General features: G+C 41.9%; 1 pseudogene across 1 annotated transcript; it reads right to left on the reverse strand.

Annotated features, from left to right (window-relative positions):
* Nucleotides 1-16,477: 16,477 nt before the first annotated feature.
* On the reverse strand, nt 16,478-16,777 carry LOC309548900 (ATP synthase subunit epsilon, mitochondrial-like; annotated as a pseudogene). The gene has a single exon. The product of its transcript is annotated as an ATP synthase subunit epsilon, mitochondrial-like (transcript).
* Between the last annotated feature and the right edge of the window lie 55,312 nt (nt 16,778-72,089).

Below are 72,089 nucleotides of genomic sequence, written 5' to 3' on the forward strand. Positions count from 1 at the left end.
ACAAAAACTACCATGTTTGCGAACCTGTTCCACAGGTGCACACCTTTACAATTTTTGGGCCTCCTTCAACACCAGCTCTTTGGGGTTACGGTGGGGAGGCTACGCTAAACAAAAACTACCATGTTTGCGAACCTGTTCCACAGGTGCACACCTTTACAATTTTTGGGCCTCCTTCAACACCAGCTCTTTGAGGTTACGGTGGGGAGGCTACGCTAAACAAAAACTACCATGTTTGCGAACCTGTTCCACAGGTGCACACCTTTACAATTTTTGGGCTTCCTTCAACACCAGCTCTGTGGGGTTACGGTGGGGAGGCTATGCTAAACAAAAACTACCATGCTTGTGAACCTGTTCCACAGGTGCACACCTTTACAATTTTTGGGCCTCCTTCAACACCAGCTCTTTGGGGTTACAGTGGGGAGGCTACGCTAAACAAAAACTACCATGTTTGCGAACCTGTTCCACAGGTGCACACCTTTACAATTTTTGGGCCTCCTTCAACACCAGCTCTTTGGGGTTACGGTGGGGAGGCTACGCTAAACAAAAACTACCATGTTTGCGAACCTGTTCCACAGGTGCACACCTTTACAATTTTTAGGCCTCCTTCAACACCAGCTCTTTGGGGTTACGGTGGGGAGGCTACGCTAAACAAAAACTACCATGTTTGCGAACCTGTTCCACAGGTGCACACCTTTACAATTTTTGGGCCTCCTTCAACACCAGCTCTTTGGGGTTATGGTGGGGAGGCTACGCTAAACAAAAACTACCATGTTTGCGAACCTGTTCCACAGGTGCACACCTTTACAATTTTTGGGCCTCCTTCAACACCAGCTCTTTGGGGTTACGGTGGGGAGGCTACGCTAAACAAAAACTACCATGTTTGCGAACCTGTTCCACAGGTGCACACCTTTACAATTTTTGGGCCTCCTTCAACACCAGCTCTTTGAGGTTACGGTGGGGAGGCTACGCTAAACAAAAATTACCATGTTTGCGAACCTGTTCCACAGGTGCACACCTTTACAATTTTTGGGCTTCCTTCAACACCAGCTCTGTGGGGTTACGGTGGGGAGGCTATGCTAAACAAAAACTACCATGCTTGCGAACCTGTTCCACAGGTGCACACCTTTACAATTTTTGGGCCTCCTTCAACACCAGCTCTTTGGGGTTACAGTGGGGAGGCTACGCTAAACAAAAACTACCATGTTTGCGAACCTGTTCCACAGGTGCACACCTTTACAATTTTTAGGCCTCCTTCAACACCAGCTCTTTGGGGTTACGGTGGGGAGGCTACGCTAAACAAAAACTACCATGTTTGCGAACCTGTTCCACAGGTGCACACCTTTACAATTTTTGGGCCTCCTTCAACACCAGCTCTTTGGGGTTATGGTGGGGAGGCTACGCTAAACAAAAACTACCATGTTTGCGAACCTGTTCCACAGGTGCACACCTTTACAATTTTTGGGCCTCCTTCAACACCAGCTCTTTGGGGTTATGGTGGGGAGGCTATGCTAAACAAAAACTACCATGTTTGCGAACCTGTTCCACAGGTGCACACCTTTACAATTTTTGGGCCTCCTTCAACACCAACTCTTTGGGGTTACGGTGGGGAGGCTACGCTAAACAAAAACTACCATGTTTGCGAACCTGTTCCACAGGTGCACACCTTTACAATTTTTGGGCCTCCTTCAACACCAGCTCTTTGGGGTTACCGTGGGGAGGCTACGCTAAACAAAAACTACCATGTTTGCGAACTTGTTCCACAGGTGCACACCTTTACAATTTTTGGGCCTCCTTCAAAACCAGCTCTTTGGGGTTATGGTGGGGAGGCTCCGCCAACACCAAAACTACCATGTTTGCGCACCTGTTCCACAGGTGCACACCTTCATAATTTTTACGCCTTCTTCAACACCAGCTCTTTGGGCTTACAGTGGTATGGCTCCGCCAACACCCAAACAACAATTTTTGCGCACCTGTCACACAGGTGCATATCATTGTAATTTCTTTCCTTATAAAGGCAATTATTGCCTTCATGACCAGCATTTTCATAGGGTAATGGTGTCAAGGCATCGTCGGCACCACCAAAGGCCCAATTTTTAAGCATCCTTTACTTCTATTCAAAGTCAAGAGACAACAATATTCATCCAAAACATCTCTAATCTTGTTCACTCTGCACTACATTGTGGCCCCTAACCCTAACCCTCAATGTATCCGTGCATATATGTCTGTTTCTTGTGAGAATTCAAGTTGAAGTGCACCAAACACCATTTTACATGAAATAAAGCGCAACTACATACATCTTTGGACTTCTTGAAAACATTTGGTAATAATAGCCCCATTGTGGAAATACACCCGTTAATTATATGCACATTTAAAGAGAAGGCACCTTTTTCCAAAAAAACTCAAATTTTGTTCCCAGTGCACTGCATTATGTCCCCATCATACACATTGGCTGTGCCGTTGATTAGGAGCAAAAGAAAGGTGCGGTTAAGCAAAAAAGTAATTTTTGAAGGTTTGGTATGCTATAATTCTGGTTCTGGACATGTTACAGAGCTGAAACTTCACAGGTACACCTTTTAGACCCCACAGACACTAAATACAAAGAAATCTCTCTCTCTTTTTTTTTTTTTTTTTTTCAATAATTGGCCCTCTATCAAAAACGACAATTTTTAAGAACTTTTTTTGTGTGATTAATAGTCCCTGGGGCATGACCCAGAACCCTAGGCACTTTTTAGGGGCATTTATTGTGTTTTAGGGCTTCAAAATGGTGTTTTTTGATTAACGAAGTTCGGGTCCCATTGATTTCAATGGGGTTCTGAAATTCGAACCAAACTTTCGGGAAGTTCGGGTGTTCTGGTCGAACCGAACTTTTCAAAAGTTCGATCATCCCTACTAAGGATTCTGCACAGTGAATTTTTACTTTTCAAAGGAATGTTCACTTAGCTTGGTAAATCATGCAAGAAAAATTAGGAAAACAGTACTTTTGCTTGCTCTTAGCAGGAAGATAAAAAACTTAACCCAAATCACTAAGCTAAGAAAAAAAAAAAAAGAAAATTCCCTTGCACAGTAAAAATTCTGTGCTTACAGCCATGCATCTATCCTCCCAATGTCACTTGGTTGCTAAGAGGCTGGTGGCTGCCTGCATCCTAGCATCCTGCACCCATATGTCACCTATACGCTTTCTGGTTCTTGTGCAGCTGGCTACCCACCATGCACTTCCTGTTTTCACACCTGCGTAGTGACGAAATTGTGACATATTTTTTTGTTAAAATATTGCCATAGGAACAGCATCGGTGGAAGTTCCTGCCCTTCATCCGCTCAACAGTCGTCATTCAAAAATGGTGCCCAATTCTGCCTGTAATTGTGCAATTTCTGATTTTGAAATTACATAATTTCAGAAGCAGAGTGTCCATTGACTGCTGGGATTGATGACACAGATATTCCAGGAGTCAAGGAGACAAACTTGATGATATCAAATGCAGCGGCGGACTAGCCAAAAAGCAACGGAGATTGTAATTAAAAAAGGTACTAAAAAAATGAGTTTTCAAACGTAACCACTTGCCGACTGCCAACAGTAATCCTACTGCAGCAGTGCGGCTCCCCAGGGTCCAGCGATGTACACCTACGTCGCTGGACTTCTAGTGATTCCAGCGGCGCTTACATTAGCAATCTTCTCAGCGATCTTCTCAGTGACAGACAGGAGGAGATCACAGGATCCAGCACAGCTGAACCTGTGATCTCTGTCTGTGTCACAGAACCCCCCCACACATGTCAGTAAGCATGAGGCATACATTTAACCCCTTGATCACCAACAGTGTTAACCCCTTCCCTGCCAGTGTCATTATTACAGTAACAGTGCATATTTTTAGCACTGATTACTGTAGTAATGTCCCTACAGTGAAAGTGGACAGTCCTGGTGGCTTGCATTGGTAATATTGAAAGTTGGAGACAGCATATTCAATGTGTATACATGGGTCGATGCCAAAGAATTTAATGCCAATATAACAGAAAATATTTTACCAGATAATCCAAATCTTTGGAGATCTTAGGTAGGGATGATCGAACTTTTGAAAAGTTTGGTTCGGCCAGAACACCCGAACTTCCCGAAAGTTCGGTTTGGATTCCAGAACCCCATTGAAATCAATGGGACCCGAACTTCTGGAATCAAAAAACACCATTTTGAAGCCCTAAAACCCAATAAATTCCCCTAAAAAGTGCCTATGGTTCTGGGTCATGCCCCAGGGACTATTAATCACACAAAAAAAAGTTCTTAAAAATTGTCGTTTTTGATAGAGAGCCAATTATTGACAAAATTATTGAAAAAAAATGAGATTTCTTTGGATTTAGTGTCTGGGGGTCTAAAAAGTGTACCTGTGAACACCTGTGTGACCTGTTTCAGCTCTGTAGCATGTCCAGAACCAGAAAAAAATGATTATTTTTCTTACAATTTCAGTAGCGCAGGGATGGTTTCCCTCCTTTCACACCTGGGCGTTTTTGTTTCAGGCATTTTTCAGGCATTTTTTGGGCGTTTGGAGGCAGGCATGACATCTGAACTTCTGTATAGGGGTATATATATATATATTGTGAGGGATTAGCTCTGTGGCGGGTGTGGATGACCCCTTGGGGGGGTTCGTTACACAGAGAAATAGCCGAGGAATAGTTGAAAACAACAGTCTATGGTTTATTCTTGCAATTTAATTCACACAAGTGCAAGCATCAAAAACAGCATAACTACCTTCACACACAGGAACCTACCTAGGGAGTCTGTCCCAACCTACTGCTGGGCAGACACTGCTGATCATACAGCAGACAATCAATAGTCCATTTATTTTCTCTTCACACAGAACATGTCCATTTGTTTTTCTTCACACAGAAAAAATCCATGACCTCACCTTGAGAAGTCTTCAGCTGACTGCTCTCCTCAGCGCACATCGCTTCAGGAGCCAGCTCACTGCTCTCCTATATTCACACAGCTTCAGGAGGCAGCGATCAGTAATCATCCTCTGGATAACTTATAGAGGCCTTAATTGCCTCATCCTGAACAGCTGAAGTCTTTCAACGTCCTTACACCTTTCTGGCTACCTCTGCAGCCGACACCCTATAGTAATTGGTGAATTTTCTAAACCAGGTGGAAATGTATCTCCTGTCTGTGACAACATCCACAGATTTACCTGACTTCCTGTCACAATATATATATATATATATATATATATATATATATATATATGTGTGTGTGTGTATGTATATATATATATATAAATATATGTGTATATATATACACATACATATACATATACTGTACATAAAAAGTACAGTAAGAATGCAGGAAAGAGCACTGGGGGCATACTAATGTGAATTTATTTTATTTTGCAATGTATCAGTGTGTTTGGTGTGTTTGACTTATTGATATATATATATATATATATATATATATATATATATATATATATATATATATGTGTGTGTGTATACCCCTAACCCAAAATCTGCATAGTGGGGTCACTCTGACATGGCAGAGTTCGGTCACCCTGGTATGGCAGGCAGAGTCTGCTAAACTACATTACGGTCACCCTGACATGGAAGAGTTCGGTCACCCTGGTATGGCAGGCAGAGTCAGCTAAACTACATTAGGAAAAGATTTATTCGGAGTCTGTGTTTTAACCTGGAATCTTGCCAACATCCCTATTGAATAGTGTCAAGAAAAGAAAACCCTAGAGGAGTGGGACTTTGAACGGCAAGAACCAGGACTTGAGTATGAAGTATATCAATTTATTACACAAAAATCATCAAATACAAAAATACTTTAACACGGACATAAAAAACATATATCATAAAAGCATGGTCATAAATACGTCTTTGATACAGAGAATGTCTGAGATGTCTGGACAGGACTAGACGCGTTTCGGTCGGTTTGCCTTTCTCGATAGCCCAGGAAACGCCAGAGCTCAGACTGGAAGCATGAAAGGTAACAATCAGTATAGTAAACGTAACAATTGATTTTCAGTACATTACAATATTGAATAATTAATACATATTATGTATAGCAGTTTTACACAGTGTCTGTTATATTTGAATGTAGAGAAAAACTGAAGTGCCTCTATAGCTACATACCAGATATGCAGAAACTCTGTGGGTTCAAGGACGGAAGACCATGTAGGCAGATTTGAAATCTTAGCGGGTTATAAAACCTTCATTTATCTTTAAGCATAGATGGTAAATGCTCACTTGGCTAGATCTGTATTGATAGACCTAGAAGAGTATGTCATACGTGCCAGGGCTTCAAGAGGGAAACTCCTTAATTTTCAACAAGATTATAGTAAGAATCGGTATATTGGCTTCACAAATGACAGTAGGTAGGCCCCCCCGATCAGAATTCCCACGAGGATCTCCAAATAAGGGACCACAATAAGGGGCATCTAGGGTGGATAGATAAAAGAAAAGAAAAGGGGAAGATATAGAGGATATCAATGGCAGAATATATTACAAGATAGGAAAGGTATATAGTGTAAACATGGTAGTAACCATAACTACCTGTCAGGTTGGAGTTTCTTAGGAATACATCCAGGATAATCAGTATAGTGCTGGGCGTGTCCAGCACTGAGTCCCTATGGACAAAAAATGTCAAGGGTAAAAAGAAGATTGTTTAATTGAAACCCAAAAGATCGGGTAGATTTAGTTGTAAGAGAAAAGAGAGAGGGAGTAAGGGAAAAACGCCACTCCAAGGCATAAACCATATGGGTAAAGTAGGTAGGAGCCTTAAACCCCGAAGGGGAAAAGAAATAGATCATGCAGCGTAGTGAGGGGGAACCATGGTGCAGGTGAAGAGGTGGTAGTAGGAGGACACCCAATGCAAAAGATCTGAATCATCATGCAGTTTGAAGGGTTATCAGCCTAACCAGTGGGAAAGTGTGAATAACGATAAGAAATATCGGTGTGCAGAGATGGAATAGGGTGTCCTGTGTTGGAATAGAAAAACCTACCTCGGCAGCCCGGTCAGGATGAATAATGGCGGTGCGCTCTGAATAGAGCACCCACGCCCTTAAATACGCCGGCGCATGCGCCGGAACCTGCATCTCGGCTCCTCCCTAGTGCCTATGTGGACCAATAGAGGTCCCCCGTGTCCGTAACGCACAAGCGCCGCCCACAATACGTTGGCCGTGGCGTGCGTTCCGGGCACGCCGGCGCACAGCATCCGGACCTACCCGCCCGCCCTACGGCGGGATCAGGTGACGGGTTGTGGGGCGGAAACCGCCCCTTTGTGCGCCGGGGGGAAGTTAGGTCGGGGGAACGTCACTATGTGAGCCGTGAAAGGCTCCACCCAGGGGGCAGGACAAAGGGGAAACATCGAGACAGAACAGACCCTGTGTTTACAAAACAGCTGAACTGATTTGCATATGATACAGGGCAAATCGATGTGGTAATAAAGAACCAAATAGCACAGATTAGAGCAACATTAGCACGCCTAAAGTAAGAAGTTGATAATTGGGCAATGGATGTAAATATTTGAACATAGGTATTCTATTTAGAAAAAAGGAATAATCCAAGAAAAAACCTAGTATGCACGTATAGGCAGGGTTCAATCTCAAACAAAATAAGACCACATATAATTATCAGAGAAACGAATAATTATATTATCTACCAGATATTATCTACCAGATAATGGATGGCACCCAACATTATAGAGACTATATAAATTGGGCACATACCCCCAATAAGATGCCACTGTATTTATTATGGGTGACATAAATGTGGAGCCGTAGATGTGTACTGTGTAATCAAAAGAGATAGAAATAAATAGGCCCCCTATAAAGAACATTATGTTTGTATATGTCTGGGTGATTTTAGAATAAAGTTGTACTCCATATACGGTCACCCTGACATGGAAGAGTTCGGTCACCCTGGTATGGCAGGCAGAGTCAGCGAAACTACATTACGGTCACCTTGACATGGAAAGGTTCAGTCACCCTGGTATGGCAGCCTCAGGCAGAGTCAGCTAAACTACATTACGGTCACCTTGACATGGCAGAGTCAGGTCACCTAAACTACACTACGGTCACCCTGACACTTAAAGGTATCCCTACAGAAAATAGAATATTGAATCTAACTATAGTGGTATATAGTACCCTAAGTACACTGCATATCCCTTTCCTCACACTAAAAGAACAGCTCCATACAGCAGGAGTCACACAAATACTTCCACTCTCTTCCACAGCCCCTGTATTACAGTGCTAGAGTTTTGGCAGGGCTATGTTATATACTGGGAGGCGTATTCACTCCTGATTGGCCTCTGGACCCGGTAGCCACTCCAATCACATTTTACTGATGTTTCTGGGCCAATCACGGGCTTTTAAAGCCCAGTTCCTATCCCATTGCATTTTGGGCGGTTCTGGTGGCCGAATTCCGAACTTTTACAGCAAAAAGTTTGGAATTCGGCCGAATTTTGAACAGCCAATGTTCGGGTCGACCATCGGTTCGACCCGAACATTGGCTGTTCAAAATTCGGCCGAATTCCAAACTTTTTGCTGTAAAAGTTCGGAATTCGGCCACCAGAACCGCCCAAAATGCAATGGGATAGGAACCGTTCAATCATCCCTAATCTTAGGTAGACCCAATGTATTCTATCTAATACCTTCTGGGCATCATGTGCACGAAGTATGAAAGAAACACGGTTAGTTTCTGCTTAATGAATTATATTAAAAATTCTTTGGGTTGCATCTGAAGTTTGTCTACCTTGAGCAAGGCCCATTTGATCAGGTAATTTTAGGTTGGGAATAATTTTAAGCAAACAATGGGCAAAGATTTTAGTGTAAATCCTGATATCTGTATTTAGTAACAATATGGGATGGAAATTCTGTGGGGATGTTGGCTTCTTTTCCTGGCTTAAGGAAAGTAACAATAAGAGCTTTCAACAACTCCAAAGGAAAAAGGCACAGCTTTATTATAAATAACGGTGGAATAAGGATCCAGCATATTTTTGAAGAGTTTATACTACACACTGGAGAAATAGTCAGGGTGGGGAGATTTCCCAGTAGATAAAGATTGTATATAATAAACTAGTGATTAAAGGCACTACATACTCTGATAATACTCATGTATAACAAAAAGTGCTAAATGCAAAATCAAAAACAAGAAATAAAGAACCTAAAATAAACTATATAAAAATTGTGAACAGTGTTTTACATTAGTGGTCAAAAGTTATTTGTGGTGAAAAAAGTATGTACAGTAAAAATATAAGATTCCACTTACATCTTCACTTGTCCATTAAACAAAGAAAACATCCTGTGTCTGTGTCAAATGAATTAATCTTCATGCTTCTCCACCACGTGACACCGCAATTCACCTGTTGAGTTAATAGAGAAATGCTCACTCACCAGAACAATATGACCCCTTATAAAAGGCTAGTCAATATTCACTTTGTTGCACTGCAAACGGCTTTTCGTTTCCACTTGTTCCAAAGATGCCAAATTCTCTAGTGCTCAGTGCTTCATCTGCTCAGCATACCTCACCTTCCCCTCACTATGCTACTAAAGAATAAAAATGAAGGGCAGGTCATAAAATGTACCTGCCATTCATACATGGGGACGTGGCATGACAGTTAATTATAAAAAAAAAAGAGAGAGTGAGAGGGAGATTTAGAATACATTTTATTGGTCATTAAGTCAGCAAGTCAATTGGTCAATTAAAGATCAATATTCACTGGTTATTAAGTCAATAGTATAATTGGTCAGTAAGGATTGCTTACCTTGGATTGGTCAAAAATGTCAGAAGAAGCCACCTAAAGATTTGAAGTTCGTCTATAAAAGAAAGAGAAAAAAACGTTACTTTAGTGAGTCAGCGGGAGCAGAAGAAAGAAGATACGTTGGTCGTTCCTTCTTACCTGATGATGGAGTCCTTGCTGAAACAATTGTTGGATCTGGCCAGCGGAGCTGATGGGGAAGCCTGGATGCGACGTTGCCTTTCCATTCCAGATGTCCCGCTTCCGGTAGAGCCTTGTCCTCCATTGTTGTCTACTCCGACTGACGTTGTTCCTGCTGCGCTCTCCGCTGGCATGGTTTCTGCTCGCCGTGATCTACCTATTTGAGCGGCTGCAGTTTGTGACCCCAGTGACGTTTTGCATGATCATCACTTCCGCCCAGCATCCATTTCCAGAAGACAAGATGGAAAACTGTGAAGGGTGTCAAAACGTCCCGGACGATTCGATGTGGCTGCTGCTTCGTCATCGAGTGGAGCTGGAAAAAAGGGGAGACAAAATAAAGGTATTTTTTGTTGCTCTTCTCATGTCGGCCCCTCCAGCTAACCATTTTGATTTTATACAGGGTAAAGGCTCGGCCTTTTCTCCTTTGTCCAGTCGTCCGGCGGTCACCGAATCGGTTGCAGGGTCTTCAACTGCCGTTTCCTCAGTCTCCTCGGTCGTGAATGCACCAGCTGTTTGCACTGCGGTCTCTAATGACACAGTGCCTGGACTTTTTTGCTTTGTTATCTTCTTTTTCTGCTAAAATGTCGCCTGCATCTGTGAATGTACCTAATTCTGAGTGTATTTTAAATTCAATGTCTGCTGTTGCTACTAATATTGCTCCTGAAGTTTTATCTATGGTTAACCCTTTATGTAATGTGTGGTCGGAAGCTATACCTTCTACCTCCTCTCGTTTGGACTTACATTCTTTGGAGTTGACTGCTTCTCCATCTGTACCTGTTTGATCTCCATTTGTACCTGAATCCTGTTTGCGGGAAACTCTGCCATGCTAAGCCATGCTAAGTTTCCCCTTTGGGATTTCACTTAAAAGATAGTGTGAAGGAAAAAATTTGGAAAGGAGATTTCAATGATCTCTTATCTTTACTGCCTAATACTAGGTCTTCTTTTTTTTACTAGGTTTTAGGTGCGAAGCAGCCAAATTTGTGTTCTGGACTTTTCCAGCATCTGGATATAATCTTAGAAGCCTATAAGCATTTTCCTGGTTTTGCATGGTTTATGTATGACAAATATTTCCGTCAAAAACTCTAGATTCACAGGTCTTTAAAATGGGGTGTCAAAGATGTGGGCCTCTGGATTAACTTGATGTTACCCCAGAGGCCAACTCCCTCCCAGAAATCAAATACCTTTGGTCAACTTCGCAAAGGTGTTTGTTTTGCCTTCAATGAGGGTCAATGCAATAGGCCCAATTGTAAGTTTAAGCATGAGTGTTCTCACTGTGCTGGTACTCACCCCATCTCTAAATGTTTTAAAAGAAATACACCGGTTACTATCCCTACCAACAAGGAACAGCTTTTTCTCAAGAGTGGTAACTCTGGTGAGTTGGGAAAAAATGCTACCTTGGCTTCTGGAGTACCCAGACAGTGAAAAGGCCATTACTATATATAATGGTTTTAAATTTGGTTTTTCTTTGCCTTCCTTTTCAGGTCAAGGTTGTTTCATTGTTAATAATTTGCCCTCTGTTGTTTTCCTGATATTGTTCGTGTTAAGATTCAGAAGGAAATTGCTGAAGGTAGGGTTGCTGGCCCCTTTTCTTCCCCTCCTTTTCCAGATTTTCGGATATCTCCTTTGGGTGTCATCCCTAAGAAAGAGGCTGGCAAGTTTCGCCTGATCCATCATTTGTCCTATCCTGATGGCTTATCTTTAAACGACAAAATTTATCCATCTTTGTGTTCAGTTTCATATTCTACCTTTGAAGATGCCCTGGATAAGATAAGAGGAGTGTGATCTTCAGCTTTGCTTGCTAAAGCTGATATAAAATCAGCCTTCAGATTATTACCTATACACCCATCTGCATTTAATTCTTTAGGTTTTTTCTTTAATGAGGAATTTTTCTTTGATAAGTGCTTACCGATGGGGTGTTCATTGTCTTGTTGTTATTTTGAGCTTTTTTCAAGTTTTTTGGAGTGGGTTGTGTCTTATAGAGCTTCATCTACTAATGTTTTGCATTATTTGGATGACTTCTTATTTATTGGGCGTTCTGGTTCTTTGGATTGTTTAACGATTTTCACTAAATTCAGGATAGTTTGCAATCTTTTTGGGGTTGCTTTGGCTCCTACCACTAATCTTGCGTTTCTAGGTATTGAAATTGATACAGTCAAGATGGAATTTCGACTTCCAGCAGCCAAAATTTCAAAAATAAAATTTTTATTGAATTTTGTTTTGCATAGAAAAAAGTTCAATTGCAGACTATTCAGTCTCTGTTGGGGCTTTTAAATTTTGCTTCCAGAGTTCTGCCCATGGGTAGAGCTTTTTGTAAACGCTTGTATAGAGCTATTTCTGGTGTTTCTTCCCCTTCTAATTTTGTTCGGGTTTCATCTGCTATAGCTGAGGATCTTTTGGTATGGTTAAAGTTCTTGGAAATTTATTTAATGGCTCTTCTGTTTGGCAGGAACAATTTTGTTCGGCTTCAGCTCTGAGTTTATTTACAGACGCATCTGCGGCTCATGGTTATGGTGCTTACTGGGACGGGCACTGGTCAGCTGGCTCCTGGCATCCTGATTGGATTAGTGGAGGTTTTACTACTAGTATTGTTTTATTAGAATTATTTCCTGTCCTGGTTGCTTTGGAGTTGTGGGGGCCTCAATTCCGAAACAAAAGGATCCTTTTGCACTCTGACAATAGGGGGGTGGTTTTTACTATAAATTGCCTGTCATCTCGTTCTCTACCTGTCATCTCTCTTTTGCGTTTTTTGGTACTGCAATGTTTACGTCTTAATATATGGTTGAAGGCTAAGTATATCCCAGGTTATTGTAATGACATTGCTGATTCCTTGTCTTGCCTTCAGTTCGACAGATTCCGAGTGTTGGCCCCTGGAGCAGATCCCCTTGGCCTGTCTTGCCCGTGCCACTTATGGAACTTGGTCTGACCAATGTTACTTCTGCTATTAGGAATTCTTTAGCTCCTTCCACTTGGGGCTCTTATGTTTCAGCGTGGAATTTATGGTCATCCTTCTGTTGGACAAGGGCCTACCTGGTTGGCCTTATTTTAAATATTAGAGCTGATTTTTTGTAATTTCAATCTGTTTTTCCCTTCTGAAGATTTATTTTTTCTGAAATCATTTCACGCTTGCGATGGTTTTCTGAAGATTGTGTATTTTTAGAGAAGAATCGAAAGCGTGTGAATAGGTCAATCTCTAAATTTATGAGCTCTATTGGTGAACTGTCTTTTAGACACTCTGACCTTGAGGGTCTTTTGGATGGGTTCTATAGATCTGATTTAATTCTTTTGTCAGATATTGCCATCTATATTTTCAATTTGGACCTCCAGTCTTGCATTGAGATGGCCATAGGCCTGGTGGTGGTGCCATGCTCTTCATTATGAGCATGGCTTGTGGGATGGTTTTGTTTATTCTAGTGGTGTAGTTTGAGCTTTTTGGCTGGACTACATGTATATAAGTTTTTGGTGATTAAATGGTTGGTTTGGGCTTTTTGGCCAAGCTAAAAAAATGTTTATTCCCACATGTTAAGTTACTTTATTTAATAAAAGGCTGCGGCCATTTGTATCAATGCAAGGCAGAGTGTTCTATGCATTTTTATTTAATTAAATTATAGTTAATTTTGATAATTTCGTCTAAATGGGTTCTGCCTACGACACCATAAAAATGAAGGGCAGGTCATAAAATGTACCTGCCATTCATACATGGGGACGTGGCATGACAGTTAATTATAAAAAAAAAAAAGAGAGAGTGAGAGGGAGATTTAGAATACATTTTATTGGTCATTAAGTCAGCAAGTCAATTGGTCAATTAAAGATCAAAATTAATTGGTTATTAAGTCAATAGTATAATTGGTCAGTAAGGATTGCTTACCTTGGATTGGTCAAAAATGTCAGAAGAAGCCACCTAAAGATTTAAAGTTCGTCTATAAAAGAAAGAGAAAAACCGTGACTTTAGTCAGTCAGCGGGAGCAGAAGAAAGAAGATTCGTCCCTCCCGCCCACTCCTTTTCTTTGTCGCGGTCTTTCTTTATGTGGGATGATTTTGTTTATTCTAGTGGTGTAGTTTGAGCTTTTTAGGTGGACTACATTTATATATGTTTTTGGTGATTAAATGGTTGGTTTGGGCTTTTTGGCCAAGCTAAAAAAATGTTTATTCCCACATGTTAAGTTACTTTATTTAATAATAAAGTAGTCACTAGCGTTGGCTTCATACAACGCCCCGCAACTTGGACATCTAAAACGGAAGTGATGTCAGCCACAAAAACCCGCAGGATATCCCGCGATAGACGGAAATGACGACATCATAATATGCGATGTTTACCGCGAGATCACGGGCCCCTCTTGGGTTATTTAAGGACACGCCGAGAGTCAGTCCGGAGAGTTATCTCTCCGAAGTCACCTCAGGACTGGTGTTCCTCGAAGCCTTTTACACGATAGTAAGTACCTTTCTAAGGACCTTTATTGTTACATTTACATTTGATCCTGGTTAAGGAGGTTCTTTCTCCCCTCCCTCCAGTCTATTAGGATACACGTGGTGGACGCCATTGCGGCTCTATCAAGGTACCATAGAATTGGATTCTGTCAGCCCTGGTGGATAGCGTGACTCCATGGTTTACTGCCTTTCCTACATTTAATGGTATTATATATTTTTTTCTACTCTACTGGAGACATTGATTATTTATTCTAGTCGATATCTATATATACATTGACATAGATGTATGTATTTTCTTTACATTCATCTTAGGCAAGTAATGGTGCATTTCTCACCAAGGATTTTGGAATATATTTTTATATATATCCCGAGGGACTATATATATGTATTGAATTGACGGAAACACCATAAATGATTCACCGCTATTGAGGTAAGGTACCCCAAACGAAATATGTCCGCCATATTTCATATGACGGTCATTAACATCTATGTATGGCTCAGTTTTCCTTTTCTTTTCCTAATATAGGACCTATCAAATTTTGGAGATACTTATATTATGGGATAACCAATTGGAACTTTCCAGGAACATTATCCCCCTTTTTTTACCTCAGGAAAAACCTTTTACTTTTCTTTTTCACATCCTTACTTGTGATAAATCATCGAATCAGGTGAATTGTTTGGAATACTTTTTTGCATAGTGCAGTTTCTGCACTCTACACTTTTGGTTTTCTGATCATTTACCATTGTTTCTAGGTTAAGGTCAATAATACACACACCTGACTCTAGCTCTCACCTTGGGGGAATTAAACATATCCCTATTGGGACAGGGTTGCTGGGCTTCCCCATTTCTTGCAGGTATGTGACCTCCTAATCAGTGGTATTCCATCTGGAAGTTTTTCTTTTCTCTTCCCTCCCTTCCCTTCCTTCCCTGCAATAAGTCTATTATCAAGTAGGAGGTATGTCTGAGAAATGTTGCTGCATTTCTTCAATACAAGTTTTATACTGCACCTGACCATGTGACTTATTGCTGTCGCAGCATGCTGTGCCCACCTACATGCTTGCAGGACATACTACCAGGAGTGTGCTAATGTGGGCGATTTCTGAGCTAGAGCAGAATTAAGGAAGCTTGCTAGCCTTAACCCCTCCCCATGCTTTTTTTTTTGACAATCCCTTGCCTAATAACCTTGTAAACAGAAAGAATAGAATTCCAGGATTTGCCTTATATTGAATTTTATTGGGTTTACATTGAAATTTGCAATTTCAGAGTTCACAGAACATCGAACCAACACTGATTCACCCATCGCTAGTAAACAGCCTATTTGTCTTTGGTAAATCAACCACATAGTGCAAAACTCTTGTCTGCTTTCTCGATATTCAAACAAATTTCTCTTACTCCTGTAAGGCCAGCCACACACCAAAGCATTGTGCCATTAGATGTATGCAAAAGGAACAGGTGTGTGGACCAATGCTAAACACTACCAGGAGGGTTGAAATGTACTTTTTATAGTAGTATTTCCACATGAAGCCTAGTGCATGCTTGCAAACAAGAAGTAGTATTTATCTGCAATATGACCAAATCTTAAGTTGTTGAAATGACAAACTATCACGTAGTAAGTTTACATTTTTGCAGTAACTTTGTTAGGTTGCTAAATACAGAACCTATTAGAAGCCAAATCAAAAAGTATTTTCCAGGATAAACAAGCACTTTGTAAACTACTTGATAGTTTAAACAATTTGAACATTTGTTCAGACTCACGTGAAAAGTGTTTGGCTGAAGCAAGCATTTTGATAGCTTGTGATGATTCCTACTTTCTTTGAAATCAGTATAGAGATAATATCATGCACAAAAATAAACAAAAATAAATTAATGAGCAGTTGAAACGGAACAGCTTTATATATTGGTTTGTGTCCAGATGGCTGTGGGGTATCTTCTTTTTTATCCATTAAAATGTATCTGACCACAACCCCCCCAAAGATGGTCTATGAAAACGCCCATTAAGGCGGGCAAAACGCGTCTACGCACTTCCTGTTGACAGCATACCACACAGCGTCACTTCCTCTATCTTGTGGAATGCAAGCCGGCTAGCGATCCCGGAAGTGGACGCATGCTACATTCTTATGTGGTTCTTTTTTTTTTTTTTTTTTTTTTACAAATAAAACAATCCATTTTATTTGGTCTTGTGGTTTAAATTAGAAATAACACATTTACAGATGTAGACAAATTCAGGAAACAACCCAAGGAAAATCCATTATTCTATCAGAGGTTCTGGTGTTCAGCATGGATCATTCTTTCTTCGGTTTGACGATCTTCACATTGGTAATAGCCGCCTTGTCTGCTTCTGCCTTGAACTGAGGCTTCAGTGCCGCCCTGACAGCCTAGGCACAGATCTGAGAGTAGCGTATGTAGCTGAGGCCGGCCTGTCTCCAGTACGCCACCATGGTTACACCGAGCGGTCGCCGTGCGCTGTGCTGACAGCTCTTATGTGGTTCTTATAACACTGTCTACCCTATTTACGCTTGTGAGTAGTTTTTTATATATTACACTTAATAAAAGTTGCTATGGGCTTCACTATGTTTGGCACCTTCCCTTCCTTTTGAATATTTAATCGAGAGGGACTATTAGTAAAGGTTGGAGGCTCGTCTGGTGACATACGGATCCATCCATCCTCAGGGCTGTGTTGGAGAGTCCATGGTTTTTAAGCCTTGATTACCTATAACACCTGGTGAGTGGATCCCCAAAACGGGCCGTTTGGAGCACTTTTGACCACAGTGTGGAGCACCTTAAGCACCTTTTGTCCAGCACCTCTTTTTGAAAGCATTAATGGACTTATAATTTTGGACTGCACTTTACTTTGCACTAAATCACTTTAACACTTAGCATTTTGTTCATTGCACTTTATATTGTGATATATATTCATTTTTATGGTCATATTTTAGCACAAAGCATTTTGCACTTCACATTGTGATATATATTAATTTTTATTGTCATATTTATCATCAAGTGCACTTTACATTGATCACTACTTGAGGATTACATTTAATTACTTTCCTGGTAGCGCTGTCATATAATATTTTCAACAATAAAAACCTGGCAGCGGTTGTATCCCTTTTACAGTTTATTCAGAACTAGAAAAATAGGTTTTTACTAGAGTTTCCCGTTAAAGTATTAACTAATTACAAAGTCAAGTCCATCATAGCTTCTCACAAACCATTAGGATCCTTTCACATGTCTAAACATTTTCCAAGTTATTGCATGCATTTATGTATATTTTAAATGTGCATGCATCTGCTTTTTGTGTATTTTTAAATCAAGTTTTGTTTTTATATTATACAAAGTGAATAGTGTTGAGCGAACACGGACTGTATTATTCGTGTTCGTACCGAATAATTGGATTTTTTGTACCCGAACACGGACACGGACACTTTACTGTATGTTCGGGTAAAAATCCGTGTTCGGTCGTTTTATTTCCGGGTTTTGCATGCTTTGGCGCTCTTTTCATGGCGGGCTTTCAACAGCCAATCAACAATCGTTTAACTGGTGTGCCTTAAGCCATCCCAGCCATGCCTGCAAATGTCTTAGTAGCTGTGATTGGCCGTCTGAAGCATGTGACCAAGTCTTTATAAGTTCGAGGCAGCCGCAGCGGCGTCATTATGCTGCTTATATCAGGGACAGAGCACACATCAACGTGCTGGCTGCTGATTAGGGAAAGATAGGCAGGAAAAAACCATTTGTGTCCGGATAGAATTGAGGGACAGGTCGGAGTGTTTAGGCAGGGCGAGTTGTAGGCATTTTAGGGATAGAGTCTGCTGAATTATAGGGTCAGTGTCTTCTACAAACTACAATCGATATTGCTGTGTGGGGGGTGGGGTGAATCTGCACTCAATCCTGATCTACGATCTCTTCTCAATCCTGTTAGGGACAGAGTCTGCTGAATTTTAGGGAAACTGTGTTCTACAAACTACAATCGATATTGCTGTGTGGTGTGGGATTGGAGATAGGCAGGTGTCAGTGATCCACATCCATTTTTCTGTGTGTGAGCTGCAGTGAACACAATCTTTTTGGGCTGCAGTGAACACAATCTTTTTGGGCTGCAGTGAACACAATCTTTTTGGGCTGCAGTGAACACAATCTTTTTGGGCTGCAGTGAACACAATCTTTTTGGGGTGCAGTGAACAAAATCTTTTTGGGGTGCAGTGAACACAATCCTTTTTGGTGTGCAGTGAACACAATCTTTGTGGGGTGCAGTGAACAAAATCCTTTGTGGGGTGCAGTGAACACAATCTTTTTGGGGTGCAGTGAACAAAATCCTTTTTGGGGTGCAGTGAACAACATCCTTTTTGGGGTGCAGTGAACACAATCTTTTTGGGGTGCAGTGAACAAAATCCTTTGTGGGGTGCAGTGAACACAATCTTTTTGGGGTGCAGTGAACACAATCTTTTTGGGGTGGAGTGAACAACATCCTTTTTGGGGTGCAGTGAACAAAATCCTTTTTGGGGTGCAGTGAACAAAATCATTTTTGGGGTGCAGTGAACACAATCTTTTTGGGGTGCAGTGAACACAATCTTTGTGGGGTGCAGTGAACACAATCTTTTTGGGGTGGAGTGAACAACATCCTTTTTGGGGTGCAGTGAACAACATCCTTTTTGGGGTGCAGTGAACACAATCTTTTTGGGGTGCAGTGAACACAATCTTTGTGGGGTACAGTGAACAGAATCTTTGTGGGGTGCAGTGAACACAATCTTTGGGGGGTACAGTGAACACAATCTTTTTGGGGTGCAGTGAACACAATCTTTGTGGGGTGCAGTGAACACAATCTTTTTGGGGTGGAGTGAACAAAATCATTTTTGGGGTGCAGTGAACAACATCCTTTTTGGGGTGCAGTGATCAAAATCCTTTTTGGGGTGCAGTGAACACAATCTTTTTGGGGTGCAGTGAACAAAATCCTTTGTGGGGTGCAGTGAACAGAATCTTTGTGGGGTGCAGTGAACACAATCTTTGGGGGGGTACAGTGAACACAATCTTTTTGGGGTGCAGTGAACACAATCTTTGTGGGGTACAGTGAACAGAATCTTTGTGGGGTGCAGTGAACACAATCTTTGGGGGGTACAGTGAACACAATCTTTTTGGGGTGCAGTGAACACAATCTTTGGGGGGTACAGTGAACACAATCTTTTTGGGGTGCAGTGAACACAATCTTTGTGGGGTGCAGTGAACACAATCTTTGGGGGGGTACAGTGAACACAATCTTTTTGGGGTGCAGTGAACAACATCCTTTTAGGGTGCAGTGAACACAATCTTTGTGGGGTGCAGTGAACAACATCCTTTTAGGGTGCAGTGAACACAATCTTTGTGGGGTACAGTGAACAGAATCTTTGTGGGGTGCAGTTAACACAATCTTTGGGGGGTACAGTGAACACAATCTTTGTGAGGTGCAGTGAACACAATCTTTGTGGGGTGCAGTGAACACAATCATTGTGGGGTGCAGTGAACTCAATCTTTGTGGGGTACAGTGAACACAATCTCATACTTCTGAAGATTTGAGGGTGCTGCCTGTTCCATACTCCCCCTACTCCTCATCTAGCCTTTTAGGGGTACAAACAATAGTAATTGGGGCCTAGTGTGGTTGTGTACGTGTGATATACATACACTTTTTTTGGATCATATTTTCTATTCCGCTATTTAATCAAAAACCTTTGGGGATCAGTTAAATTGGGGGATAGTCTGTGTTGGTACGTGTGAGAGAGATCCACCTTTCCAAGTTGTTGGGGTTCATCTCATACTTCTGAAGGTTTGAGGGTGCTGCCTGTTCCATACTCCCCCTACTCCTAGCCTTTTAGGGGTACAAACAATAGTAATTGGGGCCTAGTGTGGTTGTGTACGTGTGATATACATACACTTTTTTTGGATCATATTTTCTATTCCGCTATTTAATCAAAAACCTTTGGGGATCAGTTAAATTGGGGGATAGTCTGTGTTGGTACGTGTGAGAGAGATCCACCTTTCCAAGTTGTTGGGGTTCATCTCATACTTCTGAAGGTTTGAGGGTGCTGCCTGTTCCATACCCCCCCTACTCCTCATCTAGCCTTTTAGGGGTACAAACAATAGTAATTGGGGCCTAGTGTGGTTGTGTACGTGTGATATACATACCCTTTTTTTGGATCATATTTTCTATTCCGCTATTTAATCAAAAACCTTTGGGGATCAGTTAAATTGGGGGATAGTCTGTGTTGGTACGTGTGAGAGAGATCCACCTTTCCAAGTTGTTGGGGTTCATCTCATACTTCTGAAGGTTTGAGGGTGCTGCCTGTTCCATACCCCCCCTACTCCTCATCTAGCCTTTTAGGGGTACAAACAATAGTAATTGGGGCCTAGTGTGGTTGTGTACGTGTGATATACATACACTTTTTTTGGATCATATTTTCTATTCCGCTATTTAATCAAAAACCTTTGGGGATCAGTTAAATTGGGGGATAGTCTGTGTTGGTACGTGTGAGAGAGATCCACCTTTCCAAGTTTTTGGGGTTCATCTCATACTTCTGAAGATTTGAGGGTGCTGCCTGTTCCATACCCCCCCTACTCCTCATCTAGCCTTTTAGGGGTACAAACAATAGTAATTGGGGCCTAGTGTGGTTGTGTACGTGTGATATACATACACTTTTTTTGGATCATATTTTCTATTCCGCTATTTAATCAAAAACCTTTGGGGATCAGTTAAATTGGGGGATAGTCTGTGTTGGTACGTGTGAGAGAGATCCACCTTTCCAAGTTGTTGGGGTTCATCTCATACTTCTGAAGGTTTGAGGGTGCTGCCTGTTCCATACTCCCCCTACTCCTAGCCTTTTAGGGGTACAAACAATAGTAATTGGGGCCTAGTGTGGTTGTGTACGTGTGATATACATACACTTTTTTTGGATCATATTTTCTATTCCGCTATTTAATCAAAAACCTTTGGGGATCAGTTAAATTGGGGGATAGTCTGTGTTGGTACGTGTGAGAGAGATCCACCTTTCCAAGTTGTTGGGGTTCATCTCATACTTCTGAAGGTTTGAGGGTGCTGCCTGTTCCATACCCCCCCTACTCCTCATCTAGCCTTTTAGGGGTACAAACAATAGTAATTGGGGCCTAGTGTGGTTGTGTACGTGTGATATACATACACTTTTTTTGGATCATATTTTCTATTCCGCTATTTAATCAAAAACCTTTGGGGATCAGTTAAATTGGGGGATAGTCTGTGTTGGTACGTGTGAGAGAGATCCACCTTTCCAAGTTGTTGGGGTTCATCTCATACTTCTGAAGGTTTGAGGGTGCTGCCTGTTCCATACTCCCCCTACTCCTAGCCTTTTAGGGGTACAAACAATAGTAATTGGGGCCTAGTGTGGTTGTGTACGTGTGATATACATACACTTTTTTTGGATCATATTTTCTATTCCGCTATTTAATCAAAAACCTTTGGGGATCAGTTAAATTGGGGGATAGTCTGTGTTGGTACGTGTGAGAGAGATCCACCTTTCCAAGTTGTTGGGGTTCATCTCATACTTCTGAATGTTTGAGGGTGCTGCCTGTTCCATACCCCCCCTACTCCTCATCTAGCCTTTTAGGGGTACAAACAATAGTAATTGGGGCCTAGTGTGGTTGTGTACGTGTGATATACATACACTTTTTTTGGATCATATTTTCTATTCCGCTATTTAATCAAAAACCTTTGGGGATCAGTTAAATTGGGGGATAGTCTGTGTTGGTACGTGTGAGAGAGATCCACCTTTCCAAGTTGTTGGGGTTCATCTCATACTTCTGAAGGTTTGAGGGTGCTGCCTGTTCCATACCCCCCCTACTCCTCATCTAGCCTTTTAGGGGTACAAACAATAGTAATTGGGGCCTAGTGTGGTTGTGTACGTGTGATATACATACCCTTTTTTTGGATCATATTTTCTATTCCGCTATTTAATCAAAAACCTTTGGGGATCAGTTAAATTGGGGGATAGTCTGTGTTGGTACGTGTGAGAGAGATCCACCTTTCCAAGTTGTTGGGGTTCATCTCATACTTCTGAAGGTTTGAGGGTGCTGCCTGTTCCATACCCCCCCTACTCCTCATCTAGCCTTTTAGGGGTACAAACAATAGTAATTGGGGCCTAGTGTGGTTGTGTACGTGTGATATACATACACTTTTTTTGGATCATATTTTCTATTCCGCTATTTAATCAAAAACCTTTGGGGATCAGTTAAATTGGGGGATAGTCTGTGTTGGTACGTGTGAGAGAGATCCACCTTTCCAAGTTTTTGGGGTTCATCTCATACTTCTGAAGATTTGAGGGTGCTGCCTGTTCCATACCCCCCCTACTCCTCATCTAGCCTTTTAGGGGTACAAACAATAGTAATTGGGGCCTAGTGTGGTTGTGTACGTGTGATATACATACACTTTTTTTGGATCATATTTTCTATTCCGCTATTTAATCAAAAACCTTTGGGGATCAGTTAAATTGGGGGATAGTCTGTGTTGGTACGTGTGAGAGAGATCCACCTTTCCAAGTTTTTGGGGTTCATCTCATACTTCTGAAGATTTGAGGGTGCTGCCTGTTCCATACCCCCCCTACTCCTCATCTAGCCTTTTAGGGGTACAAACAATAGTAATTGGGGCCTAGTGTGGTTGTGTACGTGTGATATACATACACTTTTTTTGGATCATATTTTCTATTCCGCTATTTAATCAAAAACCTTTGGGGATCAGTTAAATTGGGGGATAGTCTGTGTTGGTATGTGTGAGAGAGATCCACCTTTCCAAGTTGTTGGGGTTCATCTCATACTTCTGAAGGTTTGAGGGTGCTGCCTGTTCCATACTCCCCCTACTCCTCATCTAGCCTTTTAGGGGTACAAACAATAGTAATTGGGGCCTAGTGTGGTTGTGTACGTGTGATATACATACACTTTTTTTGGATCATATTTTCTTTTCCGCTATTTAATCAAAAACCTTTGGGGATCAGTTAAATTGGGGGATAGTCTGTGTTGGTACGTGTGAGAGAGATCCACCTTTCCAAGTTGTTGGGGTTCATCTCATACTTCTGAAGGTTTGAGGGTGCTGCCTGTTCCATACTCCCCCTACTCCTAGCCTTTTAGGGGTACAAACAATAGTAATTGGGGCCTAGTGTGGTTGTGTACGTGTGATATACATACACTTTTTTTGGATCATATTTTCTATTCCGCTATTTAATCAAAAACCTTTGGGGATAAGTTAAATTGGGGGATAGTCTGTGTTGGTACGTGTGAGAGAGATCCACCTTTCCAAGTTGTTGGGGTTCATCTCATACTTCTGAAGGTTTGAGGGTGCTGCCTGTTCCATACTCCCCCTACTCCTAGCCTTTTAGGGGTACAAACAATAGTAATTGGGGCCTAGTGTGGTTGTGTACGTGTGATATACATACACTTTTTTTGGATCATATTTTCTATTCCGCTATTTAATCAAAAACCTTTGGGGATCAGTTAAATTGGGGGATAGTCTGTGTTGGTACGTGTGAGAGAGATCCACCTTTCCAAGTTTTTGGGGTTCATCTCATACTTCTGAAGATTTGAGGGTGCTGCCTGTTCCATACCCCCCCTACTCCTCATCTAGCCTTTTAGGGGTACAAACAATAGTAATTGGGGCCTAGTGTGGTTGTGTACGTGTGATATACATACACTTTTTTTGGATCATATTTTCTATTCCGCTATTTAATCAAAAACCTTTGGGGATCAGTTAAATTGGGGGATAGTCTGTGTTGGTACGTGTGAGAGAGATCCACCTTTCCAAGTTGTTGGGGTTCATCTCATACTTCTGAAGGTTTGAGGGTGCTGCCTGTTCCATACCCCCCTACTCCTCATCTAGCCTTTTAGGGGTACAAACAATAGTAATTGGGGCCTAGTGTGGTTGTGTACGTGTGATATACATACACTTTTTTTGGATCATATTTTCTATTCCACTATTTAATCAAAAACCTTTGGGGATCAGTTAAATTGGGGGATAGTCTGTGTTGGTACGTGTGAGAGAGATCCACCTTTCCAAGTTGTTGGGGTTCATCTCATACTTCTGAAGGTTTGAGGGTGCTGCCTGTTCCATACCCCCCCTACTCCTCATCTAGCCTTTTAGGGGTACAAACAATAGTAATTGGGGCCTAGTGTGGTTGTGTACGTGTGATATACATACACTTTTTTTGGATCATATTTTCTATTCCGCTATTTAATCAAAAACCTTTGGGGATCAGTTAAATTGGGGGATAGTCTGTGTTGGTACGTGTGAGAGAGATCCACCTTTCCAAGTTGTTGGGGTTCATCTCATACTTCTGAAGGTTTGAGGGTGCTGCCTGTTCCATACCCCCCCTACTCCTCATCTAGCCTTTTAGGGGTACAAACAATAGTAATTGGGGCCTAGTGTGGTTGTGTACGTGTGATATACATACACTTTTTTTGGATCATATTTTCTATTCCGCTATTTAATCAAAAACCTTTGGGGATCAGTTAAATTGGGGGATAGTCTGTGTTGGTACGTGTGAGAGAGATCCACCTTTCCAAGTTGTTGGGGTTCATCTCATACTTCTGAAGGTTTGAGGGTGCTGCCTGTTCCATACCCCCCCTACTCCTCATCTAGCCTTTTAGGGGTACAAACAATAGTAATTGGGGCCTAGTGTGGTTGTGTACGTGTGATATACATACACTTTTTTTGGATCATATTTTCTATTCCGCTATTTAATCAAAAACCTTTGGGGATCAGTTAAATTGGGGGATAGTCTGTGTTGGTACGTGTGAGAGAGATCCACCTTTCCAAGTTTTTGGGGTTCATCTCATACTTCTGAAGATTTGAGGGTGCTGCCTGTTCCATACCCCCCCTACTCCTCATCTAGCCTTTTAGGGGTACAAACAATAGTAATTGGGGCCTAGTGTGGTTGTGTACGTGTGATATACATACACTTTTTTTGGATCATATTTTCTATTCCGCTATTTAATCAAAAACCTTTGGGGATCAGTTAAATTGGGGGATAGTCTGTGTTGGTACGTGTGAGAGAGATCCACCTTTCCAAGTTTTTGGGGTTCATCTCATACTTCTGAAGATTTGAGGGTGCTGCCTGTTCCATACCCCCCCTACTCCTCATCTAGCCTTTTAGGGGTACAAACAATAGTAATTGGGGCCTAGTGTGGTTGTGTACGTGTGATATACATACACTTTTTTTGGATCATATTTTCTATTCCGCTATTTAATCAAAAACCTTTGGGGATCAGTTAAATTGGGGGATAGTCTGTGTTGGTACGTGTGAGAGAGATCCACCTTTCCAAGTTTTTGGGGTTCATCTCATACTTCTGAAGATTTGAGGGTGCTGCCTGTTCCATACTCCTCCTCCTACTGCTCAACCATCCTTTTAGGGGTACAAACAATAGTAGTTGGGGCCTAGTGTGGTGGTGTACGTGCGAGATACATACACTTTCTTTTTGATCATATTTTCTATTCCGCTATTCAATTAAAACCTTTGGGGATCAATTCAATTGCGAGATAGTCTGTGTCGGTACGTGTGAGATCCACCTTTCCAAGTTGTTGGGGTTCATCTCATACTTCTGAAGATTTGAGGGTGCTGCCTGTTCCATACTCCTGCTCCTACTGCTCAACCATCCTTTTAGGGGTACAAACAATAGTAATTGGGGCCTAGTGTGGTTGTGTACGTGCGAGATACATACACTTTTTTTGATCATATTTCCTATTCCGCTATTCAATAAAAACCTTTGAGGATCAATTGAATTGCGGGATAGTCTGTGTCGGTACGTGTGAGATCCACCTTTCCAAGTTTTTGGGGTTCATCTCATACTTCTGAAGATTTGAGGGTGCTGCCTGTTCCATACTCCTCCTCCTACTCCTCATCCATCCTTTTAGGGGTACAAACAATAGTAATTGGGGCCTAGTGTGGTTGTGTACGTGCGAGATACATACACTTTTTTTGATCATATTTCCTATTCCGCTATTCAATAAAAACCTTTGAGGATCAATTGAATTGCGGGATAGTCTGTGTCGGTACGTGTGAGATCCACCTTTCCAAGTTTTTGGGGTTCATCTCATACTTCTGAAGATTTGAGGGTGCTGCCTGTTCCATACTCCTCCTCCTACTCCTCATCCATCCTTTTAGGGGTACAAACAATAGTAATTGGGGCCTAGTGTGGTTGTGTACGTGCGAGATACATACACTTTTTTTGATCATATTTCCTATTCCGCTATTCAATAAAAACCTTTGAGGATCAATTGAATTGCGGGATAGTCTGTGTCGGTACGTGTGAGATCCACCTTTCCAAGTTTTTGGGGTTCATCTCATACTTCTGAAGATTTGAGGGTGCTGTCTGTTCCATACTCCTCCTACTCCTCATCCATCCTTTTAGGGGTAGAAACAATAGTAATTGGGGCCTAGTGTGGTTTTGTACGTGCGAGATACATACACTTTTTTGGATCATATTTCCTATTCCGCTATTCAATAAAAACCTTTCTAGGGCAAGATCTTAAATTACAGAAATATGAGGAGACCGTCAAATAAGGGCCGTGGCCTGGGTCGTGGTGCTGCTGGTAGAGCTCCTGTTGCAAGGAGAGGACGTGGTCGATCTGTGCCAGCTACACGCACAAGTGAAACACCTTCCTCAAGTGTGAGTAGGCGACAGAACCTGCATCAGTATTTGGTAGGGCATCAAACGCCCCTAGAAGTGATGAGGCCAGAACAAGTTGAGGCGATAGTAGATTGGTTTGCTGCTGACAGTGCCTCCAGTTCCTTCACATTGTCTCCCACCCAGTCTACTGCAGAAAGGTCAGAGTTGGCACCTGCAGCCAATGTCCAACCGTCTTTCATCTCACCCCCTTGCAAATCAGGCCAGCAGTCTGAGCCCCAAGCCATACAGCAGTCTCTTATTCTTTTTGAGGACTCTGTCAGCAGGGTTTCCCAGGGCCATCCACCTAGCCCTGCCCCAGAAGTGGAAGAGATTGAGTGCAGCGATGCCCAACCACTTATTTCTCAAGATGAGTACATGCAAGGATCATCGCAGCACGTCTCCGATGATGACGAAACGCAGGTGCCAACTGCTGCGGCGTTCAGCATTGTGGAGACCGACAAGGAGGGCAGGGGTGAAGACTGGGTGGAAGATGATGTGGAGGACGATGAGGTCCTCGACCCCACATGGAATGAACGTCATGCAGGTGACCTGAGTAGTTTGGAGGAAGAGGCGGTGGTCGCACAGAGCCACCAGCACAGCAGAAGAGGGAGCAGGGTGCAGAAGCGGAGCGGCCGTGCCCTAGACACTACGCCCGCTACTGCCCAACGCAGCAAGGGAACGAGCGCACCAAAGTCAGCTCAAAGGAGTTCTCTAGCGTGGAAGTTCTTTAGAAAATGTGCTGATGACAGGACACGAGTGGTTTGCACCCTGTGCAATCAGAGCTTGAAGCGAGGCATAAACCTTCTCAACCTGAGCACAACCTGCATGATCAGGCATCTAAGTGCAAAGCACGAGCTGCAGTGGAGTACACACCTTCAAAACCAAGAAACGTCTCTGGCTCATCCTGCTTCCTCTTCTGCTGCAGTCTCGGCCGCTCCAGCCACATCTGTAGTGATACCGGCACCTGCCACCCCGCAAACAGACGATCTGTCAGCAACACCACCACCTGGGTCACCAACAACCATCTCCACAATGTCCCGTGGAAGCGTTCAGCTTTCCATCTCCCAAACACTTGAGAGGAAGAGGAAGTACCCCCCTACCCACCCGCGATCCCTGGCCCTGAATGCCAGCATTTCAAAATTATTGGCCTTTGAAATGCTGTCATTCCGTCTGGTGGAGACGCACAGTTTTAAAAACCTTATGTCGGTGGCTGTCCCACAGTACGTCGTGCCCAGCCGCCACTACTTTTCCAGGCAAGCCATCCCTTCCCTGCACAACCAAGTGGGGTAAAATATCAGGTGTGCACTGCGCAACGCCATCTGTGCCAAGGTCCACCTAACTACGGATACGTGGACCAGTAAGCACGGTCAGGGGCGTTAACGGCACACTGGGTAAATGCAGTGGCGGATGGGCCTGAGGCGGATAGCAATTTGGCGCATGTCCTTCCACCACCGAGGATTGCAGGGCGCTTCAGTTTGCCTCCTGTTCCTAACTCCTCCTACTCCGCTTCCTCATCCTCTACCGCCTCCTCATCCGGACAGCGTAACACCTTCACCACCAACTTCAGCACGGCCAGGGGTAAACGACAGCAGGCAGTTTTACAACTTGCCTGTTTGGGGGACAAACCACACACCGCGCAGGAGTTGTGGAGGAGCATGGAACAGCAGACAAATGAGTGGTTGCTGCCAGCGAGCCTCAAGCCCGGCCTGGTGGTGTGCGATAACGGGCGAAATCTCATAGCAGCTCTGGGCCTAGCCGGTTTGACGCACATCCCTTGCCTGGCGCATGTGCTGAATTTGGTGGTGCAGAGGTTCCTTAAAAACTACCCCGATATGTCAGAGCTGCTGCAGAAAGTGCGGGCCGTTTGTGCGCACTTTCGGCGTTCTCACCCTGCTGCTGCTCGCCTGGCAGCGCTGCAGCGTAACTTCGGCCTTCCCGCTCACCGCCTCATATGTGACGTGCCCACAAGGTGGAACTCCACCTTGCACATGCTGGAAAGACTGTGCGAGCAGCAGCAGGCCATAGTGGAGTTTCAGCTGCAGCACGCACGCGTGAGTCGCTCTGCGGAACAGCACCACTTCACCACCAATAACTGGGCCTCCATGCGAGACCTGTGTGCCTTGTTGCGCTGTTTTGAGTACTCCACCAACATGGCCAGTGGCAATGACGCCGTTCTCAGCTTAACTATCCCACTTCTATGCCTCCTTGAAAAAACAATTCGGGCGATGATGGAAGAGGATGTGGCACAGGATGAGGAGGAGGAGGAGGATGAAGAGGTAACATTTCCAAGGCTTTCAGGGCAGTCATTCGCAAGGGGCTCCGAGGGTGGGTTCCTGCACACGCAAACGCCAGGGACGCAATTGTCCAGCAGGGGCACAGTTCTGGAGGATGAGGAGGATGAGGAGGAGGAGGAGCTGGAGGAGGAGATGGAACCATGTTCACAGCAGGGTGGCACCCAGGCCAGCTCATGGCCATCACTGGTGCGTGGCTGGGGGGATACAGAGGACACGGACGATACACCTCCCACAGAGGACAGCCTTTCGTCGCCTCTGGGCAGCCTGGCACACATGAGCGATTACATGCTGCAGTGTCTCCACAACGACCGCCGAGTTGCCCACATTCTAACTTGTGCTGATTACTGGGTGGCCACGCTGCTGGATCCCCGTTACAAGGACAACGTACCGTCCTTAATTCACTCACTGGAGCGCGATCGCAAGATGCGCGAGTACAAGCGCACGCTGGTAGACGCCATGCTGCTGGCATTCCCATCTGACAGCGGGCCACAGTGGAAGCACAAGGCAGAGGAGGAGGAGGAGGAGGTCGCCAACGCAACCAGGGCACCGCCAGCACCTCAGAAGGCAGGGTTAGCATGGCCGAAATGTGGAAAAGCTTTGTCAGCACGCCACAACAAACAGCAGCACCAGCAGCTCAGATGGAACGTCTTAGCAGGAGGCAGCATTTTACCAACATGGTGGAGCAGTATGTGTGCACACGCCTACATGTAGTGAATGACGGGTCTGCCCCCTTCAACTTCTGGGTCTCCAAATTGGGCACATGGCCTGAGCTTGCCCTTTACGCCTTGGAGGTGCTGGCGTGCCCTGCAGCCAGTGTATTATCTGAACGGGTATTTAGCACGGCTGGGGGCGTTATAACAGACAAGCGCAGCCGCCTGTCCAGAGACAATGTGGACAAGCTCACGTTCATTAAAATGAACCAGGCATGGATCCCACGGGACTTTTCCGTACCTTATGCAGAATAGCAATGGATACCGACCTTACCCACCCATTGTTCCATTTTTGCTCTTTCTCACTCTTTTGGGGTGTACCCTCATTTAAAATTTTTGAAAAGAAGCAGTGTTGGCTACCTCGTCCTCCTCCTCAGGGCCAGATTAATGTAGGGGCTATTGGAGCTGCAGCTCCAGGCCCCTACCTTTTATATAGGCCCCGGGTTGGCCATATTCACTGTTACCGCTCTTCTGTCACTTGTAAACACAGAAGTCTGGCTTCTATGCTCGCTTCCCCAGGCAGCACCCTCAGAACCTCCCCACACAGCGTGAAGGCCGGACAAGGAGGGACAGTTGGCGATGCATGGATGTGTTTATGGGCTTCAGAGACAGCATCCCATGTTGAATTAGGCATGCATGGCTGCACCCTTCCTCCTCTGGGTGCATGGCAAGGCACGGCCCTTAAGGCCCTTCAAAATCCTCAGCACCAAGCCCATGATGCTGTTAATCCGGCCCTGGTCCTCCTCCACCGCCGCTTCCACCTACACCGCCCATAGGTGTGCGCAGCCTATTGCATTAAGGTGTGCACCCCAAAGTTGAAATACACATGCATGTGTTTGCCAGCAGGGAGAGTAATGTATCGGGGCCATGTACCTGTAGGCAAGGAGAAATAGAGCAGAGCAGGTCCCAGGGAGATCTTTCCCATCTCCTCACTGGCAATGCTATGTGCCCTAGGTGATTAGGGTGTGCCCAGGCACACCCAGCACACCCTGTGCGCACGCCTATGTCACCGCCACATCCACCACCACCTCAACCTCCCTCCTACTCCATATGGGCCTCGTCCTTCAGAGATGAAGAAGAACATTGTTTTATTTTTCTGTTTTTTTTTGTTGTTTTAAGTTATTTCCCTATCCACATTTGTTTGCAGAGCACTTGCCATGCTCTTAATTACGTTTTGCTGCCATTTGCAGCACTCTAGCCCTTTCCTTTGGTGTTTTAGAGCCATTTTAGTGCCTTAAAGTTCGGGTCCCCATTGACTTCAATGGGGTTCGGTGTCCGGGAAAAGTTCGGTAAAAGTCCGGGACACGGACCCGGACTTTTTTTTAAAGTTCGGCCGAACCCGTCGAACACGGACATCTAGGTGTCCGCTCAACCCTAAAAGTGAATAATGAACACATTTTCCTTAGAACATATGCATTCATTTACTATTCAATTGAATGGGCTTGCTTAAAGCTTGTAAATGCACTGAAATACTATGTCTTATTTTTAAAAAATGAAATTCGATTTCTACATGAAATACATTTTCAAGCAGTGAAGTAAATAGGTTGAGAATATTAATTTAACCAAGTAAATATGGCAAAGCTGGTACATTTCTATCTAACTGTGCGTCATTCCAGGGACAAAGGGTGTGCTGATTACATCCATCAGGTTGGCAGCAGATGTTTGTCTATTTACATTGCTAACTTGGTACCTTTTTATTACCTTAAGAATGTTATAAAAAAAAAAAAAACATATCGTTAGCAAAATTGATGCAGTCAGGTTGGCAGGCGCCCTTGGCTCTTGGCAGGGCGATGATTTTTTTTTTTTTGCGTCTGGCTTAGAAAACGAGCGTTTTGCCTTTTTCAAAGTAGAAACTCTTGAATTGGTTGCCATTTATTAAATGATTTAAAAATGCTGATGTTATCATTTTTTACTAATGCAAGAGTTTGAGTCTCATGTTGTGCCTCGGTTCATAGTGATTCACAGTGATATTTATAATACAGTTTCTGCCATGTCAGATATTACAACTAGATTATCCAGAAGCTACCACTGTAGCAAACACTGCTGATGTGCTAATTTCCTTGCTAAACCCTTTAAGGCTGGCACCTCCCAGTCTTTTAAGAGGTTTCTGATGCTCGGAAGTGGGGCAGGGTTTCTGATCTTGTAACCGCCATGATTGGCTGTCATAGCAGTCACACATTCCGAAAGCTCTCTCTGGTATGCATACAGTGCCTTGAAAACGTATTCATAATCCTTGAAATTTTCCACATTTTGACATGTTACAACCAAAAACGTAAATGTATTTTCTTTGGATTTTATGTGATAGACCAACACTAAGTGGCACATAATTGTGAAGTGGAAGGAAAATTATAAATGGTTTTCAAAATGTTTTACAAATAAATATCTGAAAAGTGTGGCATGTATCTAAAATCTAGTGGAACCAATTACCTTTAGAAGTCACATAATTAGTGAATAGAGTCCACCTGTGTGTAACTGCATCGCAGCTGTTCTGTGAGGCCCTCAGAGGTTTGTTAGATAACCTTAGTGAACAAACAGCATTATGAAGGCCAAGGAACACACCAGAAAGGTCAGGGATAAAGTTGTGGAGAAGTTTAAAGCAGGGTTAGATTATGAAAAATATATATATATATAATATATATATATATATATAATATAAAATATAATAATAATATACAGAAAAAAATGTGTAGAAACACCGCGCTAACCAAAATGTCAAGCCGCTAGCACATCCAACTGACAAGAAGTGGTAAAAAGATAAAGTATATAAGTGCAGCGCTAAATAAAATGTTAAACTAATAATGCACAGTGAGATAAATATATATGTAGTGAACATAACATATCAATTAGTGAGTCCATGAAGATATAAATCAAAAAGAAAAGAAAAAAAGTCCATCCAATAGTGTTCCTGCTAATGGAGTCACAATCAGATAACTGACGATGAAAAAGATGATACTTTGTGGCGATATAATAATAATATGCGCTTACCGCAATTTATGGACTCACATTACCATATGGCAAGCACGTCTAACAAGCCAGTGAAGATCAAATATAGTGCCAATAAGAAGTTGAAATCATCACATGGTCCTTGACAGGAATCCTCAATGGAGAAGTAGGATTTCTTGTAGATGGTGGGTATGTGATCCAACCAAAACGCAAGAAAAAAATATAGTGTGATACCGCCAGGGAAAGATAATAATAAACAAACTAAAATATCAGTCCAAATACCCAGTGAAGGAATTGGATAGAGTGAAAAAGTGTCCCCTTAAAATCTTATATATAAAAGATGATAGAGACAGGCATCACCAAATAAGCAATAAATGCATGTACCAGAGGTATAATCATAAAGTGCTGAAAAACGGGCAACAAAGTTAAAAAGTCTTCACAGAAAGGGAAACATTAAGAGCCGGTTCACACTGAGGCGACATGACTCCTTACTACTTCGGGGGCGACTTGTGCATTACCATGCACCACGACTTCGGAGCGACTTGCAGGGACTTCACATAATGGAAGTCTATGCAAGTCGCTCCGAGGTCACCCCGAAATAGTACAGGACACTTTTTCTAAGTCGGAGCGACTCGTGTCGCTCCTATTAGAACGGGTCCTGTAGCGGTCAATGGACCGCAAGGGAGCGCGACTTGTCAGGCTGACAAGTCGCCTGACAAGTCGCGCTAGTGTGAACCGGCTCTGAATTCATCCAGGAGACAAAAACAGATCCCGTCACCAAGCAGAAGAAATTAATACGCTTACCAGATAGTTTGTACCTATACTGCCGTATAGCAGACAGGTAAGAAAGGCATATAAATTACAATCTCCCATGCAAGGTGTTCAGACTCCAAGGAGTGGGTAAATAAATCCAAACATGTGTCTAAGGTCCCGTCACAAGAATAAGATGAAGCTCAAATACTCTTACCAAAATAAATGGACCTGTCTAGCCATATAGCACAGCCAGGTCAGAAGTAGCATAACAAAACCAGGGATTCCTCTGAAATGAAGTTTAAATCGGATGTATGGAAGGCTTTTCACAGGAAGATGCGGAAGTGTTGAATTCCTCACCAACAGCCATGTAAGTAAGTCAAATAAAAATACATAGCGTAATACTGCTACAGCAAATTTATTAAAAGGAAAGACTTGTACTTACAAACATCCAATGTAAAAAGACATTGATAAAATCATGAATAGCCGGTCTAAAACATGCTGACGCATTTCGTTGGATACAACATTCTCAAAGGACAGGCATGGTAGTTATTTTCCCTCTAAGGCTCACAGCAGGTCTCCTGCTACTCTACTGCTGTCACCCATATGCTCTTCCAACGATAATGAACTGTTTTACATGGGACTCAAATCTCAGCAGATACATATGTGGACAAGAAGAGAGGACATCATCAGTGTAGTCAAATGTTTTATTAAAGACTCATAAACAACATTGCACTCACTTGATGTAAAAAAAAGATGTGCGCAGATGTGCTATACAAACTTGTATGCACTACTGCAGCATGGGTTTCATGGGCTGGATGTGACATCGCCAAAACCAGAAACTCCACCCAACACATTTTAAAAAAAATGACACACCCCACAAGTCCCCTATTCTCTTCCCATATACCAGTTTACCAGATGTTTGCATGGCTAATCATATCCATATTTACACATCTACTAAAAGGGTGAATGGGTGGCCCAAGTTGCTCGCCATGCTGTCTGGTCCTCCTCGTTTCCCTAAGCTATGATCACCTTCTCCCTGCTCACTACATCATTTCGTAAATTGGGATCTGGTAAACGAATGACGTTAAGCGCCAAAAGTACCTGCGCTTGTTGGATAAAGTGCAAACGTGCTGTATGAATAAGTAAATGAATAATGTATATGTGCTAGTGAGTAAGTGAATTATTTGTTAGGAAATATAGGAATCAATAATAGTGTAAAATGTGCACAGTGTAATGGTGTAAACCAATAATCTAGGGAGCTGCAACTCAATCGTAAAAAACGTGTAGTAAATATATGATACACACAAGGTGTACTAAGCTGCGCTCACCTTTAAACGTGCAAATATGTGGTATAATAAAATTATCTTATAAAGTGCATAGTGACAAATCATCAACTGTATAAATAGTCAACTGTATAAATAAATAAATGCATAAATAAATAATTAAAGTGCATCAATGGAGTGAGACAAAAAGTTCAAAGTGATAAGTCCCAATAAGCGGATGTATCAATAAAGATATATCTCCAAGGAAAAAAAACTCTTCACATGGTAAATCCTTGGAAGCGGTTACCATCCTGTGTCCAATCTTGGATCTCAAGTTTTATATGCCTGTTTTTATGACCCTGATGTAAGTGTGTCCACCTTATTTTACATTAAACTGTCTATACGTACTTCACTATCCTGGTCATTCCTTTGTTTTCATACTGCTGAGGAGCATAAGGAGGAGGAGTGTGGAGTTCTGTGGTGTACAGGAGGCTGTGAAGGGGACCACTTCAGAGGGCTTGGTCTTACATACCCGGATTCTGGTCGTGTTGACTGATCCTGCTTGCATTGACCCCCTGTAATTAAGGGGTCTGTGCTTTCTGGTAAGCACACTCACACAGTGGTGCCTATATGGTGAAGGGTTCAAGGATTTACCATGTGAAGAGTTTTTTTCCTTGGAGATATATCTTTATTGATACATCCGCTTATTGGGACTTATCACTTTGAACTTTTTGTCTCACTCCATTGATGCACTTTAATTATTTATTTATGCATTTATTTATTTATACAGTTGACTATTTATACAGTTGATGATTTGTCACTATGCACTTTATAAGATAATTTTATTATACCACATATTTGCACTTGTAAATTGGGATCTACCTGTGGAGCGTGGGCAGGTGACAGGTAGATAGTGAAAATGTCCCTGCTTTGCTGACTCCCACTTATGAACTGCTCCTTCCCCCACAGGCTCTGCTGCTCTCATTCTCATGTCAGAGCAGAGGGCGGGACGCAGCACAGCTCAGGGCGGGAGCTGGCCAAGTTAACTTTTTAAGTTAACCGGCAGGTAGTTGGGTGCTAGGACACAGGGCAGTCCTAACAACCAATCATCAGCTTATTAATAAGGGGGGGATATGCCCAAGATAGCGCTGGAGCCAGTCCTTTATTTGCAAAGCTCTGCTTCTGCCCTGGAGATCTACATCTTTTCAGCACATTTCGCCTACTGCTTACCCTTCTGCAGGCTCCTGCAGCCCCCTCTGACACTCTGGGTGCCTCAGGGTGCTCCCCTGGCACTATCTACCATTAAGCAAAGGAGTAACAGTGCAAATGTTCCCTCCAGAGCACAACACAGAGCCGGCAGGGCTGCTCTTCCCCTTCTAATACCTGTCGCTTTCCAGGCGTCCCAAGCTCTATCTACTGCCTACCCACTAACTGATGCTCCCTGCTGCCTGGGGATGTTCAAGAGCAGGCTTTCAGCACTACAAAAAGGGGCAGAGGACACTGCTGGGGGGGAAGGGGGGCAGAGGACACTTCTATGGGGGAAAGGGGGGCAGAGGACACTGCATTGGGGGGCAGAGGGCACTGCTATGGGGGGGAAATAATATTGTAAAAACATTTTTTTAAAAATAAAAAAATAAAAACTACTGACACATCCACTACCCTGCTGATACTGTCCACTGCTTTACTGACACATCCATCGCCCTGCTGACACCGTCCACTACCCTACAGACACCATCCATTGCCCTACTGATGCAATCTACCATCCTACTGATACTATCCACTGCCCTACTGACACCATCCACTACCCTACTGACACCGTCCACTGCCCTATTGACACTGTCTGCTGCCCTTCAGACACTGCCCTACTGATACATTCCACTTTCCTGCTGATACCATCCACTGCCCTACTGACACCATCCACTGCCCTACTGACTGACGCAGTCCACTTTTAGGTAGGCTAACTTTATATTTTTCTTACTATTTAGTTGCACCTTGCTAGTTTATTTCTTTAAAGAAAAAGGTTGCCTATATTAAACCTTCCCCACGTATCCTTAACCCTTCTCCTGCCCTCCAGCCCACCCTGTCATGTGCCTTTTCTCCCATGTGCTCAGGGTAGCTTTTCTCCAGCTCTATTTTTTTCTGGTAGCACAAAGAATCAAAAACATTATTAAAGCCACAGAAATAAAATGATTTTCAGGTTTCAATGAGCACCTTCTTTAAAATATTATAACGGAAGCTCACAATACATTAGCTCAGTAACTTGTATCTATAATAGTAAATAACAAAAATCCAAGATTGAAGCATACCTAATACAGGTATAATTTTCTTACCACCCCTGCTGTATATGACAAAATGAATCCCAGTAATAAAGTGACATTTTTAATAATGATCACAAAAGAAATGTAGCAGTGTGTGGTGTTCTTTTGGATTGGTGGTTAGTGGAGAAATGCCTCCTTATAATAATTGAAATTGGAAAAATGTCACTTCTGCATTGGAGGTCAAGTGGAAGAAGTGTCTTCTTACATTATTAGTCAGTGGGAGAGGTGCCCACTTAACTTGGGATGTCAGTGGAGAAGGGACCCCTTATATTTCTATTCAAGGGTGGGGGTGGCATCCCCTTTCATCTCTGGTCACTGTTAAATGACCCCCTATATATTGGTGGTCAGTGAGAAAAGGACCCACTTACATTGGTGGCCAATGACAGGAGGACCCCCTTATATTACAACAATAATAATAAACTTTTTTTATAAAGCGACTTTAAAGGTAGCTTCTCAAATGCTTTACAAGGAAAACACAAAGGATACAAAGGTTTACATAAAAGATAAAGGGACAATTAAGTGAAAGCTTGTCTAAAGAAAAACATTTTTAGATATGATGTGAATGAGTTTAGAGCAGTGTTAATTTTGGCAGCAAATTTCAATTTAGTTTTAGTCTTAGTCTTAGGACTAAAATGGCATTTTAGTTTTAGTCCTATTTTAGTCTTCTGCAAGTGTTTTAGTTTTAGTCGTATTTAGTCGACTAAAACTCCAGTATATTTTAGTCGACTAAAACGCCCTACATTTTAGTCGACTAAAACTCATTTTAGTCATCTATAATCAAATGGGTGTAGTTCAATTGTAATTTGTAATGCATTATTTAAGCATTTCTCTACAATTTCCAAACTCATTATATACTACTGCTGGTCCTGGAGTGAAAAATCTAATATGTTATTATTTATGCTTTGAGCATGCACCAGTGTTAATTTTTGGCAGCAAATTTCGATTTAGTTTTAGTTATAGTCTTTTGACTAAAATGCCATTTTAGTTTTAGTCGTATTTTAGTCTTAAGACTAAAATGCCATTTTAGTTTTAGTCGTATTTTAGTCATCTGAATTGTGTTAGTCGACGAAAACATTTTAGTCGATTTTAGTCGACGAAATTAACACTGGTTTAGAGAAAATTACTCTCTCAAGTGAATTCCAGAGTTTTTGGAGCATAGCAGGAAAAGGCTCTGTCTCTCATTGAGTGTAGGTGAGTAGAGGGGACACATAGAAGACCAGAATTTTAGGAGCAGAGGTTAAGAGGGTGGGAGTAAGTTGATAAAAGTTCAGAGAGATAATAGGTCGCCAAGCCATGAAGAGTCTTGTAGGTGAACAAAAGAATCTTAAAGTCTATGTGGAACCTGACGGGTAGCCAGTGCAGGGACTTCAGGATAGGGGCATCTAGGTAGACCTAGTCAGGATTCTGGCTGCAGAATTTTAAAAACACTGAAGTTGATTAATAGTGGATTTAAGTACACCAGCGTGTAGAACATTGCAGCAGTCAAGTTGGGATAACACAAATGTCTGGATCAGCTTTTCAGCCACAGAGTATGATAGCATAGGACACAGCTGAGTAAAGTTTCTCAAGTGGAAAAAAGAAGTCCTGACAGCATTTGGTACATGTGGATCTAAGCAGTAGCGGAACTATCAGAGTCGCAGCGGTCACGCTTGCGACCGGGCCCTGGAGTTCCGCAACTGTGGGGGGGCCCGTCGGCCTCCGCTCTTCTACCGTGGGGGGCCCGCCGGCACCTGCCAGTTCTGGATGTGGATGTGCGAGTGAGAGCCTCCTCAGAATCAGTCTCAGTCAGAGACAGTTGTGCCGCGCGGGGGGGGGGGGGATGTTGTGGCCGGGCTGTCAGGAGGAGGCTGAGCTGAGCTCTTACTGTGATGAATGAGAGAACCAGCCAGCCAATCCATGTAGAAAGCAGGGAGTAGAGAGGCGGAGTTTCACAGACACTGGAGAGTCAGCCGTCCAGAAGGGGGTGGATCTCCCCTCCACATGTGATTCACAACATGCATCCCTGGACTGTGGAGGCCTTTTTGTGACCAGTGAATGAGGGGAATCGACTGAAGGACATGTAAGTGTCAGTGACAAATTGCTAACCTCCACCACTGATCTCAAACACCACCATTGCTGCCTTTTACTGATCCCACACTACAGATTTCATCCCTATCCCCCCCATCACTCCTACAACAGAGATCCTTGGTGTGGGGAGGGGGGGGGATGGGTGGAGATGGGATCAGTAAGAGGCAGAGGTGGGGGAGGTTGGCACCACCACTAATCCCACCCCTCCTTAACCACTGATCCCCCCTCACCACCATCACTGATCCCCCCCCTCACCACCATCACTGGTCCCCTCTCCCCACCATCACTGATCCCTCCTCTCACCACCATCACTGATCCCCCCCTCCCCATCGCCACCATTGGTCCCACCCCCCTCCCCACCATTGCCGCCACTGATCCCCCCCTCACCACCATCACTGATCCCCCCTCACCACCATCACTGATCCCCCTCCCCCCCTCACCACCATCACTGATCCCCCCCTCCCCACCATCACTGATCCCCCCCTCACCACCATCACTGATCCCCCTCCCGCCTCACCACCATCACTGATCCCCCCCTCCCCAACATCACTGATCCCCCCCTCCCCACCATCACTGATCCCCCTCCCCCCTCACCACCATCACTGATCCCCCCTCCCCACCATCACTGATCCCCCCCTCACCACCATCACTGATCCCCCTCCCCCCTCCCCACCATCACTGATCCCCCCCTCACCACCATCACTGATCCCCCTCCCCCCTCACCACCATCACTGATCCCCCCCCTCACCACCATCACTGATCCCCCTCCCCCGTCACCACCATCACTGATCCCCCTCCCCACCTCACCACCATCACAGATCCCCCCCCATCCCCCCCTCACCACCATCACTGATCCCCCCCTCACCACCATCACTGATCCCCCTCTCACCACCATCACTGATCCCCCTCTCACCACCATCACTGATCCCCCCCTCCCCATCGCTGCCACTGATCTCATCCCCCCTCCCCACCATTGCCACCACTGATCCCACCCCCTCCCCACCATCGCCGCCACTATTACTGGTCCCATTCCCTCCTCCCCACCAGTCCTGCCACTGATCCCATACACCCCTCTCTCCACCAGCACTATTACTGGTCCCATTCCCCAGGTCATATTTTACCGATCCTGAGGTGGAAAATCAAAGAAATTACATAACATTAACCACTTAAGGACCGCCCACCGCAGTTTTACTTTGGCAGGCAGCCCCTCCTGCGCAAACCAACGTAATACTACGTTAGTCACTTGCCTGGTGCTAGGGGCGAGCGGGGATGCCAATTCACGGGGGCCTGCAGCCGTGACTGCCGCTGACCACCCGTGATAGGTCCCCGCTGAGAGAGAAGGACGGTCGGATGTCGTAAACACAGCTGACCGCTCTTCTCCCTGAAATGATCACAGCGCACCTGTGATCCTTCTATATAGAATCACAGGTCTCTATGGTCATTTCACAAGCCCCTCCCCCACCGATAGAAACACTCCCCTAGGCTTACATTTAACCCCTTGATCACCCCTCGGTTATCCCCTTCCCTGCCAGTGTCATTATTACAGTAACAGTGCATATTTATAGCACTGATTACTGTAGTAATGTCACTGGTACCCCCAAAAGTGTCAAAAATGTCAGTCAGGGGTCCGATCTGTCCGCCGCAATGTCGCAGTCGCGCTAAAAAGTGCAGATCACCGGCATTACTAGTAAAAAAAAAATTACATAAATCTTTCCCCTAGTTTGTAGATGCAATAACGTTTGCGCAAACCAATTAAAATACACTTATTGCGATTTTTTTTTTTTTTTCGAACAAAAATATGTAGCAGAATAGAAATTGGCATAAAATGATGAAAAATTCGATTTTTAATTTTTTTTTTGTGGGGGGGGGGATGTTATATAGCAGAATGTGAAAATAAAAAGTGTAAAAATCATGCTTTTTGGGGGGGGCCTTCATGATTTCTTGCACCTGGGCCCTGAAAGTTCTAGTTACGCCTCTGGATCTAAGGTTAAATTAGGATCAAATATCACCCCTAGCTTTTTCAATTTAGACCGAAGCTAAAGTACAGAATTATCTATAGATAAGGTTTTAGGGCTGGCCTTACATAATTGATGGGGGGGACCAATAAACATGACTTCAGCCTTGCCACAGTTTAATTGAAGGAAATTATCGGCCATCCAGGTTTTGATGTCATGAATACAGTTACACAGAAGAGAAGCAGCTAAAGTAGAATCCGTCCGTCAATGGGGGAAGGCCTCTTTTACAATGGTGATCATTGAAAAGAATGTTTGCTACATTGATGGTCGGTGGAAAATATTCGCCTTACATTGGTTATAAGTAATCCTTTATATTGGTGGTCCATGGGAAGGATCCCCCTTAAATGCAGCTAAAAAGATCATTGGTAGTGATGCTGCCGACTTTGCCAAGGGTGGTTGGTATAAGAATTAGGAACTATCAGGCAGGAAAAATAATTTGCTATTGCACACTGCTCAATGAAGTCTTAGTAAATGGGAAAACCTTGTTGAGAAAGAATAGTTTGGAGTCTCAGAACCAATAATTGATGTTATATAAAATCAATGGAAATGTGTGTGTTTTTGTTGGCCCAAATAAACCTTGAGTTACTTTTCTTACTACATAGAGTTTCTGTTTTTCAGGACACATGGGGGTGTTTTTATATAATTCCAAACCAAACACATGCAAAATAACTGAGTGTACAGTAAATTGTTCTTTTAAATAAATATGAGAAGTAAAAGTAAGAAGATATAAGTATGTTCTAAACACACAATAATAAATAAATGCCAAAAAGTTACTTTTACTGTTTTTGCATATTTACAAAAAATATGTAATGGTAAAGTAATTACTCACGACTGACTTGTCTAGAAAATATTTGCTTTGTGTTTACAATTTTCTGTTGATGATTCATTTGCAAAATGAATGAAAAACAAAGCCGTTGAGTTCAATTCTGTGCAGTTATTCCCTTCTTTAGAGTGTTACTAAACCCACAACTGTACAATCATTCTGGATGTGCAGTAAAGTATGCTTGTTATACTCACTGTGGAACCTAAGGGGTTATTTCTCCACATTGTGTAAAAAGGCTGTTTGATCCTGTCTTCTCTGATCTTCCCCTTCTTCCACAGTGCCCAATGCATCTCCTGATAGAACAGAGCCTTGGGGGTTCTCTGCACATGCTCAGTTTGGGGAGTATTGCTAGAGAGTTCTTTTTTTTCTTAGGAGGGTGCATGTGACCAGCACAGGAACAATCAGTAGTATCCAGACAGAGGGTCAGGAGTCCTGCAGCCTCACAGGACAGTCAGAGGAGAAGGAAAACTCCTCCTACAAGCTTTAACCAGACACTGATAGAAGTCATAAGACTGCTATATACTGCTGATGAGAAAAGGTATTAAGCAGTGAAATTTACTGAAATAATTGCATTTCCATGTTCTGTGTACTGTGGGAGATCAGATATAGTGAATGCAGGGTCCTGGGTTTAGTAACACCGTATTCCAAAAATTGTGTAATCTGAAAACAGTATATTTAATCAAAACTCAGTTTAAAAAGCCTATTCTCCTAAATCAGTGACTTGGTCAAACTTCTAAAAGGATTATGCAAAGTGAATATGCCATGAGGGTCCATTTAGACCAGATGCACTGGCATGCATTGATCAACACATACACCAGTGCGTTGTGCTGTTGTCCGCTGCCCTGGTCTGAAATCAAAGTAGAACATGACTTACTTTGTTAAACACATGCACAAACACAAGAGTCAAAGAGTCTTCCGAAGCTTCCCTTAAAAATAAAGTTCAATATGTTTTAAATATGGCAGCACATTTAGAAATTTAACAAAATGTAGAATGCAAATACATACCAATATATGATAGGCAATTACACATGCATTATGATGTGAATGAACCCTACAGTGCAAGATCACAGCAAGAAAAGACAATAAATCGCAGCACTCTGGGCTGCTGCAGCTCTTTTTGTTTATTAAACTGCTTACTTTACGAGAGAAGTCTACCTGCTGTCATAACACAATAGTGCAGCAGGGAGGATTCCCCCATCCACCTCAAATGTGTGGATGGAGAATCGGGTCTTTTTTTTTTTTTTATCCAGCTTGCTGACTGAATGAAAAAAAACCTGAAACATGTTTTGGCCAGCTTAAAGTGTTATGAAACTGAAAAACTAAAAATTTACTATATTGCAGCTTACCAATCATTAGATGTGGTGGTTGCATTTGTTTTCTTTTTTCAAAATTTTTCCCCTCTGTTTTCACCTGGTGATCTGGCCAATCACACAACTACACAACTCTGGATGAATGAGTACAGGAGGCATAATAGTAAGCAGCGGTGTCAGTCTGGGAGGAAGGGTAGTGTTAAATGTATTAGCAGATTAAAACATTAAAGCCCAACTCCAGCTCACACTTTATAAACAGTTACAGCAAACTGTTTTTTTTTTTTCCTTTTGGGATAAAGGTTTTGAATAAATAAAAGCTGATTATTTTAACCACTTAAGGACCGGAAGGTTTTACCCCTTTAATAACCAGGCCATTTTTTTGGCGATTCGGCACTGCGTTACTTTACCTGACAATTTAAACAAAAAAAGAGTGACAGTTTTGAAAAAAAAATATATATATATATATTTTTTACTTTCTGCTATATAACATTCCCAATAAAAAGAAAATGTAAAAATCTAATTTTTTCATCATTTTAGGCCAATTTGTATTCAGCCACACATTTTTGGTAAACAAAATCTCAATAAGTGTATATTGATTGGTTTGCGCAAAAGTTATCGTGTCTACAAACTGGGGAACAGATTTATGTAATTTTTTTTTTTTTATACTAGTAATGGCAGCAATCAGCGATTTTTAGCGTGATTGCGACATTACTGTGGACAGATCGGACACTGAACTGACATTTTTGAGGGGGACCAGTGACATTACTACATCAATCAGTGCTAAAAATATGCACTGTTACTGTACTAATGACACTGACAGGGAAGGGGATAACACCAGGGGCGATCAAAGGGTTAAATGTATGCCTAGGGGGTGTTTTCTAACTGTGAGGGGGATTTGATATGGAATCAAAACAGGGACCTGTGTTCCTTAATAGGAGGAACACAGGATCCCTGTGTTGATTGCTGACAGAACAATGGTCTGCCATGTTTATAACAGCAGGCCGCCGTTCTGTCTCCCCGGGGAGTGATTGCGGGTGCCCGGCGGCAATCGCAGCTGCCGGCCCCGCAGATCAGCTTCTTCTCTTGCAAATCGGCGCACGTCCCCACGATCCCTCCTGAGGAACAACAAATGGGTACGGCGATTCGCACAGCCGTGCCACCTTGCCGCAGTATATCTGCGGCAGCTGGTTAATCGCCGCATTCCATTGTTAAGAGGTTTGTCTCATCCATGTAAACCAATACATTCTGCAGGAGAGTTTGTGTTTTTGATAAGCAACAGACTTATTGGTTGGGTCACCAGATGAAAATAGAAAAAAAGAAAGCCTAGAAAAAGAAACAAATGCAGCCATCACATCTAAGAATTGGTAAGCTGCAATATAATAAATGTTTGCTTTTGGAGTTAATAATGCTTTAAGACACTAAAGTTCAAGGCAGCATTCCCTCTGATGCTTGTATTGGGATTGGTGTAAAAAGTGTTTCTACTCGATTACGGCCAACTTTAGATGTGTTTACCCTAAGTTCTTATTGACTAGAATATAATAAAGCAACATAATACATAGCAAAACAGCAATAAATTCAAGTGAAATTTGCTACAGGTAGGAGCTAGGTAAAGTATAGTGGGCCTTGGCTGCTTAACAGCAAGGCCATGATTTCAGCTGGGCTGTCATGTCTCCCAGGTGAGGTTACTGAAAGTGGAGTCTCCCTACTGGCTCTGTGAGAGGATTCTCATAGGGCAGTGGAGGAAACCCAATCAGTGGCTCAGTCAGGCCTGTGTCTACCCCAGAAGGCAGATTCTGCCGCAGAGGATTCTGGGAGTGGGTATAAGTTTGAAGGGAACACATGACGCAGCGTCTTTGGCGGGAAGCAGAGTCCCAGGAGGGAGAGTGCGGCTGTCTCTCCTCCTGTCAGAGGAAGAGGATGTCCCAGGTGGTGGCCTGGGAATCCAGAGAGTGTGAAGCTGAGCTGCAGAGGGGATCTGGTGTGCCAAGAACCAGCGGAGATAGAGAGGGGTCCAGTTCCCGGCCTACAAAGGTCGTGAGTACTATGGACTGCCCCTGGGAGTCTGCCCAGTGTCAGAGGGGACCACTCCGGAGAAGGTTCTAGGGATCCAGGAGTCAGCTAACTCTTAAAGGGGGTGCTTAGTCAGAGGACCCTGAAGTATTAGAGGGGGTACCTGCAGTTTGGGCCCCGAGGAGTCAGTGTACAATGTGAAGTGTACAAAGTTGAGAGTTGCAGCAGCACAAGTATCTACACAGTGTTACCTCACTCAGTGAAAGGCTGGAGGGAGCTGTTCAGTGATTTTTGAGCTAAAGCCGTGTCAGGAGTCAAGTATTTCACAGTCCTGGATCTTCTGAGTTAACCACTTGCCGACTGCCTAACGCCGATCTACGTCGGCAGTCAGCCCCTCACAGGCAAAGTGACGTAGGGCTACGTCACTAGCTTGTGAGGGTCTAGGGAGCGAGCGCGCGCCCCCGGAGGCGCGCTCCCGCTCCCGCGTGGTCACGGACCCCCCCGCGCGTGTGACCCGATGTCCGCCGGTCACTCGGCGATCGGCGGGGGAGAGGGAGAATGTCAGGCAGCTTGTGTAAACAAGCTGCCTGTCATTCTCCTCGGTGTAAAGACACTGATCACACGGATCTAGTATGTAGATCCGTTGATCAGTGTCCTTACAGCTCAAGCCACAGCCAATCACAGTAGAAAGCACGCCCCTAGGGATACACACAGCCCCTCCCTTCCAAATAAAGTTAACCCCTTCACAACCAGTGTATTTTTACAGTAACAGTGCATATGTATAGCACTGATTACTGTAGAAATGTCACTGGTAACCCCAAAAGTGTCACAAATGTCAGTCAAGGGTCCGATCTGTCCGCCCCAATGTCGCAGTACCGCAAAAAAAATCGCAGATCGCCGCCATTACGCGTTAAAAAAAAAAACAACAAAAATGACAAAAATCTTTCCCTTTGTTAGTAAACGCGATAACTTTTGCGCAAACCAATCAAAATACGCTTTTTGCGATTTTTTTTACCAAACATATGTAGCATAAAACAAATTGGCTGAAAATTTTAAAAAATTTTGATTTTTACTTTTTTTTGGGGGGGAATTTCATATAAAAAAATGTGAAAAATATTGTTATTTTTGCAAAATTGACGCTCTTTTTTTGTTTATAGCGCGTGATCAAAAAATCGCACAGGTGATCAAATACCACCAAAAGAAAGCTCTGTTTGTGGGAAAAAAAGGACGTCAAATTCGTTTAGGTACAGCGTCGCACGACTGCGCAATTGTCCGTTAAAGTCACGCAGTGCCGAATCGCAAAATACCCCCTGGTCAGGAAGGGGGTAAAATCTTCCGGGGCTTAAGTGGTTAAAGTCGAGGTTCCAGCACAGTTTCAGTGTTACAGTATCTTTAAAGCGTCAGGAAGCGCTGGCCGGCATTCAGCTGGTGTCAAGACAGCGCCAACAGGCATTTTTCTTCAAACGTCCCAAAGTGTACCTAGTTGAGCCAAAGGAGTATCCCACTCATCCCCTTCTCCCATCCCCTAAATACAATAAAACAAAACAAACCAAAGATGCCAGAATACCATACTGTATATATAAATTCAAACACCCCCGTTCAAAACTTTCAAATATGCATTACAAACACAAATGTAAGCAGCAGCAAAGCACTGATACAAATCTTTGAATAGCGGCTCCATTCGCACTTGAACAACTCCAAAGTTGCATGACTTTGGAGTGCAACTATGATGCAACTTTGGATGGATGCAACTTGGATACGACTTGGGCTTTGATCAATGATAATGGACAACTGTTGCACTGTATAACATTCAGATACAACTTTCATGCAACTTTTGAGGGTTAACATTGAAGTCTATTCCCCTCAATTTGCATGAAAGTCAGAACAAAGTAGTGCATGAACTACTTTGAAGTTGCTGCAACTTTAAGTCATACATATATGAATGGTTATCATTGGAAAATGTAGGAAAAGACTTGTTGTCATGCAAAGATGTCCAAAGTTGCATGACAAATCGCACAAGTGTGAATAGGGCCTAAACTTGTAGAAGTCTCATGTCCCTGGTCATGTCCCATGTTCCTGGTATAATAGTGCAGACAAACAAATACCAAATGCGCACTGCCTCAGGAAGTAGTTAGGATACTTTGGGGCATATATATTCGTTTTTGGAAGTGACATTCACCAAACATAGTTACATAGTTACGTAGTTAGTCAGGTTGAAAAAAGACAAATCCATCTGGCTCAACCAATAAAAAAACAAAAAAAAAAAGGACAAAAAAGCAAAAAACAGAATAAAAAAAAAAAACAGGCATTTTACCAGTTCATGTGTTTTAATCACTTGACCTCTAAAAGGTTTTACCCCTTTCATGACCACAGCATATTTTGCTATTAAGCACACTGCTAATTTAACTGGTAATTGCTCAGTCATGCAACACTGTTCGAAATTAAATTTGATATAATTTTTTTTCACACAAATAGAGCTTTCTTTGGGTGGTATTTAACCGCTTGCCAACCGCCGCACGACTATTTACTGCGGCGGTCAGCCCCTCACAGGCAAAGCGATGTAGTACTACGTCGCTAGCCTGTGAGGGTCTCAGGAGCGAGCGAGCGCCGCCAGAGGCGCGCTCCCGCACGTCACGGACCCCCCCGCGCGTGTGACCGGCAGACCCGATCGTCCGCCGGTCACTCGCGATCGTCGGTGGAGAGGGAGAAAGGCAGGCGGCTGATGTAAACAAGCCGCCTGTCATTCTCCCCTGTGTAGGAATAGTGATCATACGGTTCTACTATGTAGGACCGTTGATTACTGTTCCTACACCTCAAGCCACAGCCAATCACAGTTAGAATCACGCCCCTGGGGACACACATAACCCCTCCCTCTCTAAAAAAAGTTAACCCCCTCACTGCCAGTGTATTTTTTCAGTAACAGTGCATATTTATAGCACTGATTACTGTAGTAATGTCACTGGTAACCCCAGAAGTGTCAAAAATGTCAGTCAAGGGTCCGATCTGTCCGCCGCATTGTCGCAGTACCACAAAAAAATCGCAGATCACCGCCATTACGCGTTAAAAAAAAACAACAAAAATGACAAAAATCTTTCCCTTTGTTAGTAAACGCGATAACTTTTGCGCAAACCAATCAAAATACGATTTTTGCGATTTTTTTTACCAAACATATGTAGCATAAAACAAATTGGCTGAAAATGTTAAAACATTTTGATTTTTACATTTTTTTGGGGGAATTCCATATAAAAAAATGTGAAAAATATTGTTATTTTTGCAAAATTGACTCTCTTTCTTTGTTTATAGCGCATGATCAAAAAATCGCATAGGTGATCAAATACCACCAAAAGAAAGCTCTGTTTGTGGGAAAAAAAGGACATCAAATTCGTTTAGGTACAGCGTCGCACGACCGCGCAATTGTCCGTTAAAGTCACGCAGTGCCGAATCGCAAAAAAGGCCCTGGTCAGGAAGGGGGTAAAATCTTCCGGGGCTTAAGTGGTTAATCACCACTGTTATCAGAGTTCAATGATAGTGATGACCACTGTTATTTGCAATAGTTTTCACTGTCATGAATGGCTTTTATTCATGACCGCTTGTGACCTGTGGTTGGCAACAGATAATCATATCATACATGGTGCTGCGATTGGCCCAGAAACCATTTGATAGTTGTGGGCCAATCACAACATCACAATAGTAAGCAAAACAGTCAAGAATGGAAGCCATTCATGACTGTGTTGTTAACATTCTAAGCAAGTGATCGCTATGACCAACCATAGTACGGTAATCACATTATACTCCAGCCACTCACAGATACCGAGCGCCATGACCTGCTGTGTCCACCACACACTGCGGTCACAGGATTGCCCTGCTGCTTGCCCAAGGAGGTGCAGCAGTGCGCATGTGCAGCTGATGCCCTGCTGCAGTAAATGTAATCACCATGATTGACTCACCTGCACTTGTTTATAATCATGCCCTTTTAAAAAAAGGGATAAATACGTGTTATCTGTAGAGCTCATTTAATACTTTTGTGGCACAGGTCTCCTTCATCTGAGCCTACCCACTGCCCTGCAATTTACAGTATCTCACAAAAATGAGTACACCCCTCACATTTTTGTAAATATTTTATTATAGCTTTTCATGTGACAACACTGAAGAAATTACACTTTGCTACAATGTAAAGTAGTGAGTGTACAGCTTGTATAACAGTGTCAATTTGCTGTCCCCTCAAAATAACTCAACTCACAGCTATTAATGTCTCAACTGTTGGCAACAAAAGTGAGTACACCCCTAAGTGAAAATGTCCAAATTGGGCCCAATTAGCCATTTTATCTCCCCATTGTCATGTGACTCATTAGTGGTACAAAGTCTCAGGTGTGAATGGGGAGAAGGTGTGTTAAATTTGGTGTTATCGTTCTCACTCTCTCATACTGGTCCTCATGGCAGAGAACTCTCTGGGTATCTGAAAAAAAGAATTGTTGCTTTACATAAAGATGGTCTAGGCTATAAGAAGATTTCCAAGACGCTGAAACTGAACTGCAGCACAGTGGCCAAGACCATACAGCGGTTTAACAGGACAGGTTCCACTCAGAACAGGTCTCGCCACGATCAGCCAAAGAAGTTAAATGCACATGCTCAGTGTCATATCCAGAGGTTGTCTTTGGGAAATAGACGTATGAGTGCTGCCAGCATTGCTGCAGAGGTTGAAGGGGTGGGGATTCAGCCTGTCAGTGCTTAGACCATAGGCCGCACACTGCATCAAATTGGTCTGCATGGCATTCATCCCAGAAGGAAGCCTCTTCTAAAGATGATGCACAAGAAAGCCTGCAAACAGTTTTCTGAAGACAAGCAGACTAAGGACATGGATTACTGAAACCATGTCCTGTGGTCTGATGAGACCAAGATAAACTTATTTGGTTCAGATGGTGTCAAGCGTGTGTGGCTGAAACCAGGTGAGAATTACAAGGACAAGTGTGTCTTACCTACAGTCAAGCATGGTGGTGGGAGTGTCATGTTTTGGGGCTGCATGAGTGCTGCCTGCACTGGGGAGCTACAGTTTATTGAGGGAATCATAAATGCCAACATGTCTATGACATACTGAAGCAGAGCATGATCCCCTCCCACAGGGCAGTATTCAAACATGATAACAACCCCAAACACACCTCCAAGATGACCACTGCCTTGGTAAAGAAGCTGAGGGTAAGGGTGACTGACTGGCCAAGCATATCTCCAGACCTAAACCCTATTAAGCATCTGTGGGCATCCTCAAATGGAAGGTGGAGGAGTGCAAGGTCTCTAACATCCACCAGCTCCGTGATGTCGTCTTGGAGGAGTGGAAGAGGACTCCAGTGGCAACCGGTGAAGCTCTGATGAACTCAATGCTCAAGAGGGTTAAGGCAAGGATGGAAAATAATGGTGGCCACACAAAATATTGACACTTTGTGCCCAAATTGTACATTTTCACTTAGGGTGTACTTACTTTTGTTGCCAGCAGTTAAGACATTAATGGCTGGATTGTTTTTTTTTTTTTAGGGGACAGCAAATTTATAAAGTTATGCAAGCTGTACACTCACTACTTTACATTGCATTAAAGTGTCATTTTTTCGTTCATGCCGTGCTGGCTGGGCCGCGGGTGGTATAGAGTGCGGAGGAGGGTCTGGATGACGAGGACTGGGAGGATATGTGGGACCTTCCGTTCCAGCCACTTATAGCGACCCGGGACGTCTTGATTCAATTTAAAATTTTACTTAGGATATATTATACTCCTCAGTGGCTGCATCGCATTTATCCTAGTGTCTCGGCATCGTGCTGGAGATGCACTTGCGAATCTGTGAGTTTCTCTCACATTTTCTGGGAGTGCCCGCAGATCGCTTCCTACTGGTTGGGGGTGTTCCGGTTCATCTCTAGCCTGACCTCTTTTTCAATCCCTCTGATGGTAGGGGTTTGTCTCCTTGGTCTGGTAGACTAGTTGGCATCACGTACCCTGAAATGTATCCTGTTATTTTATGCCAGGAAGGCAATAATCCTGAAGTGGAGGTTTCACCTCCCCCCAACCCTGGGTTTCTGGAAGGGACTGGTTAATGCTGTGGTGCTGCTGTACAAGGCGACCTACATTTCTAGGAATTGCCCTAAAAAATACGAAAAGGTCTGGCATGTGTGGGTCACATCTGCGTTGACGGTGAATGACCGAACCTGGAACACCGAGGTATGGTTGTTTGCATGACAGGTAGCATTCGCACATGCATGAGCTGCTGCTGGCTGTGGCTGGGGTTTACACTAATTTTAGTGTTTCTAGTGAGTTCCGGGACTGGTGGAGCAGTATGGCGGGACACGAGGGAAGAAAAAAAATAGTTTCCTGACATTATACTCTATGTGCTTTTTCATGCACTGTATCTGACTATTAGGCATCGAGCAGTGTGTGTGTGGGAGGTCGCAGTTCTGACTCAGTTTTGTTTTTGTTTTTAAGGTACGTGATTTAAGTTGTTTTGTTGGCTGGGGTATGCCCCTAAGGCCTTGTTTTGCACTTGTAAAACCTTTAATAAAAAGAATTTCTAAAAAAAAAAAAAAAGTGTAATTTCTTCAGTGTTGTCACATGAAAAGAAATAATAAAGTATTTACAAAAATGTGAGGGGTGTACTCACTTTTGTGAGATACTGTATATGACCAGGGGTCCCTGCAGTTCTACCTGCTGTAGAATGGTGAGATTAGGATGTGGCAATATAATACAAATCATCATTAGAAAATATGCAGTTTGCCAATCATTTCTCCCAAACTAGAATGAGACATGATTACTGCTAGTCTTCTAAAGTCCATAGTGGGAGGTTAAACCCCCCTCTGTGTTCCTAGCAGAAATGGTGCCAGTTGGGGATGTTTAATTCAAATGTATTTGACATTTAAAGTGTTACAACAGGCAAAACTTTTTTTTTGGACATAAAGAGAAGAGGAAGAAGGGATTAGAAATTCAGTTAGGTTTTTATTGGTGTCTGTGCCCCGGTTAGGAGAACCCACCCACTCTTTTTGTCCTGTTTAGTGTTATCACTGAAAGTGAAGGTAAAAGAAAATCCCAAATTTTGTGTTGACGCCAGTGACTTTGGATGGATTTCCTCTCACTTCCTGTTTTGGTTTTAGGACAGGAAGTGAAGGGACATCTCCCCAGTGGGGTGGCAAAAAAGCTGACAGGGGTTGTAACCTTTCATTACTCTAACTAACATAAAAACATGTTTTGCCTTTAGTTCTGCTTTAGCCTATTTTTTTTTCACCTGAATTGAAATATGTTGGTTTGACAGTTGCAAATGTTGCAAATATTTTTCAATTCTCTACAGATGAGAGATTTATTTCAAATTTCAGTCCTTTGAATGGGTCAAATTGATCTTGTTTATACTGACCTTACCAATAAATATTAGATTGAAATTACCCAAAAGGCTGATGTTTAATTATCAATAGATCTAGCAGCAGGAAAGCTACGCAGCAAGTGAGTTGCATGCATGCTCGTATATACTGTTAAAGTTCCTCTTATAGTAGAAATCCTCTGATTGATGGGTGCTATATTTATTTTATTACATTAATTCTATATATCTAGCCATTATTTCTATATATCTAGCAATGAAGTGATATTATTCTGTTTGTGAGCTGCTGTGCACCCTTTTCCCAATCTGGTGTATTTCTACTAGATTTATGGTGTTGCATTTAGCAGCATTTGACCTAGGTACATTCCATGCTTCGGGGTGGAAACAGAAGCTACATTGAAGACGTCAAAGATATGGCAGTATATACCCTAAAGAAACAGGTTCACAGTGCAGGTGCTTGCAGCCCCAACAGGTAGGGAGGTTCACCTGTCATTGGATCCAAATACTTCTCTGGCAGGAGTATTACATCATTTATTCACATGGTCCAATATATATTTTACAAATACAAATACCTTTGTGACTTTTCTATATTTTAATATTTGTGCAGCTAAGGGCACGCAGTGTGATCATTTACATACTGTATGTTCAGTACTTCTGAAGGATCTTTTGATGATAATGGAATATTTATGGACATTTCACAATTGTCTCCCATGTCCTAACCTGAGTAAAGGCACTTAGGATTTTTATTATTTATGTTCTACTTATCCACACGTGTCAGGTTTTTCATGCTCTGGGTATATAACGAAGATTGTTTTTTAATCTGGTACTTATCTCATTTATGTAAACAGTATCTCGCCTGAGGCATAACCACTATCACTTTTTATTATTACAAATGAAGACCATATTTAATAATTCTGCTTGAATGCCAAATAAGTGATTACATGCAGGTGTTGTGCATTACCTCTAGGATACATTTGTTTATGTGTGTTTTTTTTTTTTTTTTAGACTATTAATGCTTCTCAAATATATTTGTAAGCACATCATAAATCACAAACTGTACAAAAGGATAAAAATGTTCTTTCTTTCGACTGTACTTTTTAAGTAGTTATACATGTTTTTTTTTTTTAAACATTAATTGGGGAGTAGGAATGATCGAACTTTTCAAAAGTTCGGTTCGGCCAGAACATCCGAACTTCCCGAAAGTTCGGCCCGGATTTCAGAACCCCATTGAAATCAATGGGACCCGAACTTTGGTAATCAAAAAACACCATTTTGAAGCCCTAAAACCCAATAAATGCCCCTAAAAAGTGCCTAGGGTTCTGGGTCATACCCCAGGGACTATTAATCACACAAAAAAAGTTCTTAAAAGTTGTCATTTTTGATAGAGAGCCAATTATTGAAAAAATTTAAATAAAAAAAAAAATAAATAAAAAAAAATTCTTTGGATTTAGTATCTGGGGGTTCTAAAAAGTGTACCTGTGAAGTTTCTGTACTTCTGTAGCATGTCCAGAACCATAAAAAAAAAGATCATTTGTATTATGTCACTTATAGAACAGGGATATGGCTTCGCTATTTTCACACCTTGCCGGTTTAGTAGCAGGCGTTTTTTTGGACATTTTTTGGGGTCTATTGAGGCAAGCAAAACATCTGAACTTGTGTATACGGGTATATATACACACATACTTATATGTATATATAAATTGCATAAGTAATCCAATATTATGCTTATTCCATGAGAGTGGTTAGGCATAGTTTTCTGGTGAGTCTGCATTTTGGCTATCTCTCCCAGCACTGGTGGTGGTGACATTGTACGGTGATTCCTATAACTGACACCAATGACCCTGCATTAAAGGCACTGTGTATTGCTCTGACACTACATAAACAAAGACTTTTGAAGGACTCTGTTCTTGCTTAGTTGGATGTTTTGGATTATTTATGCAATTTATGCAGGTGCAGAAAATTGGTCCTTGGGTGTTAATTGTGCCCTTGAAACCTATACCAAAAAATTAGTTCATGTAAAAATTGACACTCTCAAAGCTAGGCTCTTTGCTCTCTTGCAAAGATTTGCAATCTCAATAACACATAACCATTTAAGCCCCGGAAGATTTTACCCCCTTCCTGACCAGGGGGTATTTTGCGATTCGCCACTGCGTGACTTTAACGGACAATTACGCGGTCGTGCGACACTGTACCCAAATGAAATTGACGACCTTTTTTCCCACATACAGAGCTTTCTTTTGGTGGTATTTGATCACCTGTGCGATTTTTTGATCATGCGCTATAAACAAAAAAAAGAGCGACAATTTTGCAAAAATAACAATATTTTTCTCATTTTTTTATATGAAATTCCCCCCCAAAAAAAATGTAAAAATCAAAATTTTTTAACATTTTAGGCCAATTTGTTTTCTGCTTCATATGTTTGGTAAAAAAAAATTGCAATAAGCGTATTTTGATTGGTTTGCGCAAAAGTTATTGCGTTTACTAACTAAGGGAAAGATTTTTGTCATTTTTATTGTTTTTATCCAAAATCTGGTAAAGAGACACAAGAATTTATCCAAAAAATCTCTAATCTTTTTCCGAGTGCACAAAAATATGGCCTTATAATACAGACTGGCTCCCCAAGCCATTGTTAAATAAATAAAGAAAGCTTGCAGGGAAAATCTATTTAAATGTAATTTTTACTGAACGGAATTTTTTTTATTTTTGCATTGCCCCCCGGGCAATACTTGGGCCGCATATAAGCCTTTAAAATGGAGACTTTTGATTTTTTTCTGTTCTGGCGCAAACTGAACCAAATGCATTTGGCCCATCTCTACTTCTGGATAGTGGTCTTTCTATAAATAGGTGTAATAATAATGATCTGTATGTTTTGCAACTGATGTTTCTAATGTAACAAAACCACAATAAACTCTCTGTTAAAAAAATAAATTGAATAAATAATTAATTCTGAATGGATTATGTTGCATTCCAGCTTGGCTGTAGTTGGGCGTATTGCTACATCCTGTAAGTTCTCTTGAGACTATATAAGAGAGTATACTTTTTATATTTGTCTGTATTTTGCAAACTTTGTTTAGCTGGCTGCTATAGGAAATGTACATAGGCACTTCACACAAAGCAGAGTTCTCCAGTCAGACCAGCTATAATATTCTGTAAAGATTTGCGTGATCAGCTTTTCTCCAGACGTATTTAAACAGACATGGTTGGTGCTCTGAATGTTCCCATGCATTCTCTTTAAAACAAAGCATTTACACGCACAGTAAATATTTACAGCAGCATGTGGATCATAAATTATGTAGCAATATTGTGCCAACTGGTTTCTTTTTTCAATCAAACACAGGAATTTTTCCTGCCGCTTAGCAGCTAAATGAAGACCATCCAGTCCAAGGCAGAAACAAATGAAAACCATTTTCTTGTAATCCTTTGTGTTTTTTAAAATACCTATACCAACTTCCAAAACTATGCATATTTCATTTAAAAAAATTACAAGTTATATTTCAGATATTTGGAGGCTAAGGGCAAAAAATACATATCCATAAAAATCTGTGATGCAACCAATATAATTTTTGCTGTACAGTTAATGTTTTTATTAGTAATTATACTACAAAGGACCTTCTTGTGTTTCAGTCTGCTTTCCTTTATCTGACAACTATGCATTCCTTGGCAGAATGGTTAGCAGATGAGTCATATGAAATTAGTCATTTTGATATTCTGTGGGAGTCACCATGCTACTTTGCAACTACGCTTTATATTTTAGCTGAATTAAGTCTGCATGTAAAATACATTTGGTTATGTGGAGCCCTTCAGAACTCCTTCATACACTATATAGTCAAAAGTATTGGGACACCTGCCTTTACGCGCACATGAACATTCCAGTCTTAGTCTGTAGGGTTCAATGTGGAGTTGGCTCACCCTTTGCAGCTATAACAACTTCAACTTTCCTTTGGGTAGGCTGTCCACAAGGTTTAGAAGTGTGTCTATGTGAAAGTTTGACTATTCTTCAAGAAGCACATTTGTGAGGTCAGTCACTGATGTTGGATGAGAAGGCCTGGCTTGCAGTCTCCACTTTAATTCTTTCCAAAGGTGTTCTGTCGGGTTGAGGTCAGGGCTCTTTGCAGGCCAGTCAAGTTCTTCCATCCCAAACTCGCTCATCCATGTCTTTATAGACCTTGTTTGTGCAATGGTGCACTGGTTGGAACAGAAATGGCCATCCCCAAAAGGTTCCCACAAAGTTGGGAGCATGAAATTATCCAAAATGTCTTGGCATGCTGACACCTTAAGAGTTCCCTTCACAGGAACTAAGGGGCCAAGCCCAGCCCCTGAATAACTACCTTGTATCATAATCCCCCCCTTCACCAAATGATTTGGACCAGTGCACAAACAAGGTCTATAAAGACATGGAGGAGCGAGCTTGGGGTGGAGGAACTTGACTGGCCCACACAGAGTCCTGACCTCAACCCGATAGAACACCTTTGGGATGAATAAGAGTGGAGACTGCGAGCCAGGCCTTCTCATCCACATTAGTACCTGACCTCAAAAATGCGCTTCTGAAAGAATGGTCAAACATTCCCATAGACACACTCCTAAACCTTGTGGACCGCCTTTCCAGAAGAGTTGAAGCTGTTATAGCTGCAAAGGGTGGGCCAACTCAATATTGAACCCTACGGACTAAGTTTGGGATGACATTTAAGTTCATGTGCATGTAAAAAGGCGTCCCAATACTTTTGACAATATAGTGTACCTTTACATTTTAGGCTTTCAAGTGCAGTTTCATTGCATCAATGTATCTTTGTCATCAAACCTAATGGGAAGTGCAGCTTTTTTTTTTTTTAAAAGACCTCTGAATAGAGCTCAACTAAAGATTTTCAACTCCTTTAGTAAATCAACCCAGCAGAGAGTACACAAAGAGAGAGGTGCTATCAGATGATCCTTTGCTGCAGAGCTTTGCAGATAATCTACTGAAGTCTGGTACAGAGGGCAGAGATATTCTCCTCAACAAATTTTCTATTCAGCTCAGCAGTGAAAGATTCTATCAGTAAGGACTTTTTAACTTGGCCCCTTCTGAAGAGCAATGGTGGACCACTTTTCAGAGGATGCTTGACAGGAAGCGAGGAAGCATTATTTCACTGTTTTAAGCACCAAAACCCCATGCCACTGTGGTGCAACTACAGGGCAGGAGCTGTGTGCCCCAATCACTTAAATGGGTTGGGTTTTGGCAGGTTTTACTTAGAATTATTTCTGCCATCTAGGTAACATGGCATGTGTACACCCCCTTCCCCGTGCCAGGTTAACCACTTCTGGACCAAAAGGTTTTCCCCCTTAATGACCAGGCCATTTTTTTTGCGATACTGCACTGCGTTACTTTAACTGACAATTGCGCGCTCGTGCAATGCTGTAATTAAAAAAAATTGATGTCTTTTTTTTCCCCACATATAGAGATTTCTTCGCACCTCTAATAATTCTGAAAAAATATATGTTTTTTACTTTCTGCTATAAAACATTCCCAATAAAAAAAAAATAAAAAATTTAATTTTTTCATTATTTTAGGCCAATATGTATTCTGCTACATATTTTTGGTAAAAAAATATCCCAATAAGTGTATATTGATTGGTTTGCGCAAAAGTTATTGCGTCTACAAACTAGGGGAGAGATTTATGTAATTTTTTACTAGTAATAGCAGCGATCTGTGATTTTTAGTGGGACTGCGACATTGGACACCTAACTGACATTTTTTACACTTTTGTGGGGAATTACTACAGTAATCAGTGCTAAAAATATGCACTGTTAATGTACTAATGACACTGGCAGGGAAGGGATTAACACCAGGGGCGATCAAAGGGTTAAATGTGTCCCTAGGGGGTGCTTTCTAACTATGTGGGGATTGTATTTACTGAATGAACACAGAGACCTGTATTCCTAAATAAGAGTAACACTGGATCCCTTTGTTCATTACTGACCGAACAGTGGTCTGCCATGTTTACAATGGCAGACCCTCGTTCTGTCTCCACAGGGAGCGATTGTGGCCGCTGGAACCGCTGATTGGCTCCCTCTGTAACCAATCTGTGCGCGTATGCTCCTCCAGCGGCACGCACGCACCCCCACTAGCGGTCACGCGAAACTACGTACATTTACGTTATTTTGCGGGACAGAGACGACTTGCCGCAGTATATGTACTGCTGGCGGTCAGCAAGTGGTTAATGGGGAGTGGTTGGGGGAGCCATAAAATGCATATCAACTGTGTGTTTTTCTGCCCCCCAATTTTAAGTGTAAACATAGCTTCACTCTGCATTGTGCACAAGGTACTATTTTTTTTTTTTTGCCACAGCAATCAGTTTGATTCTGGCCTGGACTAAAAAAAATGACAGCAACTGTTGACAGCAAGAATGATTTTTATAAGGAAATATTTTGTTGATTTACTAAAACTGTAGAGTCAAAACTCTGGTGCAGCTCTGCATAGAAAACAATCAGCTTCCAGGGTTTTTCTTTTTGCCAGCTTAGAAGCTGATTGGTTACCATGCACAGCTGCACCAGATTTTGCACTCCCCAGTTTTAGTAAATCAACCCAATGGTTAGGCTTCTTTCACACGGTCCGCCTGCGGAGGCGGATCCGTGTTGCTCAGCGGGGATTGATCCGCGATCCCCGCTGAGCCGGGCGGATGACAGCTCCGTCTCCGCTTGCAGAGCGGAGAGGGAGGTGTCTCAGCACCCGCTGCCCTCTATGGGGGATCGGAGGAGAGCGGACCGCTTGTCCGCTCTCATCAGATCCGCTCCGCTCCGATTACTGAACGGATGGAAAAATAGGGTTTCCATCCGTCCAGATTTCAGCACAGGATCGGATGCGGATGGCAGCGGGTGTCAGCGGAGGTGACCTCCGCTGACACCCGCTGCCCCATAGAGCTGCATGGAGGATCCGATCAGATTTGCCTAAAAAACTGACAGGCGGATCTGATCGGACCGCCCGTGTGAAAGAGCCCTAAGGCTTTAGAACCACTTTAAGCTAACTGATCTGAAGCTATGTGGTAAAGACTTTGACATCTTTTTAAATATGGGCACCACTATGCACCAATCCTGTGGTACCAGGCCAGTCATTTAAGAGTTCCTAAAAATAGAAACAATGGCATTAAAATACCAGAGCTCAACTGTTTGAGAATTCATTGGTGTAAGCCATCTGGTCCAGGTGCTTTATTTGTCTTTGTTTCATCTAAATGTTTCTGAAACATATCAGTTTTGAGACATTGAGGTTCTTTTGGGATTAGATCAATATTTTTTCCTGTTATATTGAAGGTGCTTTCAAAATGCAGCAAACCATACGGTAACATGTTTGATATGAAGAAGTCCTAATATAGTTTGTTGAGGATTGGTGTAATTATAACATTTACCTGAGCTCATCTAAAGACTTTGTGGAATCGCGATATACTAAGATTTTACATTGTCTATAAACAAGATTATTAATAGAACAAGTAAAATAAGTGCAGTTGTTCCACTTACTTCTGGTCTTTATGTAGCTGTTTTCATATCTCCTTACATTAGGATAGTAACTAAAATTGTATCTACCATATGACAGCAAAATACCCCCCATGTTTCCCATGTTATATCCCATCACATGATGACTTTTGATGTCGGTTGGCACTCTCTTTTCATTGTTTCAAGTCTTCTTTAGAAAATTTCTCCCCTCTCTTTGACTTTAGTGTCTGAGTGTAGTCCCTGGTTGGCGATGTGAGTAATATTTATGGTTTCTGCTAGGTTTTTGACTAGTTTTAACTACAAGAAAGACATGTTGGCCTAATTCTATTTTGATACGGGTCTATGATTTTCTAGGAAATCGTTTTTGCATACAAGCCAACATTTCCCACCTCACGCACCCTCTACTCTTGGCCATCTTAATTGAAGCTCTCGAGTAGTCATGTAAGTCATGTTATTGATGCTGAGCACAGTGGTCAGGAGCATGTTAATGTATAAGATCTTTTAAAAGTGTAGTTGTATAATATGTAAATCAATCTGTTAAACTAAAAAATGCTTTGTGTGAATAGGATATCTCTCTACTGCCAAGATAAAAGGTCCTGAGGAAGCTAATTTAGCAAAAATGCGTCAACCTCTTGGATGCTTAATAGAGATATTTTCCACACTATATACATGCAGTATGAGAACACAACAATATATTGTTTTTATAATATGTATCATTCTTTTATTGTTTTGTGCCAATACATTTTTGCTGTTTTAACCTATCAATATACGGTGTCCTAATCTGGTATCAGTAAAGTCCTTATTTAATTTCCTCTTTCCCCAATTTTTTCTCTATGCACATTAGGATGTGGTACCACCATGCAGCCTCTCTTTTTCTTCCATTTGTATAAGCAAGATTATTAATAGAACAAGTAAAGTAAGTGCAGTTGTTCCCCCTACTTCTGGTCTTTACGTAACTATTTTCATATCTCCTTACGTTAGGATAGTAACTAAAATTATATCTACCGTATGACAGCAAAATACTGTATATGGCTAGATTTAAGTTGGTCATATGTGCAGTAAGAGATGATAATATAATAATAATATGATGCAGATGATTTAGTATGACAAGATCAATTTTTCCTGAACTGGGATTTCTACTAGATCGAGATCGAGCCTTTCTGTAGCAAACTGATGTACACTGTGGATCACTAATTAGATAAGATGCCCCCCCCCCAGCTCCAAGTCTCCTTGCAGTGTGTAGGAATTGGGGGCATCTCACATGTATCTACTGGCAGTAGGTGAAAGAAATTATGGGCCAGGAGTGCCTGGAATCAACACACATTTTACAACAATTTCACAAGATATTGAATTTAAATAATCAAGAAGTGCAGGCTGTTGAAAAATCTTCCAAACACAATCAAGCCTCAGCGCTCACTCTGATGATTAAGTTGTCTAAGGTGATGCTGCTGTCCTTTGCGGGGAAACTTCAAAAACACTACAAAGAACAAAAATGAGGGCGCAAATGCGTCAGCTTTCCTACCATAGGAGGGGGATATCCCCATCACTGGAGATTTGCATTCTTGATGCTCAATGCTTGTGATCATCCCATGTTTGTGAGTATGTTTTTGACGGTTTTTTATACATTTTATTGTTGTTGAAGGTAATGCACTAGGAGTTTGCTCCCTCCTTTTTGTTCTTTGTAGTGTTGAAAAATCTTCTCCAAATCGCAGTTGCAATGGCACCATGAGATCTACCTGAGAGTGGAGCTCAGCGATGTGCAAATGTGGATGCATCATCAATCCCATTGAGCTGATTCCTGCGTAAGCTGGTGGTTCAAGTAAGTTGGGGAGGAGCATTGTGTCACCCTGCTGAAATCCGTTCATGATATTGAGGAGTTTTGATATACTGGAGAACTCATACTTACTTTTAAAAGCCTACTTTTATGCACTTGTGACCACTCTTTTACTGAGGGTCACAATTTATCAGGTAAACCTTGCATTGGGAGTGAAGGGTGTCACACTGGAGGCTTAGGAATTGGAAAGATGCTTTGATACTAGCACAAAATAAGGGACTATTTCCTTTGTATTACTTTACCACTGTTAATAACAAACAAAATGGCCCCTGCCCCCACCTATAACTGGCCTTCATAGCAAGGAGTACATGGAAGGCCAACGCATGCAAGACAAAACCTGAAAATTCCCAGCTCAACTCACCAACCAGTTTGCTTACCAACTGAAATAACCTGTCTAAAAGTATGCGTTAAAAACAGGGGTTTAGTTAGCACACATTTGCAAATGCACGCGTAAGCTGCAGAGCCACTTCACGGCACCCTGTATTACCTGCATTCCTAACTCCTGTAAATCTATGAGAGTCTCCACAGTGAGAGCACATGCATTCTAAATGCAGAGTTGTATAAAGTACTCAAAACCCATACTTGAGTAAAAGTACAAGTGCTCGATCAAAAAGTGACTTGAGTAGAAGTACTAAAGTATTCAACATTTTTTGTACTTAAGTATTGCAAGTAGTTTTTTTTTTAATTTTGCTACTCAAGTACTGAAAGTAAAAGTACCAGTAGTTTTGAAAAAAAATTGCTACTCAAGTACTGAAAGTAAAAGTACAAGTACTGTGTTATGTAGTTATTAAAGAAAGAAGTCAAAAGTTTGAACATCATATTGATTTTTATTATTTCAAATGCAGCTTTTATTTATACATACAATAGCATTTATTTTCATATGCGCTGATAATACACATGTTTTGAGCTTCATGAAACCTGCCATCTACTGTTCTGGCAGTGATCATTTTTATAATAGTAACGAGTAACTATGCAGCACAAAAAAAAATATCAGAGTAGAAGTATTGAAATCATTGAAAAAATGTAGTGAAGTAAAAGTGGAAGTAGGAGAAAAAAATTCTACTCTAGGAAAGTACAGATACCGCCTTTCGGTACTTAAGTACAGTAGTGAAGTAGTTCTACTTAGTTACTATACATCTCTGTTTAAATGATAGATAGCCTGGAGGTGGCCCAACCCTCCTTAAAGGCACAGGGGCACAATGGATGCCCAGAACATAGCACAATGGAAGAAAAAGTGTCCAGTGTGTCCCCCTCACCAGTATACATCAACAACAAACAAAATAACCCCTCCCCCCACCTATAACTGGCCTTCACAGCAAAGAGCACATGGAAGACCGATGCATGCAAGACAAAACCAGAAAAATTCCCAGCTCAACTCACCAACCTGTTTGCTTACTGACCAAATTAACCTGTCTAACAGTATGCGTTAAAAACAGGGGTTTGGTTAGCACACATTTGTAAATGCATGCGTAAGTCGCAGGGCCATTACTTTCCCACTGTGGTTGAAAATTTAGCATGGACTCCTTTGCAGTTATATACATGCATAATATACAGCATGTCAATATGTTTGGGGTAATTATTCGTCTTCATTGTTTGCACTTTAATATAGATATTTTGCAGATTTGCATATTGTTTACTCAAGTGGGGTGTATTGCCCTGGGTTTATTTTATTTTAGTTTGTTTTGAGTGCTGAACTTTATGTAAAAGTACTATTGCGTAGGTAGTAATGAGGAGATCAGTGTCCATAAAATACCTAGTGAATGTGCATGTCAAGCTAACAGGGGATTATATCACTATATACATGGACAGAGTAAAAGTGTTCCAATGTAAATAATGGGAGAAACATTTAGGAAAGACTAAAGACTAGTCATTAGATGTACTTACTTTATTGGTTGATCTCCCATAAAAATGCTGATAAATGGATTTAAAAACATCTCCTAGCTTAGAAATTATGCACAACACTATCCAGATAAACAAAATAGTTGGCAAACTAGCTTGTGACAAGATTTAAAAGCCAAGAAATATTTATAGCTAGTTTCAAATTAAAAACTGCTGTAGGTTGTACAATTCATTAGAGATAGCTAACCTGTTGAACAGCAATTAATTCTGTTGATAACCAACTATGATTTATACACATTCAAAGAAACAGAAATTACTGAATCAATATTGTGTGAATACATTTACTGCACATTTTCGTCAAGCAATCATTAGAATTATCTTTCTTGAAGGACCACCTCAGCCAAAAGCCTTTTGCGAATCCTTGGCTCATCTTACATTTACATTTTGCTCATTTGTTTGTCTTTTTACCACAAAAATAGATAAATCTTTCTCAGTTTTACTGGAAAAAACAGAACATTGGAGCTGACAACTACAAATAGTTCCTGCTAACTAGTATACAACATGCCAAATCTTAAAAGCATGAAGGAAAAACTACAGACATTTCAGTATAATTCAATTTCCTCAAGAACTGAAAGAAACACAGTTCCAACACCAAGAAGATGGTAGGGGTCTGCTCTGAGCATTTGATGAGAGATTAAATGTGTGGAAAGGATTAAGTACTAGCTGACAGAATCGCTGGTGGAGGCACTGTAAGGTAATTCTTCAACACTGGAAAACAACAAGTTGAACTGTGGTAAATATACTGCTATGACATCAAAACTGATTTCATAGTGTAAAAAAAAAGCAAATACCTTTATATGTTTTCAAGGAGTAGCCAGAAAGCACGATACTCACTCTGTTTATCAGTTTTGGGTGTACTGAATTAATAAGGTGTATGATTAAATTGTCAAACACCAAGAGGCATTAAACTGCTTCACTGGCTGATTTGTTGTATTTCTACTGTACAAAGTAAATTTGCTGTGATTGTATTCATAATATTTCCTAAAAAATTATTGTACAATGATGCCAGAACTGATGGTATTGAATGTAGACATGTAGAACGATGCCACCGCTACAATACTATATAATATAATACAATCCCTTGCCTCTGGAACTCCAGGTCCTTGCAAAAAGAAGCCCAACCATGCCCCACAAACTTAGCAGGAACACAAGAAGTAGCACATTAGTGTGCAACTTCCTGCTTTCTTGTAGTGATTGTACTGTAGAACGTTAAAAAAATGTTTTCTGCAATGTCAACCTTAGAAAAGAACAGCTGGCAAACAACAAGTTCTTTTCATAAGAAGCAGGGGATATTGTGCAAAATCATTTGCTAGCTTTACACCTTCCTCCACAAAATAACACACCAATGAAGTTTTGCTGTAAAAGGAAGAACCTCAGTTCTCCTCATGAAATCTTCTGTAATTTAAAATACCCGAACCCAAGCAACTACAAAGCATCATACAGAACTTCATCTGGAACTCTAAAAGACTACGTATAAGGGCTTTTGTGATGCACTCACCTACGAAATATGGGGGGGACGGGGACCCCAAATATAACATCCTACTATAAAGCAACAGTCTTATCACACCTTAGATAGTGGTGGAACGACTACATTGGGCCCAAATGGAACATGCAGCTTTGTCGGTCAACCCTAAACTAATACTAAGTGCCTACTGGATTTAAAAGAAAACTACATCAACCTTCCTGGACACCATCAAAGCAGCAGCAGAAAAGTAGCTGATATAAATTTTGCTGATTTCCTACTTCAATACCCTAAGTTTACGTATAGGAGAGCACTTACTCTCCATGACATTGTGGCCAAAAATGTAGTGGATCAACCTATGAAGAATAATTTTAGCTTCTTTGAAGGGAAAGGTTTTTATCCATGCAAAAAATGTTATGCATGTAAACGCACACTATCAAATAAAAAGAAGAAGAATTTTTATCCACTACCACGGGGCAACATTTTAAGATTAGAGATTTTATATTTTGCAGAACTGAGGGAGCTGTCTACATACAGGAGTGTCCATGTCGTTTCCAGTATGTAGGAAGAACTAAAAGGCCCCTCTGGAAGCGTTTAAGGGAACACGTGCAAAACATACAGAAAGGTTATCCAAAGCACAGTGTCTCTAGACACTATGCTGAAGTCCACCAAAAAGATCCGTCATCTTTATTATTTTGAGGTGTAAAAAATACAAACCCCATTGGAGGGGGAGCAACAAAATCATCCTACACCTCATCCTAACTCTAGTACTTACCCATTAAAGTGAATCCTCAACTCTTAATTGTAACCCTTACATGTAACCTTAAAATATATCTAAATTAAAAAGTTTTTTTCTTTTTCATTTTGAAATGGTTTGGAACCTCACAAGTAAGGATGATCGAACTTTTGAAAAGTTTGGTTCGGCCAGAACATCCGAACTTCCCGAAAGTTCGGCCCGGATTTCAGAACCCCATTGAAATCAATGGGACCCGAACTTCGGTAATCAAAAAACACAATTTTTAAGCCCTAAAACCCAATAAATGCCCCTAAAAAGTGCCTAGGGTTCTGGGTCATGCCCCATTAACTATTAATCACACAAAAAAAGTTCTTAAAAATTGTCATTTTTGATAAAAAAGCCAATTATTGAAAAAAAAAAAAAAAAGAAGAAGAAATTTCTACTATCTTCTACTGCTACTATCACACCTATATATGTCTAGGTGTGTATATAAATATATGTATGTGTGTATATACACCACTATACACAAGTTCAGATGTTTTGCCTGCCTCAAAAGAACCCCAAAAAAAACGCTAGGTGTTTTTTTGCTGGGATTTTTTGGGGGTTTTTGGAGGCAGGCAAAACATCAGAACTTGTGCACAGTACCACTATACACAAGTTCAGATGTTTTTCCTGACTGCAAAGAACCCAAAAAAATGCCTTCTATTAAACCGGCAAGGTGTTACAGCAGCAAAGCCATACTCCTGTGCTGAAAGTTTTCTAATACAAACAATCTTTTTTTTTTATGGTTCTGGACATGCTACAGAGCTGAAACTTCACATGTACACTTTTTAGACCCCCCAGATCTGAAATCCAAAGTAAATCAAAAAATCTCTCTTTTTTTTTTTTTTTTAATTTTTTCAATAATTGGCTTTTTTATCAAAAATGACAATTTTTAAGAACTTTTTTTTGTGTGATTTTGTGTCTGGGGGATCTAAAAGGTGTACCTGTGAAGTTTCAGCTCTGTAGCATGTCCAGAACCAGAAAAAAAAAGGATTGTTTGTATTAGAAAACTTTCAGCTCAGGGGGTTAGCTTCTCTCCTCGGTTTTCACACCTTGCCGGTTTCAAAGCAGGCATTTTTTTGGGTTCTTTGCAGTCAGGAAAAACATCTGAACTTGTGTATAGTGGTACTGTGCACAAGTTCTGATGTTTTGCCTGCCTCCAAAAACTCCCAAAAAATGCCAGCAAAAACACACCTGGGCATTTTTTTTTTGACGCTAGCGTTTTTTTTGGCATTTTTTGGGGTTCTTTTGAGGCAGGCAAAACATCTGAACTTGTGTATAGTGGTATATATACACACATAATTATATGTATATAGACACCTAGCCATATATAGGTGTGATAGTAGCAGAAATATATTACTGTAAATGATTTCATTAGCGCAAGCATATATTTCTGCTACTATCACACCTATATATGTCTAGGTGTGTATATAAATATATGTATGTGTGTATATACACCACTATACACAAGTTCTGATGTTTTGCCTGCCTCCAAAAACCCCCAAAAAATGCCAGCAAAAACACACCTGGGCATTTTTTTTTTTGACGCTAGCGTTTTTTTTGGCATTTTTTGGGGTTCTTTTGAGGCAGGCAAAACATCTGAACTTGTGTATAGTAGTATATATACACACATAATTATATGTATATAGACACCTAGCCATATATAGGTGTGATAGTAGCAGAAATATATTACTGTAAATGATTTCATTAGCGCAAGCATATATTTCTGCTACTATCACACCTATATATGTCTAGGGGTATATATACAGACATATATGTGTATATATACCCCCTATACACATGTTCAGATGTCATGTCTGACATCAAACAGCCCCTGCAGCATGAAAAATGCTTGGCTGGTGAGAAGCCATATTCCTGTGCCGAAGCAATTCAGAGAAATGATCATTTCTCTATAGCGGTCACCCTGCTATGGAAGGGTTTTGTCACCCTTCCATAGCAGTCACTGTCAGTTAACCCTACACTACACTACGGTCCCTTTACACTTAACACTTTCCCTACAGAAACTAAATTTTTGAAGCTAACTAAAGTGTAAAGGAGCACTCTAACTACACTAAATATCCCTTTTCTCACACTAATAAATGCTAAATGACACTTTTAAATTAAAATTAACAGAACTGCTTCCACTCTCTTCCATGTCCAGTATAACAATGCTAGGAATATGGTGGGGGCGATTTTATATACTGGGGGGCGTATTAACTGATTGGTCTAGGGACTCCAATCACATTCCTAGCATTCTCCTGCCCCCTCAATTGGCTTTTGCTAATGGTTCTGGTCCAATCACGGGCTTTTAAAGCCCATTTCCTGAAGAATTGCATTTTGGTCGGTTCTGGTTGCCGAATTCCGAACTTTTTGGGCAAAAAGTTCTAAATTCGACCGAACCTCGAACACCCAATGTTCGGGCCGAACCGATGGTGGACCCGAACCGTTCGATCATCCCTACTCACAAGGTTTTTTGTTATCTGTGTCCCATTGGAGGGATTCCACTTTCCTTCCTGTTCAGTAAATACAACAGAAAATAACAGAAAATCTCTGAAAATGGGGAAATGTAATCTCATCTCAAATTCATTGTCACTGGAACAAGTGTCCCTACTGGAAGATTTCCCCTAACTTGCCCCTACCTGTTCTGGTGGCAGCTCAAAATTTGGAATTTCCCATCACTTTTAGCTCTGACGACTAAGGTCACCAGAACAAATAAGAAGATGAATCTCTCCAGTGGGAACACATACAGCAAGAAAAACTCAACAAGGTTTTTTTTAAGCAAATATACGTTTTATTGGTAATCAGAAAAAAAGACGTGGGAGTACAAAAAACTCAACAGGGGTTTTAACACTTCTGTACTCTATCTAAAACAAAAAAAATCTGTTTGGTTTAGATACACTTATAATGTGGATGTAACCCATTAAAGTTTGAAGTGATTGCAAAGCTTTTTATTTTCATCAAATTTAAAAACGCCTTTCAATGGTTTTGCACAGAGCAGTCCCTTACGTCTTCTGGAGTCCCCTGCTGGCACTCCCTGATCCTCCTTCCTAGCGTGTACCCCCTCAGCAAGCTGTCTGCTGAGGGGTCGCCCATGCAGCTGCGTACTTCCAAGTCACGCGGTGTGTGTCCATAACTGGAAATGCTATGGTTTGGGGTTGCTTTGTGGCTTCTGGGCCTGGGCAACTTGCAGTCATTGAGTCAACTTTGAAATATACAATTATACATCATATTAAAGTGTGTTAGGTGTGAATTTTAGACCATCTGTTCAAAACTTTGAACCTGAAATGGATGTTAAAGAGCAATTATATTCCAAAGCAGGCTAGCTAATCTATTCGCACTATCAAAGCCCTAAATTCAATACTTTTGAAAAGTTGTTGAGGAATTTGAAATGGGCAATTCATGCAACTAATGGGCCATACACACTATAAGATTTTCTGAAGACTTTTTCCTTTAGACTTACCAAAACCATATAATATGAGGTCAAACCTAAACACTTTCAATTTGTATGCAATCTGGCAGGCCCTTGCACTACATAGAAAAGGTAAATCTGAAGGAAAAAGGCTTCAGAAAATCTTATAGTGTGTATGGCCCTTTAGGCTGGGTTCACACTAGCTGCAGACGCGGCTCACAACAGAGTGTCCGGTGCATGTCTGTTCACCGTTTCAGGTGCAAATCAGAAGACGCACAAGACTCTTTTCCAGAGCGGAACGCACCCACCCCGGAGCTGTGTGATCAACTACATTGAGAGCCAGGGCACACTCTCCCGCCATTCAAATTGTATGCGGGGAAACCCGCATCCAATTCACATAAGTGTGAACCCAGCCTAAAGGATTTTTGCATGGAGGAGTGGTCAACAATTACATTAAGTACTCATCAGATTGGTGGGCAGTTTTGAAGAACACTTACAAGAAGTCATTTATTACCTTATTACCTTTATATGTAGTCACTGTTTGAATAAAGATTGAATGTTTGCCTGTATAAATATGTTAAATGAAACCATTTTTATGAGATGTGCTTACTTTTTCACATGACTGTATCTATTATAAAAACCCTTTAACCTTTAACTCAAACATAAACTTTTGGAGTATTCAAAAGCACAGCCAGTCTTCTGCCACAGAGTGATTTTAGGGAAAAGGCACAAATGATTTGCATTAAGGCAGAGTGCAAAGCTTAAGAGGATTATTTCTGGGTGGAGTAGACAAGCTAGTCAATGCTCTCTGGGTTTTGAAATCCCAGATTGGGGTCTGGACCTTGGAGATTTTAAAGAGATTTAGGTGGGATGAAGTGCTCAATCCTGTGTCCAGGTCTTATTGGAAATCTGCAGACCATGTGATTGTACAGGTATGCATGTTTATTCTAACCAAGGCTTCATCATACATTGTAGCTTAGGGCTCCAATTTGTGAGACAGGGCCCTGTCAGGAGAGAGCTGTGTGCTCCAGCCAAGAGGAATGTGTGTTTCTGTCCATAGACTCCACCCGATGATGGCGGGATCTCTTACCACAGGACTGGGAGAGTTAGGAGAGCTGAGTGAGTCTGTGGAGACTGAGAAAGCTGAGGTGGCTATTAAATCCAGGGGGTTAGAGGGAGTCTCTGAAAACGTGACAGAGCCTAGAGTGCTAGGAGAACCCTATCTAGAGGCCAGGAATTTGTCTGTGCAGTGAGATGCTGCACCAAAAGGCTGGAAGAGCCAAAAAAGACAGGGATTTGAGTCTGAAGTAAATGTAAGTTTTGATGTAGAAGGTTGTATACCATATATTGTACAGATGATTAACTTCACAGGCAGGTTCAGGGCATATCCTAGACATTTCTTTGCTTTTTAGTGTTGCCCTTTAAACATTATTAAAATTGCTGCTCCCCATAAAACGGAATTTTGGTACATGTTCCCCAGAGCAGTGCCTAGCCCCATGTCCCATGTCATTTTTTTAACCACCCTGGCCTATCAGTTAAGAAAATAGGCATTAATATTTTTTAACATTTGGCTCACTATAATTTCAGTGGGGTTTGGATTCAGCACCCAAACTTTTGTTAAATTCGAGAACTTATCCTGAATCCAAACTGAGGGGAATTAAATTAATCACTAGTCAGTGCCTTAATAATACACCCCCATCATTATTTGTCAGTGGTAGCCTGTAATATTTACCCCCCCCCCCCCGCATTGGTGGTTAGTGACAGGCTCATACATTATTAATACCCGCAACCCGCCAGCAGTGGCAGTCGTTGGTAGGCTGTAATAATATTCTTCCCTCCTAGAATTGGGGCTTAGTGACTGGACTCATTCTAACTTATCAATACCTTTTTGTAAGTGAGGTCTCCAGAACTGGACACAGTATTCTAAATGAGCTCTCATTAAAGATCTATATAAGGGGAATTAGGACCTCCTTCCACCTGCTGGTGATCCCTTAAGTGATTCATCCTTTCATTCAATGAAATAATGACACAACAATTTTGATTTGTCAGTATTGGCAAACACTTCACTTTTGCACTCAATTTATTTTCTTTGGTTCAGTGAATCACCCCCAAAGTATGTCATAAGTATAGGGAACTTGGTAATTTTTTCTTGGTGGTTTTTCTAGTGCTCTCAAATCCCCAAATCGATTTAAAGTACTGAACCTCCAAATCAAACTTTATTCAGTTCAAAGCTGGAAATTCTAACTTGCTGCCATAAGACCTGGCAATAGCTGCATACGAAAGGAGCCTTTTGCTATTCCCAGACATTTTTTATGGCCAAGACTCAAAGGGAAGCCAGCCAGCTCTTGAAGCTGTTTGTACCATTTATCTCCAGATCTAGATTTCTTTCCACTCTCTTTTGTTTTGGATACTTTTCAGAC

Source organism: Pelophylax lessonae, assembly GCF_965119305.1.
Source record: "Pelophylax lessonae genome assembly, chromosome: 3".
Lineage (NCBI taxonomy): Eukaryota > Metazoa > Chordata > Amphibia > Anura > Ranidae > Pelophylax > Pelophylax lessonae.